This window comes from Haliotis rubra, unplaced genomic scaffold (genome assembly GCF_003918875.1).
Source record: "Haliotis rubra isolate DU_JTF1 unplaced genomic scaffold, ASM391887v1 Scf332, whole genome shotgun sequence".
NCBI classification, from domain to species: domain Eukaryota; kingdom Metazoa; phylum Mollusca; class Gastropoda; order Lepetellida; family Haliotidae; genus Haliotis; species Haliotis rubra.
Window position 1 is genome coordinate 795,463 of NW_025767005.1, and position 69,541 is coordinate 865,003.

General features: G+C 40.3%; 3 protein-coding genes and 2 long non-coding RNA genes across 5 annotated transcripts; 3 read left to right on the forward strand and 2 right to left on the reverse strand.

The window, feature by feature from the left end:
* The first annotated feature begins 4,729 nt into the window (after positions 1-4,729).
* Positions 4,730-6,921, forward strand: LOC124284273. The gene is made up of 3 exons (XM_046720349.1): positions 4,730-5,266; positions 5,598-5,724; positions 5,935-6,921. Exons 1-3 carry the CDS (start codon positions 5,259-5,261, stop codon positions 6,337-6,339), a joined length of 540 nt encoding a protein of 179 aa, XP_046576305.1. The 5' UTR covers positions 4,730-5,258; the 3' UTR covers positions 6,340-6,921.
* A 1,007-nt stretch (positions 6,922-7,928) lies between these two features.
* On the reverse strand, positions 7,929-10,465 carry LOC124284272. The gene is made up of 2 exons (XM_046720348.1): positions 9,446-10,465; positions 7,929-9,154 (listed from the first exon to the last, which is right to left on the reverse strand). Exons 1-2 carry the CDS (start codon positions 9,657-9,659, stop codon positions 8,163-8,165), a joined length of 1,206 nt encoding a protein of 401 aa, XP_046576304.1. The 5' UTR covers positions 9,660-10,465; the 3' UTR covers positions 7,929-8,162.
* Positions 10,466-12,632: 2,167 nt separating this feature from the next.
* On the forward strand, positions 12,633-52,811 carry LOC124284258 (SID1 transmembrane family member 1-like). Its single transcript, XM_046720326.1, has 24 exons — positions 12,633-12,638; positions 12,762-12,883; positions 22,096-22,260; positions 22,924-23,068; positions 23,794-23,877; positions 26,018-26,168; positions 27,622-27,715; positions 29,064-29,107; positions 29,932-29,997; positions 34,043-34,119; positions 35,041-35,163; positions 36,494-36,567; positions 37,149-37,215; positions 38,914-39,062; positions 41,008-41,056; positions 41,625-41,742; positions 42,451-42,587; positions 42,884-42,986; positions 44,524-44,597; positions 45,415-45,461; positions 48,167-48,272; positions 49,657-49,767; positions 51,046-51,159; positions 51,746-52,811. Exons 1-24 carry the CDS (start codon positions 12,633-12,635, stop codon positions 51,806-51,808), a joined length of 2,289 nt encoding a protein of 762 aa, XP_046576282.1. The 3' UTR covers positions 51,809-52,811.
* Positions 13,442-13,612, reverse strand: LOC124284281. The gene is made up of 2 exons (XR_006900518.1): positions 13,578-13,612; positions 13,442-13,518 (listed from the first exon to the last, which is right to left on the reverse strand). It is a non-coding gene; the product is annotated as an uncharacterized LOC124284281 (long non-coding RNA).
* A 6,321-nt stretch (positions 52,812-59,132) lies between the features above and the next one.
* LOC124284278 lies at positions 59,133-60,106 on the forward strand. Its single transcript, XR_006900515.1, has 2 exons — positions 59,133-59,274; positions 59,632-60,106. It is a non-coding gene; the product is annotated as an uncharacterized LOC124284278 (long non-coding RNA).
* Positions 60,107-69,541: the final 9,435 nt, after the last annotated feature.

A 69,541-nucleotide genomic window follows, 5' to 3' on the forward strand; every position in this document is an offset into this window, starting at 1 on the left:
TGCCATACCCTACCCGAAGGATCGTAAAGGGAGAAGCGAGGGCTGCTCCCGGTAAAGTGCATTCTAGCCTCCCTTTACGATCCTTAGGGTTAGGCACCCTTTACGATCCTTAGGGTCTGGCACCCTTTACGATCCTTAGGGTTAGGGTTAGGGAAACCCAGCAGCGCTAATTAATCTGAAAAAGTGCGCCCGGTAAAGTGCAGTACCCCCCAGATATTGCGACATGACAAAAGAATAATAGCAAATAAGGAACACGTACCTGGTGACAACAACTGTCTTGTAAATTATAAAAATCCGCGAGACATTTCACAATTCTTCTTGAAATGAAAATGACAACGTACGGTCGGTCTGGCAGTAATAACCGCTGTCTATTAAACTATTTAAAACACGCTCTAGTTTGCACTAATGCTTGCAGAAATGTAGCAGGTGCGGTCGTCTGTTCTTCGTTATGACTGCACGATTCCCTCGCCTACTTTTCACCGTCTCCGACTCAGATGTGATGCCCAAGTTAGATAACTCTTCGTGAACCGGTGTTGATGATATCCGATAGTCATCACCACTCGCCCCTTTCCGTAACAAGTCCCGACAAAACGCGAGGTGGTCACGAATGTATCCGCTTATACAGTCTTGTTATTTTTTAGTTGAATCGGATAACCGAGGGCATTGTCGTAAAAACACGAAAAATTCCGAGTGCGCAGTAATTGGAAACAAATTACGTATTTTGTATGTGAAAACAAAGGACTACGACCTAGCAACAGTCAAAACAGCACAGACTTTAAAAAGGAAGAATATTACGCCACAGTATTTACACAAATATATTTCAGATTTAACATGGAAACTGCCTAACAGCATTAAATGAAATGAATACTCCCTCACGTAGTAAATAATGGCAACCGGACAAAACTGCAAACTCCAAACTAGTTAAAGGTCTAAGGTTCGAAACGAGAGAAAGGAAGCAAAAAAACAAAACAAAACAAAACAAACAAGAAAGTCATTCGCAAAACGCATAACAATAAACCATATCCTGACCGAAATGACAATAATTCCCTAAAACGATTCAATAGCCCTGTGTGTCTATTTAACTCGGGCAAACTGTGGCCTACCATATAATATGTCTGTTTTGAACAGTGATTGGTACACATCATGGCAACCGAATTAGGGCTGTGTATTGGGAAATAAATTGTATTGCAATATTATGCAATTATAGACTCTTGCAAGCTCGGTCGATATTGTTTTACTCAGGTCAATAAAAAACCGATATCGACCTCTACAAGAGTCTATAATTGTTTTATTATATAGACAAAGAGAAACAGGTTTTAACATAAACTTTTAATGCACACATTGTGCCATCTATCCGAGTGATCTGATTGGCTGAAAAGCGGGGGAAAGCCCCTTCGTACGGGATTCCTTGTCTATTTTTTAGTAACCCAAGTCAATATCGTAATTTATCAGAAAACTCAAGTCAATATCGTGTTTTGTAGTCAATCATGTGACGGTCTTTTGACCAATCGTGGTACAGGAAAAATACTACCTATATAATAAATAGAGAATCTCACCCGAGTGTCTTTTGATATCAAATATATCACCACGAGCTGATAAAGTAACAAATATCCGAGGCTTGCCGAGGATATTTTTACTTATATCAACGAGTGTTGATATATTTGATATCAGAAGACACGAGGGTGAGATTCTATTTATCATCAAAAATCACTCTTCATTAGTTTTCAATGAAAAATGTACATCTCTGAACACAGTACTGCCATTAAATTTGCAGTGCAGTGATGTCATAACATTGTGACGTCAACAAGTTCATGACGTCATAGCATTGTCAGGGCATTGTACAAAATCTACTGTCTACTTTTGCTTGTCAGTAAGTGACACTTATTGTACATGTCAATCCTACTTTCTACATTTTAAGTCTCTAAATTGCATGTTTTGGTTATGATAACAGAAATCTCAAAATTAGGTTGCATAGTCATGGATTCTATTTTCTTTTCTATACAGTTTATTGTATTACAGGATGTCGTTTTGTAATTGAATAACGAAGTAAAACATTTGTTGTGAATGAAAGTGTGTACATTTTAATTCAAACCATAAAGGTAATCACAAAAACTTCATAAGACCGCCTCCGTGGTGTAGTGGTTAGAGCGTCCGCCCGGAGTGCGAAAGGTCGCGCGTTCGATCCCCGACCGCGTCATACCAAAAGACGTTAAAATATGGTACTTGTTGGTCCCTGCCTGACGCTCGGCATTAATGGGTACAACAAGGACTGGTCGGCTCGGAGTCAGTATAATGTGTCTGAGTGGAGTATTCATGCTTCACTGCGGCATGGTATCTCAGTGGGCTAGCACTATAAAACCAGCATAAGTCTGGGCTAGTACAAGCAGTCGCACATACACATACACACGCATGCACGTCGTCATATGAGCGAAATATTTTCAAGCACGACGTTAAACCCAATTCCACCACCACCACCACAAAAACTTCATATATGTTCTTTACCCAATATACCGGTTCTCAGAAAATATTGCAATACGTTTGTTTGCAAAGCGTATTGCGATTATCCGGTATATCGGTAATACCGTGCAGTTCTAATGACAACTGTTTAATAGTGTTTAATAACTGTGTGATAACTAATCGTACCTTACACCCAGTCATCAACACACTTCAAATGTAAAACTTCTGATTTGTTGTCAAACGATGGGTATACTTGTCATGAGAAAAGGGAAACCCACGGATGTTTCGACCCTGACCCTTTTGTATGGGGATATATGTATATACATGTATACTCATGCCAATAATGGTTGTCACCCCTCCCACCCCAACCCCACACCTCACACCCCCACCCCACACCCCTTTCCAATTAAAAATTGAAGGAGGTGACAACCATTATTGGCACGAGTATATGTATAGAATAAGCAAGAGAAAGACAGGAAGTTGGGTTTCTTGGAAATGCCCTAAAAACGATTGTAATCCGACTGTTTCTACGATCAATGGAATTCTTTTGAAACAGCCATCAACGCACAATCATTCCTTGTGATATGTTATTGACAGCAGATTAATGTAAATAAATAAAACTAAAGACTAAATATAATGTACATAATTCTTTTCACAGCAGCTTATTGTAGCAATTAGGACTTCTTGCCTGAAGGGCAGGAGACCTATTGTAATCGTTCGGATTATTATATATTATTCAGCAGTAAGTTGTACTAAATATACCTCCTAAACCAGTTCTCAAAATCGCGTCCAAAAGTTCACCAAGGTGCCTTCAGTTGTTTGCGCAAAAATCTCAAGACTCCAGGCTCAATAGCAAAGGGCAGAGAATTCAAAATTTATTCTAAAAAAATCAATTTCCAGATCAATAATCTCCAAAACTACTGGTCTAAAAAACTCAGAATTTCTGCTACAGATCCAAAATCAGAATCCCTACAATTTCAAGTGCAGGGCCCATGTAGCTTCAAGGCACCATTTGTCCCGTGAAGATCTGGGTTAGAATTGATCTTCAGTAACCATAAAGCTTGTCGTAAGAGGCGACTAACGGGATCGGGTGGTCTGGCACGCTGACTTTGTTGACACATGTCACCGTATCCCAATGACGTAGATCGATGCTCATCCTGTTGATCCCTGGATTGTCTGGTCCAGACTCGATTATTTACAGACCACGGCCATATAGCTGGGATATTGCTGAGTGTGGCGTAAAACTAAACTCACTCACTCACTCTGCACATTGAGCACAAAACGTGCCGACGTGTGCCTGCCTTCGATGGCCGCCATATCGAGTGCTACAAAGCCACAAAAGCCATTGCCAAAATCATACTACACACTCCTCTGATTCAGAGGCGGTGGGGTAGCCTAGTGGTTAAAGCGTTGGCTCGTCACGCCGAAGACCCGGGTTCGAGTCCCAACATAGGTACGATGAGTGAAGCCCATTTCTGGTGTTCCCGCCGTGATGTTGCTGGAATATTGCTAAAAGCGGCGTAAAACCAAACTCAGTCAGTCAGTCTAACCCTGTTTCAGCAAATAAATAAGTTTTTTTTACAGCAAATAAGTAAGTTTTATACTCTGGTTCATAACAACTCAAAGTTAACCAATGAAATATTTCCATTACTGGCAGTGAAATGATCCATATTAACGGTAGCCATTACTACTTTCAACAACTGCGTGACAAATACAATTGACTAGATTGTATTAGAGCCAAAGAGCCCTCATCGTTGCTTGTGACTATATTTTATTTATTTGTTGATGTTTTAAATTACTTGGTAAAAGACTTTGAATTCATTTATTTTGTAGGTCTGAGTCACTTTGCTTTGAGACAATTTGTAATAAATGTAGATGCAGAAAGATCAAGTATGAACAATGGAAAAGGGTTAGAGTATTTTTAATTCATGGTGATCTTCTCAAACGTTTGTTGGCATTGGTGTCATTAAGGCCTGTGTTCTCAAAACTGTATAAGGTTTCGCTTGCATGTTGAATATCATACTCCGTTACTTTTGTTACTAATGCAGCTACTCATATATCCATTCGCTAGATATACCTGCGGTGAAAATGCAATATGAAGCCGTTTTAACCATCTTCTAAAATTACCAATTTGTACATGGGCTGATTTAGATAGAGCTTATGAAAATGTGAGCCCTTTACGCATGCGCTACCACCTATTACTTCCTACTTCCGTCAATAACAAGAAATGTCGAAATCGTGGGAATTTCCCAACTGCGTGATTGTCAATGCCAGTTGTTTACGGAAGTGATATCAAGAGGCTAGGTTGCGCGCGCAACCGGTAGGCAGAAGGCAACAATGGCCACCGACAACAATGCGAATCGCTGTAGCATGGAAGTTAAACAATGGTCAGATTATGTGCTGAAGTTATCTGTTGAAGACCGCGAGAGGTATATTTCAAAGCTGACATCTGGTGAGGGTACTCGTAGTTTGCCAGACCCTATTGTTTGGCGAGCGGCTGGGTTGACGACCCGTCTTTGTGGCCGGCCATAACATTTACGGACATATATTTCTATCTTGTGGATACACCAGGACAATTCACTCACGACAGTTTGAGGGCGTACAAATCCTTAAAAGCGTACGACTACGTGGAAAGTGGACATGTTTACCCTATCTTTTATAATGCAATTGACGACCAGTCACCTTACTGCATTTTGAAGACGAAGGTGATTCCATCCCAGCGCCTTCGTGACAAACCACATCAGCCATGGGTTTGTGTCAAGAAATCTGAGGGGACAGTGTTTTGTGCCCACTGCACGTGTATGGCTGGGTAAGTTGGTTTTTTTTTATTGTATATAGTTGCCTATAATTTTCAACAGTTTTACCCAAATAACAGTGTATTTTTAGGATTGAAATATCTCAGATCTAAATTAAAGGATCCATATGTAATGGTTGGATTTTTGTAACAGATTCTATTTTTCATTGTTCCTTTTGAATTCTCATATCAATATCATTGCTTCAATACTTTTTAATATTATATAAAATTATACAATTTCATCTGTATGGTTCAAAAGGTGTTTTTCACGTTTTTTAAGTGTACAGCTACTTCTCAGATTATATAATTTTTAATATAATAAAAAGATATTGTTTGGATATTTCAGACTTGGAGAGGTATGCAGTCATGTGGCAGCCCTACTGTTCAAGGTTGATGCAGCTGTGAGGGCAGGATTAACCTCAAAAGCTTGCACCAGTGAAGCGTGCAAGTGGAATGCTGCTTACAGAAAAGAAGTAATGCTCTCACTTTTTCATATAAAATAATATACTTATTTAGCTTACTGTTCAGTATCATGTACTTTACATATGAAAACCATAGAAAATGAGGGGACTTACATTCATTATCAATTAGTGTTATATTTATATTGGCAATGAGGTGGCATAATGGTTGAAGTGTCTGCCTAAAACCACACACAGTTGCTCACTCTTACCTTATTATTTCAGCTCCAGCCCACCCCACTGTGTGAGGTTCAGCATCTGTTTGGACGTCGTCGGAAGGCAAACACTCCATCTGTGTCAGGAACAGGAAAAGCTCCACTTCCTGATATTGAAACACTTAAGTCGTTGAAAAGTGTATGCCCTAATGCTGTCTTTTTTAAGTGTATTCCTCCACTAGATGAAGAGGAAACCGACAGTGCTGAAGAAGATGGCGAGACACATTTGTTCCCCCCCCAACAATTACAAGTCTTGTGTGTGAGGACAGAATCACTGATGAAAATCTCGAGTCTGTTTGTGAGGAGCAGTGGAACTCTTATCAGTGCGAACCGGCACAGATTAGCAACTTGGAGGAAGTTACCAAGAACCAAGCTATTAGCCCTCTTTGGTTTGAACACCGAAAAGGAAGAATAACCGGAACCAAAGCCCATGATATCTTGGTGATGAAGAAGACCACAGATCCAAAGAACACCATCATGAAGGTAATGGGCTATAACACAAAGGACATCTCCAAGAAAGCTGCAGTTGCCTGGGGCAGTGACAATGAGGCCAGAGCACGTAAACAGTATGCGAAACATCAGACAACACAGCATGCTCAGTTTGCGTGTAGAACAGTGGGGTTACTGATAAGTTTGCAAAAACCTTACATGGCAGCATCAAGTGATGGCACTGTTATGTGCAAGTGTTGTGGTAATGGATGCTTAGAGATAAAGTGTCCATACAAGCACAGGGACCATGACATATCCACAGCAGTAAATGATAAGACCTTTTGCCTGGACAAGGACTTACACCTCAAGAAAGGACATAAATATTACTCACAAGTGCAGCTTCAAATGTATGTGCATGATGTAACCTACTGTGACTTTGTCATTTTTTACAAATAAGGACATGACAATAGTCCGTGTGCCCAGGGATGATGAGTTTTGTTCAATTCTCATAGCAAAGTGTGACACATTTTTCTTTAAACACATTTTGCCGGAAATTGTTTCAAGGAAACTTGAAAATGCAAAGCCTTGTTTGAGCGATGTTGTTACAGACACTGGTAATTCAGATATATGGTGCCTATGCCAGCAGGAGGAGTATGGTCGCATGATCATGTGTGAGGGAGCCAATTGTTCGTACACTTGGTTCCATTATAAATGTGTCAACATTAGAAGGAAACCAAAGGGTTCTTGGTACTGTCCAAGTTGTATCATGGGATAAAGTTTCATACATGTTCAGAAGGAATCCCTTCGTCAGAACATAAGAAATTTGTTCGAAGTATGTGTAAGTGCAGCTATGTAACCTCTTAGCAAAATTTTCACCATTAACATGGCCAAACTAAAATTTCATTTAAAGGTTAACTGTCAAATGGCTGACATGTGTTGGATTAGCAGACATGTCTTTACAATGGTACTATGTTACAAATATGTCAAGTGTATATGCATGTACACTATAAATGTCCCCTCCTACTGACCATGCGAGTCATTAATTGATTGTGGAGACATGCCATCTCGACACACAAATTCTGTCATGTAAAAACCAGGCCAGAGGGAAAAACTGATTTATGTATCTTCATATCATTTTGTTATTATATTTGTAATGTTTAATTCAATTGTGTTATCAATCACAAAACACTCAGATGATGTCAAAGAAAATTGTATTGACAATCATATTCTTTTTGTATATTTCAAACATGTCAACACAAAATGTATTGTTTTCAGTAGACTTCTACATGTCAATCTTCTGTAGGAAGAAACATCACAGTATCAATCACAAAACATTCAGATGTTGTCAAGCAAATTGTATTGACAATCATAGTCTTTTTGTATATTTCGAACATTTCAACACAAAATGTATTGTTTTCAGTAGACTTCTACATGTCAATCTTCAGTAGGAAGATGTATGACAGTACTATTAAATAACGTGTTCATTTCACAAGATGCATTCGACAAATGCAATTTTTTTATGTGTCAAACATGCTTGATCTCTGTACATAAAATGAAGACTGTTTCAAATGGGGAAGAATACACACTATATTTGCCATTTAATCCTGTGTTTGTTGTTAATTTAAACATTTGAAAAACAATTACTGAAATCAATATGTTACCAAATATCTCATTTAAAATCTTAAACTAAATCAGAATAGATATCAGGAACATTGGGCCTTATTTGTTTACTGACTGGCTTACAAATTACATTCCCATTGCTCATAGTCATGTAAACCAACACAATAAGTATTTATGAACAAGATTACACTACAGCAAATTTTGATGAAGATTTGACAGAGCACTGCATACAGTCATAATATTGTCAAAATGAGGCACAAGGTTGATCTTCAGGGTGGTGCTCAGAATCTTGAAGTTTTTTACTCTTTCTATAGCCCTCTCAACATGTATTCTGGCCCGTGACAGCCTCCTTCCAATTTCGATTTCTTTAGGGCTGAGCTGAGATTTCCCCCGTGTAAATGCTGGTATGGCAAGCTGCGCACCACATGCAGCAAGGTCATCCGAAATAAGGAATCCGCGATCAGCAAGGATCAGATCCCCATGTTCCAGAAGCTGAAGGAATCCTGAGCGCTGTGTGATGACTTTGTCCGAAACCCTTCCACCAAAGGCTCTCGACACAAAGGTGACAGCTCCATGGGGTGCAATTCCTAACAGAAACTTTATAGTGTTATGGCTTTTATAGTTGGACCATGTCATAGCTCGTGCAGTGAAATTGCCAGGCCTCTCAATAAATATTTCGCAACAGTCTATAATGACCCTGCACTTTCTGTAAGATTGTTTGATCACTTTGGGCATATTTCTTAATATATCGTCACTTTCAGGCCAATGTATCAGGAATGATAATTTGTGGGCAAGTGGTGGAATGGTCTTACTGATTAAATCATTCACAGTTTGTCTTGACACTCCAAATCTGTAGGCCAAGTCCTGGTCTACTAGATTCAAACGTAGCTTCATCAGCACCAACATGAGCACACTGGCAGGAGTTAGAGTCATCGAGACAGGAAGTATATGTGCACAGAACTGAACTAACCACAAGAAGCTGGCATGACTAGAGATACCTGTGAAAAACAATGTCTTTCCATCCTTCTTGTCTCCTTCCAAAAATCGGTCACTGAACCTACAAGCTCTGAGCTGATGTCTTGTATCCTGTAATTCAGCTTGTAGGTTTTCTACCTCTGTGAGCAGCTGTCTCTTTTCGGCTTTCAGTTTCATGATCACTTCAATGCAGGGGTCATGTAAGTCTGGAAAACAAATTGAATTATTAAATGACTATTTACCGCCCAAAGTGAGAAAATACAAACTATGTGAAAGGAGGATGTATGATAAGGGTCCCTTTTGTTCACTTCTTTTCATGTTTGATAACATATTGGAAAAATACCTATGAAATAATTAGTGAACATTCAAGTTGATAATAAACAACATAATATTTTTGATCATCATTCCAGGTTTCCTTATGGAAAATACTACATTAAGAACTAAAATATGGCTTCCTATATAAATATTTCCATTCATGAAATAGAACTTTCAGATACCTCGTGCAGGCTGATTTTCTTCTTCTTCAACACCTTGTTCACTCTGCTCATTGAGGGAAGAATTGAGTGACAACTCAAGTAGAATTGAGGCAGCATTACTTCTTTCTTGGCTATCCTTGGCTTGTTTGTTCTTGGTATCTTCTCTAATCTGTGCCCTGTAAAAACGATCTTTCCTCGCTTCAGGTGTCATCATGGATGCAGTCTTATATCCCATGTTGACATGTGGAACATAGTCTGGATCACTTGGGTCACTTCTAGCAGATCCTGGAAATAAATTCAAAATCTTAACTGCAAATCACACATTTATATAAAAGAGAAAATAATGTGAGGATCTTACCTAGATTTCCAAAAATATAGCTCATTTGGCATACGCTTATCAAAATAAAAAAAGATATTCTGATCGAAAACTGGACAGTTCTATCAAACCAACATTATTACATTTGATATGTTAGAAAAAAATAAAAACATGTTTTTAAAATAAATATTAAAAGGTGACTATCGTATATCATTGTTGGGTTCCCCCATTATCTTGTTGATGGTTCACAGTACATACTGATATATGAAGCCATAACCCATTTGCCACAACGTACTATCTACAGAATCACAAGATTATCACGATGACAATGAAACAATGAAAATTATGGGTTGTTGGCCAAAGAAATGTAAATATTCAAACCTGATGCAAAGTGAACTCCACAAACTCGATCACCATCATGATCAGGCGTCCAATTCTTGCGGTTGATCGCTTGAAGCCACTTGCGTCTTCTTTCATCGGCAGTCGGAATTCGATGAAATTTCAAGCCTGAACCTTTTTGAAATCTATTCGTGCAACCAACTACCACGCACGACACAACCATGTTACTTAGATTCCAATGTAAGCGATAAATTATGCAGGAGAAATGGATCTTATTCGTATAATGCTAGAACGTCTTCTCGCTAATGCGTTGTCTGCTGTTGTGTTGACACTTTTCTGCCTACCGGAAGTTAGGGTAGGCCACGTGATCAAAACAATGAGGTCACGCTGGCATTTCTTTATATTATACTGAGAAAATATTTCCTGAACATTTGCCTGAAAAGTTGTTGTCGATATACTCCCAGATTATTTCCCTTTGTATACACATACCTGCAAGGGTCAATTGTCAGGTCGGTGCTCAACTTATCCTTGTTTGCCAGTAGTATTAGATACTTTCAACAGAACATGATCCCATGTTGATAAATGATGAACGATTCTGTTCAGTTTTGCATTACCTTTATTAATAAATCTAAGTCATATGATTACTGCTATGTAACTGAATTATGAGTATACAAGTGTTTCTGCTTGCACCAACAAGTCAGGTAGAGAGAAACATATTACTTCCTGCCTCTTTCTTCCTAATCATATCACACGATGACAGATGTTGGAGGTTCTGTTGTTACCTGCACTGGGTGCAACCTGTTACTAGAGGTAACCTGCACCGGGTGCAACCTGTTTCTAGAGGTAACCTGCACCGGGTGCAACCTGTTACTAGAGGTAACCTGCACCGGGTGCAACCTGGTACTAGAGGTAACCTGCACTGAGTGCAACCTGTTACTAGAGGTAACCTGCACCGGGTGCAACCTGTTACTAGAGGTAACCTGCACTGGGTGCAACCTGTTATTAGAGGTAACCTGCACTGGGTGCAACCTGTTACTAGAGGTAACCTGCACCGGGTGCAACCTGTTACTAGAGGTAACCTGCACTGGGTGCAACCTGTTACTAGAGGTAACCTGCACTGGGTGCAACCTGTTATTAGAGGTAACCTGCACTGGGTGCAACCTGTTACTAGAGGTAACCTGCACTGGGTGCAACCTGTTATTAGAGGTAACCTGCACTGGGTGCAACCTGTTACTAGAGGTAACCTGCACTGGGTGCAACCTGTTACTAGAGGTAACCTGCACTGGGTGCAACCTGTTACTAGAGGTAACCTTCACTGAGTGCAACCTGTTACTAGAGGTAACCTGCACTGGGTGCAACCTGTTACTAGAGGTAACCTGCACCGGGTGCAACCTGTTACTAGAGGTAACCTGCACTGGGTGCAACCTGTTACTAGAGGTAACCTGCACTGAGTGCAACCTGTTACTAGAGGTAACCTGTACTGAGTGCAACCTGTTACTAGAGGTAACCTGTTACTAGAGGTAACCTGCACTGGGTGCAACCTGTTACTAGAGGTAACCTGCACCGGGTGCAACCTGTTACTAGAGGTAACCTGCACTGGGTGCAACCTGTTATTAGAGGTAACCTTCACTGAGTGCAACCTGTTTCTAGAGGTAACCTGCACTGAGTGCAACCTGTTACTAGAGGTAACCTGCACCGGGTGCAACCTGTTATTAGAGGTAACCTGCACTGGGTGCAACCTGTTATTAGAGGTAACCTGCACTGGGTGCAACCTGTTATTAGAGGTAACCTGCACTGAGTGCAACCTGTTACTAGAGGTAACCTGCACCGGGTGCAACCTGTTACTAGAGGTAACCTGCACTGGGTGCATTCTGTTACTAGAGGTAAACTGCACTGGGTGCAACCTGTTACTAGAGGTAACCTGCACTGGGTGCAACCTGTTACTAGAGGTAACCTGCACTGGGTGCAACCTGTTACTAGAGGTAACCTTCACTGAGTGCAACCTGTTACTATAGGTAACCCTACTGTGTGCAACCTGTTACTAGAGGTAACCTGCACTGAGTGCAACCTGTTACTAGAGGTAACCTTCACTGGGTGCAACCTGTTATTAGAGGTAACCTGCACTGGGTGCAACCTGTTATTAGAGGTAACCTGCACTGAGTGCAACCTGTTACTATAGGTAACCTTCACTGGGTGCAACCTGTTACTAGAGGTAACCTGCACTGAGTGCAACCTGTTACTAGAGGTAACCTTCACTGATGCAACCTGTTACTAGAGGTAACCTGCACTGGGTGCAACCTGTTACTAGAGGTAACCTGCACTGAGTGCAACCTGTTACTAGAGGTAACCTGCACTGAGTGCACCCTGTTACTAGAGGTAACCTGCACTGGGTGCAACCTGTTACTAGAGGTAACCTGCACTGAGTGCAACCTGTTACTAGAGGTAACCTGCACCGGGTGCAACCTGTTACTAGAGGTAACCTGCACTGGGTGCAACCTGTTACTAGAGGTAACCTGCACCAGAGCATATTGTAAATAGTGAAATCGCACCATCATGGCAGTAGGATTTTAATAATACCATACGAATTTTAATGCTTTCAAACACAGGCAATATTTCAGTTGATATGTAAACTTTTATCTCTCTGCAACCACTGGTGTGATTCTGCTTCTCTATATGTTTCAGATGACCGCTGTCCGTGTGTCGGTCAGCAGCATCAATAGCACGAGGACCTCCCCTGTCATGGTGGTTGTAAGACAGAGCGAAGGAATCATGTCCTGGGCAGTGCCGCTCTTCATTGACTACATGTAATACTTCCTCATTTCAACCCTTTTAGGGACGGTGGGGTAGCCTAGTGGTTAAAGCGTTCGCTCATCACGCCAAAGATCCAGGTTCGATTCCCCACATGGGTGCATTGTGTTGTAGCTCATTTCTGGTGTCCCCTCTGTGATATTGCTGGAATTTTCTAAAAGTGGCGTAAAACCATCCTCACTCACTCACTCTTTAATGAAACCCACGACCAAGGGTATGGTGCTGAACTGGGATTCGAACCCATGATTAGTGGTTTCTGGCGTGCCAAAGGGACATAACTCTGTAAGCTAACTGAAGCGCCTCAGACAACTGAGGAACCAGTATCCCCTGTACGATTCAGAGAATAACCTTTGTGAAATTTAGCAATATACTGGCAATATTGCGGTGGGGAACACCAGAAATGGGCTTCACACATTATACCAATGTGGGGAAATCGAACACGGGTCTTCAGTGTGACGAGGGAACAGTTTAACCATTAGGCTACCCCACCGCCCTGTTTCGTTAAAGAGGTAAAAATATACTCCTCATAAAAATTAAGCCATAAGTATTTTCAATGTGATATCTTTATCAATTTCGATAGCGATTTTTGTCGATATGTTACTGAAAGGTAAATATTCAAAGAATGCATAACCTTTAGTGACTGTCATATTGATTTGTCTGATAACATTGACAACGTCACCCGAACACAACCACCCTCAGAAACAGCATGCAAAATGTGTGGCATGAATGTCCTCCACTCTTCACACATGCACCCTGATCGGTGTAAACCTACCTGTAATCATTCCTGTGGTACAACAAGTCCTAGCTTCATTTTTATGGATGATAATGCCCGTCCACAGACTGATGAAAAAAGAGTTGTTAATGATGTTGTTTAGATCAACAACATCACACATATGGACTGTCCTGCAAGATCACTTGATCTTAATCCCATTGAACATGCTTGGAACATTATTGGAAGTCGTGTTTACAGTCTCCATGTTCACCCCCAGACTCTGGATGACCTTGAGCAGGCGTTACAGAGAGAATGGCAGAATATTGCACAACAGCAACTTTAAAGGCTCATTGGTCAACGCAGAGACGTGTAGAAACTTGCATTTGTGCTCATGGTGGTCATGAACACTGCTTCACTGTCAGAAACAGACTTGAACCTCAATGTTAACATACTGCTCCATCAATGCAGCACATTTCGCACGACTGTTTCGCCGGGTACATGCTTTTGATTATTTGTAAGTCTAGTCTACAAACTTATCAAAAACATCTAAAGTCACATCTATTTGAGATGAAATAGACTGGGACTGCACAAGCACCTTTGAGCAGCCTAGCTTGAACTCGGCGCTATAGAAGTAGATTATTATTATTATTTCATTATTTCATTTCATTTTGTTAATCGTGTGTACATATGTTTCACCTTTCTGTTGCATCATTCCATGATTTGCAATTTCAATAAATGAAATTGTAATGAGACTACAAAATGTATTGCTTAACTTTTTATGAGGAGTATATAAATCCTTCCAGCTTTCCTTCCACATTAATCTGACAAGCCATGATATAACGAAGTGAATGAATATTTCATTTTCAGCCCATGGTGGTTGGATGACAGGCATTTTAATTTGAGTTCAACATTTTTTCTTAATGTTTTTTTTTTCAAATAATTACAAATTAAACTGAATTCTATGGATTGTTTTATGCTTGAAAATGGTTAATTTATTTGTTTGAAAATTCACTCGCATCGCTCCATGAAGTAAATAATGGCTCCATATTGAAACCATTTTAAAAGTTAACATTATACAATTATAGACTCTTTTAGAGGTCGATATCGGTTTTATTGACCTGAGTAAAACAATATCGACCAAACTTGCGAGGTTGATATTGTTTTACTCAGGTCAATAAAAACCGATATTGACCTGTACAAGAGTCTATAATTGTTTTATTATATAGACAAGGAGAAACAGGTTTTAACATAAACTTTTAATGCTCACACTGTGTCATCTCCGGGATACAGCTCATCATTACGTAACACATCTTCACAATCAAAATAATTCATTAAATGTACCAGAAACATCAAAGACAACTTTTAAATAACAAATTTTTAAAAAGAACGATATCAGTCTGAATATATAGATGATTGTTCATCTAGCTACTTTATTACTGCTTAGAGTTGAAGTTATAATTGATGGTCACATTACAGTTATTAATAACTGGTCCTGGCATCTGAATCATCCGTCTATTTGTCATGCTGTGATTAAGTACATGCATATTGTTATCAGACACAGAAACAGATGACTCAGGTACAGGGAGAGTTTTGAGAACCAAGCCGGTTCTGTCCAAGGGGAACCGCATGATATAATTTTCCATTTCTGAATTTGGTTGCTGCAAAAGTTTTGGACAATATTTATTCAAGCGACGAATTTAAGACGAATGTACTTGATGAAAGTCCTCACTGGACATCTGGGATCGTCTGTAAGATATAAACCAATAATAATAATAATAATAATAATAATAATAAATGATAAATGATAAAAGTGATCATACATATATTTCATTCGAACTCAGGATGTAATTTTAGCTAAAATTATGCTGCAAACAATTTGATAGCAAGAGTTGCCTCCCTTTCCGTTACAAAGCAAAATGGGTGACAGGTCATGGTTTCCAGTTACGTAATTTTCCAGAGTGTCGATATAATGTACAGTAAGCCTAATATTTGGAATTGAATGTCACTATTTGATAACATAACAACATACCTTTCTTCTCATACATTCGCCCTTGAGCTTATTCTGAAAACTGAGAGATTTTCTCTTCCCCGTCTTCCGAAATGAAGCATGATGTCAACGAATACCTGTAATATAAAAACATGCCTATCTTATTTGGGAAATCTGTAAATTGATATTCAATATTTTATTTGTATCGCTGTTTATACATGAATCTATTGTCTAGATCTATTTGCCTTGATGATTTTACGAAACTCCATGTGTGTGTTAAAAACTAGTTTTATATATTCACCTTATACTGTAGAAGTAGTGGGGAATCTGAGCTGCACATATAGTCGTGAAAGCCTCGCCATATCAGCTTCTGCAACAGGTGGGTAGTGTTTGATCTCAAGCTAACCCGATTTTTTTAGTTCCTTTCCCATAGCCTTGAACGCTGTCGTTGATTCTTTGAAATTGGCTCTGATGATATCTATTCCTCTTCTTGTTTTTCCAAGTGTCTTTGGATGCCATGTTGATAAGACATTAAAGTTACTTTCTTGTAGTGTTCTCCTTTCTCTGACCTGGCTTCCAGGTAAAATTTAGCCAGTGATGAATCAAGTTCATCTTCGCTAAAGTTCTCAAAATCAGCTGATTTACTCCTTTGTTGTAGATATTCTCTGAAAACCTTCACAGCAGTGTTAGTTGACCTTTTAGTATTCTTTAAATCGATATTTTCCAAGATCTCCTTCTGTTTGTCATCTGTAATTTCAGCGAAACGCTGATTTCTATTGACGAACGCTGAAGCCATCGCTGAACGGCTAAAAATAGCGCGTGTGGGAATGACGTCAAATCGAGTGATCTGATTGGCTGAAAAGCTGGGGAAGCCCCTTCGTACGGGATTCCTCGTCTATTTTTTAGTAACTCAAGTCAATATCTTAATTTATCAGAAAACTCAAGTCAATATTGCGTTTTGTAGACAATCACGTGACAGTATTTTGACCAATCATGATACAGGAAAAATACTACCTATATAATAAACTGTGTCATATGTCACGGAAGTGTGTCGAATGTCACAGAACTGTGGCGAATGTCACAGTTTCCTGTCACTTTGATATCAAACAGTGATGCATGTATCTCTAACCTGTGAACCAACATCCTTACTTTCTGATTCCTCATGCCAGTTATGTTTTAATAAAGGTGACCTAATGTACTTGGTGTTGAGTGAGTGAGTGAGTTTAGTTTTACCCCGCACTTAGCAATATTCCAGCTATATGGCAACGGTCTGTAAATAATTGAGTCTGGACCAGACAATCCAGTGATCAACAGCATGAGCATCGATCTGCGTAACTGGGAACTGATGACATGTATGCGTCAACCATGTCAGCAAGCGTGACAACCCGGTCCCTTTAGTCGCCTCTTATGACAAGCATCAATGCTTGCATTTAAACATGGTGTAACCAGGATATTTAGAATTGAAAACTTAAAATACATTTGGTAAATATTTATGGAAAATTTGAATTCAAAGTTAAGAAGTGTCATTGTACTTGGAAAGTGCATTGACCAGTGTAATCAAAATACATATCGATTCATTTCTCTTGCGTATAACAAATATAATAAGGTATGTTATGTTTGAGATTACACTTTCTTAGTAAAGTACAGATTCTAGTACTTTTTGGGGGTTGAGTCCCATCCGGGATTCGAACCAACACCCTCATAGTTAGGCACCTAATCGCCAGCACACAAAGTCAGACGCCTAGACCACTCAGCCACCGCGGCTTCCACGCGGAAGGTGCCTAACTCTGAGGGTGTTGGTTCAAATCCCAGATGGGACTCAACCCAAAAAAGGTACTAGAATCTATACTATACTAAGAAAGTGTTATCCCAAATATATCATACGCTACATTTGACCACTTTCTAATATGGCATTATGTATTTCAAATATAATAAGGGATAAGGGAGGATAGCTTGGACCGGGTGACTCATGTAGCATTTAGGAAATTATGATATTAGAAATCAGAAACGGGACACACATGATGATTCAGCTGAGTATCTTCTGGCGCCGGCCAGTCTGAAGTACATGTGTACTAGTAGGTTATGCACATTTGAATGCTTCACAAATGACTTACGCTCATTAGCAATTAAACTCATAATGGAAGAATTTGATGGTACCGATTAAGTCTTTGAAGAGAGGAAATGAAAGTAATTAGTGGTTCAGCTGGGATATGAGTCATTTTTTATGTGATGTAGCACATTATTTCAGGGGCAGGAGCCAAATTGTCTTTCGTTCTATTTTGTTAATTGTCCGGTGAGTGCTGCTCAACTTTGGGCCCCACCGTTGAGTTAAGAGGTTTTCTCTGTGCATTGAGAGAATGGCTCAGATGAACTTATAGCATTAAGAGTTGTACAAGGAATCAACAAGTTCTTCCATGAAGTTTGTGAATCAGTGTTGTGTGTAGACCAGGAAAACTAGGCAATATCTGAGGACCTTTGTGTGAGAATTCATTCCAAAATACATGGACTTGAACACCATACTGGACTTATCTTTGAGTATCCATCTTAGCTACGTCATCCCCAGAACAAGAGTGGATAGACAGATTGCCGAGGGAGAAGGGTATAACACCCAGACACCCTCAGGTAACAATGGCTCTAAGCAATAAAACGGCTCCATGGGCCGCCGATACAGTGAATCGATACAAAGTTTTACATTGTCGTATACGATACTTCGAATGGGCAACGATACATCGATGTTTCAGTTTGAATGTTGCCGAATCGCGATATCTGTCAAGAAAAAAGACTCACTTTTGTTTGATGATTAAAATATTTGCTTACTTATTTTCTGTTCAGAAGTAAACGTTTTCTCGCAAATTCTTGCTTCAAGAACTGTGTCAGACAGCGCTCACATGTTATTATCATTCACAAAGTCTGTGTATAAACTTAATTATCTCGTTTCCGAATGAACATTGAAAAACACTGGCGGAATTTGATGAAATACTTTAAAATGGTTTTGTTTTGATATTCAGGTGTTTTATAGTTGGTGTTAGAATTAAATATTTTACTATCGGGATGCGTATCGTATCGTCACCCTTATATCGGGATTGGTATCGTATCGCAGCTTCAGTGCACGATACTTTGGCAATATATCGTCGTGACTAAAATTTTAGCATCGTGATGTATCGTATCGCAGGTTGTATGCCAATACCAGCACTAGTGTTCATAATCCTCATTGTTCCTCACGTATCATAGTATCCTGAGTAACACGTGGCAGTGTATTCCTGAGTAATTGATCACACATGTTGCTGATCTCTATGCAAGTTTTTACCAACAAAAGTGTCGGGAAAAAACTGATTGTCGGATAAACGGAAGTCAGATTAACAAGACTTGACTGTATATCACAGATATCAATAATGATAACTAAATATTGATTTATTACTGGCTAAATTTTTTAAGAAATAAACTTGAGAAAAAAATGTACAAAAATATTTTCAAAAGAAATCAACACTTTCAACATGTAAACATAATTGGGATTGGTGAACAAGCTTTACAGTTTATGTTAACACCGCTCCCATGCAACATATAATACAAAATTAAATGGAGGATGTGACGTCATCGATATTGACTGTTGCATAAATATAATATTTATAATATTTATAGATATATATATATATGTATATATCTACACACACACACACATTACATCAAATACAACTATTCTCTAAGTGGTCATAATTAGAGAGTTACAGTTCTGTGTGTCTACCCAGCCATTGTAGAAATGTAAATCAATCCTAAGAAGGTTGTTGAGTTAATTTAATTATTTTCCTGAGTAAATTTGAAGGGTTGTGTCATGAGGATATAATTGTGGACAGATTCAACTATTTTCTGGTTTACACAAGGAGTAAATTCTTTCTTTCCCTTCAAGATGGTATCCAGGTTATAACCGTGTAGTGTAAAATACATATTAAGTCTTAACTGAGTATAGATACCGCAAGTGAGGAAATAGTGTAGGGCGTTTTCACTCTGATGTCCACAAGAACAACATGGGCTGTCTATTAAATGTCTGTTATACTTATCGGCGTTTAGGCCGCTACATCCGAGCCTGAGGCGGCAGTGAACGATTTGACAAAAACGAGTGCCATAGTTAAGATCAAAATAAATCTTATTTTTGTTTTTCATAATTAGGTTTTTAAATTCTGTGAGACTACATGATTCTTTGGAATTTGGTAGGTCATTCCAAAAATTTATTGTCTCGTGTAGAAATGATTTGGCATAAGAGGCAGTTCGACTGTAAATTCCTTGTATTTCAGTTATTTCTTAAATTATAACTTGTAGTTCTGGGGACAGAGTTTGGGATTGTCAGGCCCAGCTTGATTATTTATCAGCTGCAGCTGTGTAGCTGGAGTATTGCTGAGTGTGGCATTAACAAAGTAACATTAGTAAACAAACAAATGTCAGTTGAAATATAAATACAGTCGAGCACCGTTGGGTCGATATTCATGGGACCAAGAAAAAATATTGAGTTATCCGAACTTTGAGACATCCGACCAGGGCATATCATCACATATCCCTATGAACGAAAACAAAACGCTTCTCAGTATGTTTGATTTGAAAGTATAATCCGTTATCAGTCGTGTTTAGTCGTAACAGTGAGTACTTCCTAATTAATTCCTTCTTAATTAATTCTAATTATATAACAAACAAGTGACACCTTCAACTCAATTAGCCCTAATTAGTTTACACTACCGCATCCCTTTGATTCATGCCGCACCGTGTGTAAACGTGTGGAAACAACCTCAGTTCAGAGGGATACTTGCCCATGAAAGGTAGGTGAATATCGAGTTTCTTTGCAAAAATCGAGTTAAAAGGGTAATTTTGCTTGTTGGGACCATGAAATTATATCGAGATATCTGAAATATCGAGACAACCGTATCGAGTTAAAAGAGCTTGAATAGTGATAAATTATGAAGAATTTTGCCGGGACCGAGATGTTATATCGAGACAACAGAGATATCGAGTAACAGATTTCGACACAACAGTGCTTGACTGTACTGTGAATTTGTAAGCAGACATTTTGAGATTCCACAATTTTTCTACACCAAATATTCTTCTACACCATAACCTCAAGTTAAAGGCTGGGGCACAAACCTAAAAAAAACAAAACAAACCCACCCCTACCCACCCCGTGGGTTCCCAACTAGTCCCCCCATTGGCTACTCCTCAGCAGTGTAGATGTTATCTGCCCATGATATAATATGCAATAACTGCAGATCTGGAGAACTACAAAAGCCCTCTTAATTCACTGATGTCCATTTTATGTCTTATTAACATTTGGCCCCACCACCCCCCAACTTGCCATTTTAAAAATTATGGACCTTTTAACCTCAGAAATAGGCCTTAAATTCCAACTTGCTATTTATAGAGCAGTCGTGTGGACATTTAAAACACAGAAAGACCCCTTAAATTCCAACTTGACATTTCAAGAGCAGTCTTATGGAGATTTTACGCTCAGAAATCCTCCTTAAATTCTAACTTGATATTTCAAGAGCAGTCTTATGGAGATTTTACTCTCAGAAATCCCCCTTAAATTCCAACTTGCTATTTCAAGATCAGTCTTATGGACATTTTAAAGGCCAGTGTTCAAACCTATACACAGATGGGCTGTGGCCTCCTTGCCTTGTCAAAGCTGTCCTTAGATGCAAAGCAATGTAGTATTCAAATACATTCCATGGAATATCACAAAACTGACTCACCGGTTCAGACTGATATTAAGTCATAGTATAAAGAAGTCTGTTGTGAGGACTCACAGCAAAAAGTATGGATGCAGAGTGTCTACAAAACATACATTTTGAAAATATATTTCTCATTTTTAGATCCAGATTTGAATTTCCCACTGTGTCAGTCAGGTGGCCAGAGGAGGTGCGTTTCCATAGAAACAAGCCTTGGAGTGGGGAAATGTTTCATTCAGGGTTTCATATTTCAGGCAGGTTGGGAAAATGCCCCCCTCCCCCCATTCCCCTGACACCATGCTGTGCAGGGCTACGGTTGTCCACTTATCTGATGCTGACATCTCTTTGCTGAAGATTTTATATTCAGAATATAAGTAAAATTTGATGTTTCATATATATGCTAATCAAATTAATCTCTTTAGTCATCAAAAGATGAAGTGAAAGGGTTGTTGGACATTTACTATAAGGCACAGGTTTATTCAAGTAGTATATTCCAAGGTTAACCTTTGACATCCCCAGGCTCTTGCCAGGCACCCATAGCCGTTACAGCCTTTTCACTCACGGGCTGATAACATCTTCACTGATGAAGGGTAGCGAATGGGTGACTATTTGGCAAACCTACGAGGGTTTTGGAGTTTTGCGCCCTGGCCTTTAAGTTCAGAAATCCTTAAATTTAAATTCCAACTTGCCCTTCCAAAAGGGGAGTTTAATGGACATTTTAGGCACAAAAACCCCCTTAAATTCCAACTTGCTGTTCAAGATCAGTCTTATGGACATTTTAAGCACATGTTCATGTTTCAGCTATGCCTACTACTCCGTCAGCCGCACACTGTGCCCCATCTTTCATCGGCACAATTCGGACACAGAAGAAGTACAACATGAGATCTATGTTGACGTGTCCTCCATGGCTGTCAATGCCACGCCCTTCACATTTTCTGCCGAACTTCTACCCGACTTTGAGCTGAGGTAAGCGACTACTTGTTTACAGATCTCAAGCCAATTTTGCGGAGAGTTAACAGACTTGTTATCGTTTGTCAGACCCCGCCCAACTTTGAGCTCAGGGTGTCGTTCCACTAACCAATCTTATCTAAGATCAATCTTACCAGCGCCTTGAGCATGAAAAAATGAAAGCCGACATTTTAGCTTCTCTACAACTAGTACAAGTGATTTGGAGATCCTGTGTTGGTCATGAGCAACTTAGACTTTTGATCTTAACTTTACGATTTACTTGGGTAAGATTGATTATTGGAATGGTATGATGATTGTTACGTCATGCTAAGATTATGATTTTAGGGGTTTACGATTGGTGTAGAGCTAAGATCGGTTAGTTGAACGGCACCCAGGTAGTTGACTAGACATTGTTATCTTACTTTGGCCTGACTTGCAGCTGAGGTATAACTGTGATGTGCTGAATGGTCAACTTTACCATGTCATCCTACCGGGTACCCATTGACTGCCAGGTGAACAGAAGCACTTTTGAACGAGTCACATGTGTAAGGAAACACAAGTGATACATGTGTTTCAATCTTAATTCTCTCGATGAATTTGAGCTTCGGCACGTTCGAATTATTGAATTGATGATTGATTGGCTGTATGTATATGTGCTTCATGTGGACCTCTATGTTGTAGACATAATGAGATGAAGAATACAACCATTTCCCCATCGGAGCCCCAGTACTTCATGTACAAGTTTCCAGAAAACGTAACATCCGTTCTCATCAAGGTCAATTCCGCCTCGAAAACCTGCATGGTGGTCTCAATCCAGGAAATCAGGGTAACATGCTTGTCTGCTGGGTAACACTGTTCTATCAGTGTAACATACTTGTCTACTGGGTAACACTGTTCTATCAGGGTAACATACTTGTTTACTTGGTAACACTGTTCTGTCACGGTAAGATACTTGTCTACTTGGTAACACTGTCACATCAGGGTAACATACTTGTGTACTGGGTAACACTGTCACATCAGGGTAACATACTTGTTTACTTGGTAACACTGTTCTGTCATGGTAACATACTTGTCTACTTGGTAACACTGTCACATCAGGGTAACATACTTGTCTACTGGGTAACACTGTCACATCAGGGTAACATACTTGTCTACTGGGTAACAGTGTTCCATGAGGGTAACATACTTGTCTGGGTAACACTTTTCCTTCATGGTAACTTTTGTCAAAACATACCATGTTTGTCTACCAGGGTAACGCTGTTCCATCAGGGTAACAGTGTGTGTGGAACAAGGCGTCAGTAATTATTTGTGCTGGGAATTCAGGAATGCAATTGTGTTATGAATGTAAAAACATCAAAACCTGTCATTCATATGAGCATCTTTTTCATGACCAAGTCGTGTGTTTGATTTCCCTTCTAATGGAAAAAGTGCTATATTTTTCATACGTCTCATTATAAATGTCTGTCAATATCTGCTATTGGGCACAATATTTTAAATCAAATTCAAATAAGGCTCTTAATGAACCTGTTTTCATGATATTACCGTTTCCAGTGCCCTGTGTACGACCTTGACCGTAATGTGGAGTTTGCTGGCAAGTACCAGACAATGAGCACTCAAGCCGCCATGTTGCTTCAGGTATGTATAACACAGAGGAATTAAATAGAGGATATTATATGAGTGCGCATGTCATACTATGTTTACGACACGAGTGCCTAAATGTTGCTATTTCCCGAGCGAGAGCGAGGGATATGCCGATATTTAGGCACGAGTGTTGTAAACATAGTATGATATGGGCACAAATATAATATTCTGTTTATTACCGAAGTCGTCAAATTGAGGAAAATAAACCCAAATCAATTTTCAAACACGGCTGGCTACCTGACGTCGCTGTATGTAGAATGCAACGTCACAGAAGAAACGTGACGTCATAGCCTTGTACATGACGTCACGTCATGATGACAAAGTGATATTTTGCCCTAGGGCATCATATGAAAAATATGAACCCCGATATGTTTGCCCTCGTAGGCAATAAAGGAAAATACGTCCCTAGTAACGTCTCCATTTTGTAAGTCAGTTGATTGAGTAGTGAAACTCATCACTTGGTTGATTGTGTGTAGCAAAAACATGATGACGTGGATTGCCCACCTAATTTCAGTCACTGGATTGTCTGGGCCAGACTTGTTGTGGTCATATTGCTGAGTTGAAACACAACACCCTCCCCGCACACCATTATACTCGTGCTCTTGGGTTTACCAAAGTTCTGAGAAATGCATCCCTTGAGGCTTTCCTCCTAAAATAGGCTGACACGCCATAATATAGTTTCAGTTCCAGTTTGTTTTTATATACAGTGGAACTGGAAGCTGTACCAGCATTCGTGGGGACTGAAGAGATAATCCGGTTTAGACAGCGTGCCGGATTGTAGAGCTGACACAGTTACCTATGACTTAATAACATCAACATGATGAATCAAGACATTTGAACAAAATCAGGCATTTTGGTTTGTTTCTTCTCAATTGACGATTTTCCCGGCGACACTTTCTAAGCCAATTGGTTAAAGTATTCGCTTGTCACACTGAAATTGGGTACAATGTGTGATGCCCATTTCTGGTGTCCCCATTGCTGGAATATTGCTAAAAGCGTCGTAAAAACGCACACTCACTCATCGGAGGAAGAATACACTATGTCTTCTTCCTTGAGTGTTGCCGTCAACAGTTGGTCCTCCCACTCTGCGTGTCGGGGTCTTCTGTTGTGATGGTCATGTCACTGGTGACAAAATTAGGAATTGACAGCCTCAGTATTGCAGAGCTTACAAAAGACGATAAATGTATTAGCCACGGACGGCATAGGAGGACCCAGATGGGGGTGCACACCTCACCTTTTGTCCTGGAAGTTTATTAAATGACCTTTGAAACTCTCGTCAAAACGGGTGAAAATGAACTGTGCAAACCCCCTTTCTCAAAAAGCTGTATCCGCCCCTAGACGGACCGAGATTTGTTGCCGGTGAAGACAACTTGCTGGGTTAGACAGCTGACAGTTTTGACAGCTTCCACTGTAGGCCATGAGCCAAATTACTAATCATGATATAGAAGAAATGGAATGACATTGTATGAGATGTATATTGTAGAGAGATATAAACACAAGTTGATCCCCACATAGTTCCTCCACTCCACCCCTAATCCCAGCCCTTTGGGAAAACATACATCAGGAAATACTCTTCAAAGCCGTTTTAATGCCAGCTTACTGATTTGTGTCCTGTGAAGATCCGGGTTAGAATTGATCTTCAGCAACTCATGCTTGTCATAAGACACGACTAATGGGATTTGGTGGTCAGGCTCGCTGACTTGGTTGACACACGTCATCGGTTCCTAACTGCGAGACCCGTGAAGGTCCATGGTTAGAATGTGCCTTCAGTAACTCAGGCTTGTCGTAAGAGGCTATTAACGGGATCGGGTGGTCAGGCTCGCTGACTTGATTGACACATGTCATCAGTTCCCAATTGCGCAGATCAATGCTCATGCTGTTGATCACTGGATTGTCTGGTCCAGACTCGATTATTTACAGACCGCTGCCATATAGCTGGAATATTGCCGAGTGCGGCATAAAACTAAACTCACTCACTCACCCAATTGCGTAGACCGATGCCCATGCTGTTGATCACTGGATTATCTGGTCCAGACTTGATTATTTACAGGCCGCCGCCATATAGCTTGAATATTGCTGAGTGCGACGTAAACCTAAACTCACTCACTCACTCACTTATTGATTTGTGTTGCAGGCATCAGACTATGACGGGAGAGCACTCTATGTGGTACTGATTGTGAAGCCCTTCGACCTTGACTGTGTTGGAATTGAAGAGATACAAACTTCAGGAGCCCCCGCGTCTCGAGTCAAGAACGTTTCAATCTTTGTCGAGGAAACAATACCGAGTATGTATCTTTGTTTATCCATTGTTGAACACCACCAACAATATTGTCTTGACAACAGTTTGTGAGTTGACATGGAAAAGACTATCCAGTGATTGACGTCATGAGCATCCAACCAACAAGTGGAAATTGAGGTGAGGTGAGGTGAAATTGGGTTTAACGTCGTGCTTGAGAATATTTCGCTCATATGACGACGTGCATGCGTGTGTATGTGTATGTGCGGCTGCTTGTTCTAGCCCAGACTGAAGTTGGTTTTATAGTGCTAGCCCACTGAGATAACATGCGACAGTGAAGCATGAATACCCCACTCAGACACATTATACTGACTCTGAGCCGACCAGTCTTTGTTGTACCCATTAATGCCGAGCGCCAGGCAGGGACCAACAAGTACCATATTTTAACGTCTTTTGGTATGACGCGGTCGGGGATCGAACCCGCGACCTTCCGCTCTCTTGGGCGGACGCTCTAACCACTACACCACAGAGTTGGTAGTGGAAATTGACAAGCAGTTGGTAGGGAAACAGTTCTTATCTCTAATCTCCACTGTGTACAAATGTATGAATGGTCACTATGGAAACCTTACCCATATTAATAAAATTATCTACCAAATACAGTTCATTTGATTTTTGCTTATTTTATGCGCATTCACAGCTTATTTCAAGCTCTGAATGTACATATTGCTTTTCTTATGACATATGTTATATTTGGAATTACACTTTCTTTATAAACTGACCGGTGACAATCCGTGTTGGAATTGGTCTTCAGCAACCCATGCTTGTCGTAAGAGGCGATTAACCGGATCGGGTGATCAGGCTCGCTGACTTGGTTGACACATGTATACCAACTGCATAGATCGATGTTGATGTTGATGTTGATCACAACCTGAAGATTTTCAAATCCAAACTGAAGACATACCATTTTAAGAAAACATACAGTGTCTAACTTTTCTTTCTTGAGCTGTTCAGAGAGAGCTACTGAGCAGTACTTTTGGACTGGAATTAGCGCTATATAAATGTTTTCATGATGATGATGATGATCACTGGATTGTCTGGTCCAGACTTGATTATTTACAGACCGACCCATATAGCTGGAATATTGCTGAGTGTGACATTAAGCAACAAACAATCAATCAAGTCTCAATATAGAGATTTAGTGCATTTTTGTTGAGCCCTATCCTAGATTCATACCCACATTCTCACAGTAATGTGCCAAATCACCAGCACTCAAAATGGGCAATCTAACCCACTCAGCCACCACAAAAACAATGGAAGTCTGACAACTGGTAGTCTTGACCACATTCCTTGAACTCCTCTGACAGATGTAAATTGGCACGGTTTCCATGTCTGCTATTCCTGCTATTGTATGGAACGGATGTGAAGACAACAATTAATGCAAGAGAAGTATTAGATATATAATATTTTGGATATTAATAAAATGTTTATTCCTATTATTTCAGAGTATCAGTACTTTAAAGGAATCTTCGCTGCAGTTGGATTCTTCTTGGCATTCTATGTGATTGCTCTTGTCGTGCTGTGCGGTTTTCACAGATGGTAAGGATTTTTTGTGTGCAGGTTCACTTGCCTGCCAACCATTTAATAGTGTTGGTCCATTGTAGATTTATGTAAACATGGAGAGTGTGTGACAGTATGTATTGTCTTAGGGTTGCATGTCATATGTAGTAGTTACTTCATTTTAATACGAGAGTTTGGTCCAAATACACCACGGGCCTGGGCACTGGCGATTGATCGATGAATTGTCGATGGTGTAGCCAGAGACACACATTCATCGACCAATCACCAGCAACCAGGCCGCGATGTATCTGGACCAAGCTCGAGTGATTGGATGAAGTTACTGCTTTGTACCATGCCCACATTCTGCATTCAAATTTCGAAATCTGCGCGGGATGTTTTAATTTAAAATCTTTCAGTTTGAGACTGCCGCCATGTCTAGTTGCGAGTGGGATAAAATTATAGACGACATTACACTGTCACAAATAGTTGATGAAACTGAAGGTGCTAAACTCTGGGATGATACAATCAATGACATCATTCTCCCAGAAGCTGCCGATATAATGGAAACTAAATCTACCATGTTAGAGGGATTGACCCAGTTGTCTGTGCCGAAGTCAGGTGAATGTGCAACATTTACCAGAACTGTATTTTCAATAATTATTGCATACCAAAAATTGTGAAAGTACTTTAAAAAAGATAAGTAGTTCTTGACTGATTCAAACGTTTAATGATGTAGTTGTCACCGTGTTTTTGACAAAGCTGTCATTATTTTCATTAATAGAGAAAAACAAATGTTAGTTGTCCTTTTAGAAGGTTTACGTCCATTTAAGACAGGCAGTTCTATACTGAACAACATTAGAAACCCACCACCCATATAATGCGAAATATCCCTGTCAGACTGAAATGTACCCATGATATCTGAGCATCATCAGTGCATTTTAGTGTGGTGCATTTCTAATGTTGTTCAGTATATTTGTTAAAGGTAGACGTGGCTAAGATTGCAAAGAGCTCATCAGAGGGTTGCAGTGGAAGGCAGTTGAAAACCGTGGTGTAACTAACTATACAATACACCACGGCTGAAATCAAAGCATGGTACAAGACATGAAATATCAGCTTTAAAATATTGGTCCAGATACACCGTGGCCTGGTTGCTGGTGATTGGTCGATGAATGTGTGTCTCTGGCTATGCCATAGTTGTCAGTTTAACCAAAATACCTAAACTAAACTAAACTAAACTAAACTAAACTAAACTAAACTAAACTAAACTAAACTAAACTAAACTAACTCTATTACTTTTCTTCCATGGACTACAATCTTTGTACAACAAAGAAAACTGTAAACAACTCAATGGCCACAGTATCGAATTCATTTTATCATTGTGTTTCAGTAACACCAGCCAGAGCCTCATGGATATCTCAGAGTCGGAGCGAGGTGAGTTTCCATCATTTGTCTTCAGGATCTCATAACCGAGACAAATGAGACTCCGTGATAATTTTACCATTAACAATTTTATGTAAGATTTTCAACTTGAGGTGAAAGTTCATGCATGTAAATTGACCAATCAGCAACTTACAACATATCAGGCAAACAGTCTGGGGGTGCATTTGCAGGTCAGTAGGGCTGCATATGTAATCAGCTTATTTACTGATGATGGGGAGTCATCATGGAAGCCAGAGAAATTAAATTGCACCTTGCCATAGAGAAATAAGTGGCTCAGAAAAAAAGGTTCCGAATTTTTTGGGGACATATCCATGCCCTCAGATGTCACAACTTTGTTTAACAAATTCCACGCCCCCTAAACCCTTACCACCTTGCTCATGAGAGTGGTCTCCCTTACATACCCTCTGCCAGCCGCTGAAGGTTACATCGTCACATCTTGTTGAATGTTACATTTGTATTGTAATGGTTCCTAAACTCTTGTGCAGCTCTATTACCATTTTTTATATAGCAATCTTCGTGTCACAAGAGATAATAAATATCACAAAATTCTTGCGGATGGACTTTGAACAACTTAACAATTGACATCATCATGTTCATGTGCATTGAATAAAGAACAAATTATCTGAGATTTTCATCCAGCCAGTCGGGATAGCTTTAACAATATACTACTGGCCCGATTCACAATCAGCTAGCATTTGGCTAGCAGGCCAGTAGCTATTTTGAACGCTGGCTCAGCTCGCCTTCTTTTGAGGATTTTGGTGATTGGTGGCTATACTTAAACAAAATCAAACGTCTTGTTGTTTTCCTTCCTCTAGACAAGCTTATTGGGTTCATTCAACCTGGATACCACTCAACCAATCAGAATGCAGGGACACCTAGCGGTAACCATAACAATGCATGCTGTTTGTTTAGAGTAGATTCTGTTGTAGTTGTATAAAATCTGTGTGTATTGTGGAGTGGGTTTTTCCCTGTTAACTTTTCCTCAAGGAAAGGTGCCAAGTCCTTAAAGATTTACATGGTTTATACTGGCTTGAAAATACCTTGGATTTTAGGGTTGTTCTTGAAAAGCTTTGATTTTGAAATGCCTTGAAAATCACCAAATGGCATGAAAATCACTAAAATAGAATGAAATGTCTTGAATTTGTACAAAATTATTTATTCATAAACATTTTTATAAAAGTTTAAGTGTGACTTATCACAGTGATGTTTGTCAAAGACTATGAAGTCATGCCATATTTTACTTTCTTTGTTGGGTGTGAAAATAATTTTGGGGAACATTTGTAATTTTCATGGTGCTTTTTAGGTATATAATACTATTAGAAATATTGCATTTCTAATGAGCTAAAATGCATTCACTAGGTGAATATGCGTTGTGCTAACAATCTCGTTATTAGAACGCCAGATAACCCAAGCTGCTTGTGAGGCAGCAGAAGGTTAATAGTCACATGACTTTTCCCACCGGGTACCCATTTTCTGCTGGGTGAACAGAGGCAATTTTGAAGAAACTCAGTTGCCTAAGGTGAGGTGACATGTATCACATGTGCTTAGTATATATTACTGTTACTATTGTATCAACATATAGACTGAAAACAGATATTTGCTGGCTAACACAAATAAGCTTCCCTAATCCTCATTTCCTATCTGCATTAAGCTTTGTGACTTCCTCCTCTAATGTGATCAATCTGAGAATAAATGACTCAGCGAAGGTTTATTTCATCACAACTTAACATTTTAAATATGAACATTTTTTAGGGTGTGGTCATTTATTTTTTGGAGGAGGTGACATTATAAGTTGTTCACTGGTCTCGAGGGGGACTGATGTACCCTCGATGTTTGTTTATGTTCCCTGAGCCCGAAGGGCAAGGGTTGAGTTGAGTTGAGTTGGGCTTTACGTCACATCGGCATTATTCCAGAAATATAGTGACGAGAACAAGTCTGCATTAATAAACATTGTATGAAGGGCGAGGGGAACATAAAGAAACATCGAGAGTACATCAACCCATAGGGTTTGAGGGACCAGTGAACAACGTATATTTATCTTACCGAACATCTCAATGGTAATTTTGAACTGTTTGAAGCATGGGTATCGGATCGTAGTATGGAGTACCAGATGACAAGACAACAAGTAAAACAAATTTAGAGTTATCTCCCTTCCATCGATTTGCATTTGCAAAACGTCGGTAATTTCTGTACATCATACGTGATTCATTGTTATTCAAAATAAAGAATTACTACTACGAAGTACGAATGAGTTCGTCATTCCCAGCGGGTGTGCATAGAAAATGTTACTCGCTTGTAAGCAGGGTACATTGAAAATAATAGAAGAGTGCTCACCATGTGTGGGGCAAGATAAGAAGAAATGTTACATGAAATGGGAGGAATCTGCAAAATCATTTCTTTAATAATAATAAATTGCAATGAATAGTTGTGTCAAAATTAAATCTTCTTTTAATAATAATAATAATAAGGGCATTTGTAATGCGCTGAATTCCGCACCACGGAACTGGTCAGGGTTAGAAACTTGACATCTATAATAGGATGGTGTTAGGGTGTGGGGGGAATGGTTGATCATATCTTATACTGCAGTTATCTGATATTCATTCACATTACACATGGGACATTTTCTATCGGTCGGGGGGCAGTGGGGTAGCCTAGTGGTTAAAGCGTTAGCTTGTCAAGCCGAAGACCCAGGTTCGAAGCATGGGTACAATGTGTGAAGCCCCTTTCTGGTGTCCCCCGCCGTGATGTTGCTGGAATATTGCTAAAAGTGGCGTAAAACCAAACTCAGTCAGTCAGTCTATCAGTCATCTTTGCTTGCATCTGCCGTTCTTTCAGTTCCATAGCATCATTGAGCAAGTATTTTAGATTGGTTTTGATCCAAGTCCATGTGTGGGTGCCGATGTCATTTTCAAATTCTGTTTACCGTGTCAGTGTATTACAACTTGTCTGATTCTAGACCTCAATGATATTTCATATTTTGATATTTGTTGTGCTATTCTTCTCTGAATACACAATGACATTTAGAAAGTGGGCAAAAGTAACACATGTTATATTCAAATTACCCTTTCTTTGTAAAGTACAGATTCTAGTACTTTCGTTGGGTTAACTCCCATCCAGGATTCTAACCCACACCCTCAGAGTCAGGCACCTAATTGCCAGCACACAAAGTCAGCCACTTAACCCGCTCAGCCTCCTCAGCTCCCCAAAAATGGAAGTCGGACAACTGGTAGTCTAGACCACGGACTATGTGTACCCCTCTGATAAGTGTAAATTGCCACGGCTCCCACGACTGAAATCTATGAATACACAATACCATTTAGAAAGTGGTCAAATGTAAGATATGTTATATTTGGGATTATACTTTCTCAGTAAAGTACAGTACTGTAGGGTTGCACTAGTTATAATTGCCCATTTCCTTCTCCCTCACATTGTCAAATATTATCTGTCACCATTTTGTTTGGATAGTAGAGGCTGCTAGTATTTTAATGATAATAATGTGTCTATTTATGTAGCGCCAAACTCCACACTAGGTATGCTCATAGCGCTAACAATCAAGGCACAGCACATTATTACCCCAGATAACCCAATCTGCCTGTTACACACTAGAAGGTTATAGTCACATGACTTATCCCACCGGGTACCCATTGTCTGCTTGGTGAACAGAGGCAATTTTGAATAAACCCACTTGCCTAATGTGAGACCACATGTATCACATGTGCTTCGTTGTAGGGCAGGACTGTAGTCCTAGAAACTCTCGAGTCAAGCTGCCAAACACGGTCAACCATCCAAGAACTCACCGTGCCCAACGTTGCTTAACTTCACTTGATTTGTGGGAAGGTGGGGTAGCCTAGTAGTTAAGGCGTTCGCTCGTCATGCCGAACACCCGGGTTCGATTCCCCACATGGTACAATGTGTTAAGCCCATTTCTGGTGTTCTCCGCCGTGATATTGCTGGAATATTGCTTAAAGCGGCGTAAAACCAAATTCACTCACTCACTTGATATGTGACCTGAGTTCTATGCTAATATTTCCTTGGCAACACCGCAAATGGCGGGATATTTTGAACATTTAAATCTATGCACATGCCAGGTCTGTCACCACAACTGATGGCATCTTTTAACCGATATTGCTTGATGTTGCTGGGAATAATATGCTTCATGTATCCTCTCCTGTTCTTGGTGTTAGCATCTCTGGATATTCTGCCATCTTTTGGAAATGTTTGTGCATTAAGGTTTGGGATATGTTGATTGTTTGTTTAGGTCAAGTGTGTTAGTGTTTTGACTTTTCTTGCACTTATTTTCTTTTCGATGTTATTGATGTTTTATTTACTACCAACAAAATTGTATTTCTCTATTCCAGTCTCTTAACAATATTTTAAAGACATTACCCCCAAACTAATGTCATCGGAATGTTATTTCAAATTTTCTTCCAGCCAAGTTGTGCTTCCTTATTTCATTTTCTCAACTATACTTTTTGAAGGTTACCCCAATATGTGTCAATGGAAGTTCATTTATTTGTTTATTTACAAACCAAATTATGTTTCTTTATTTCAGTAATGCTTGTTACAGTTCAGCAAATCTCATATATTTGAAATATTTATCCATGTCGACAAATTTGTATTGTTTACTTCAACCGTACAACAATAAAAATTCTTAAGTACAATTTGAAATCAGTTCCAATGAATTATTGCAAGCAGTGGACACTCTCCTTTTTCAGGATGACAAAATGGAATGATACATGTCTTTGTGTTTCTTTAAAAGACAAGAGTTATCTCCCTTCTCATTTGTCAGGATCATCAGCAACAGAAAGTACATGCATGTTAATTTATTATCTGACTGAGTAGCCTGATTCACAAAGTAAATAATGTTTGAAACTGAATCATAGCTGTTTGTCGTAGTATTGATTGGTTTGAACGGATTGTTTACAGATATCGACAGCTCTCACTCCTTTGCTCAGAGCGGTGCCAGTTATGGGTCCATGAGTTCTAATATTGGTAAGAGTTGTGTGCCTTGGCTTCCCAGGATCCACTGCATCCCATATTTGGCCCAGTTATAGTTCTTGTTATGTTAAAACAGTACATGTGTTCATGGCTTTCTCCAAAGTGTTGTACATGAGTGTGGGCTCTATTCCTCACCGCGTCATTAGATTGACTCACAGCGATGTAAGTGGTGTCAAACATGTGCCACACGTCTGCTGACGTCTGCTGTCATCATGCTGTCAAAATGCCATCAACATGCCATCAACATATGAACATGCTTTCAAAATATCAACACATTATCATCACCGCTATCAACATGTTATCAACATGCTATCAAATGCCATGACTCCATGCCATAAACAAACAAATGAGACACTATCAATTACGTACAGGGTGTTTTGGTGGAGGGGAACACATTCGCCTGACACCCTCAAAGCACCTAACACCCTGACACCTTCACAGACACCCTGACACCTTCACACACACATAGACACCTTCACACACACCTAGGCACCCTGACACCTTCACACACACCTAGGCACCCTGACACCTTCACACACATATAGACACCTTCACACACACCTAGGCACCCTGACACCTTCACACACATAGACACCTTCACACACACCTAGGCACCCTGACACCTTCACACACACATAGACACCTTCACACACACCTAGGCACCTGACACCTTCACAAACACATAGACACACTTCACACACACCTAGGCACCCTGACACACACACCTAGGCACCCTGACACCTTCACACACACACACCTACACACACACACCTAGGCACCCTGACATTCACACACACACACAACAGCACACACACACACACACCTCTGACATTGTAGTGTATATTACACACACACCTAGGCACCCTGGACACTTCACACACAGTAGGCACCCTGACACCTTCACACACACCTAGGCACCCTGCCAGGCACCACCTCACCCAGGACATCAGGCAACACCCCCAGGACATCAGCGGGGCAATTCACTGGACGAGTCCGACCTTGACTTTCTCCACGATGCCAATGAAGAGAAGGACATCTTCAGGACAAAAGTAAGATGGCCTGTTTTGACTGAGCCAGGGGCTGCGTGCCTGTGTTCTGTCCTCAGATGGGTGTTGCATGATTGGGATAGTACTGATATCTAGGAGGGGGGCGCGGTGGGCAAACTGGCTAAAGCGCCAGGCTAGTGATCCAGCGAGCTTGAGGATGACAGGATCGAGCCCACCTGTGACCAGGTGTAAAAACCTTGGAGTCAACATTGTGTGCAGACTCTTTCAGTGTTGTCACAGCCCCTAGTGTACAGTACACAACCCTGTGCACTTAAAAGAACCCACGAATCCGTTGGTATTTGACCAGATGGTGGTCACATGTATACGTGCAAACACCTAGTTGCGGGCTACAGCAACGTGCAGTAAAACTTTGACAAAGGACTGTGACTATGTGTCCCAGTCCACCCTGCTGTGAATGTATACCTCCTAGGGATTAGGGAAGGGAATGCCTCAATAACTCAGTGCGCCTAGTGGCTGCAAGAGTTGTATGATCCCCAGGGAGTTGAGATTGACAATATGATGTGCCGATGCGATTGACATCCAGTGAACGAGTGAAAAACAAAGTGCCTTTGAGCAGCTGAGCTTAGCTGGATATCGGCCCTATACAAATGTTAGAATGTAATGTAATGTAATCTATGTCGGGACAAAGATCTCTATCTTACCTTCATGTAAAATACTTTAAATTCCTTGGTCAATGACACTTTGACAAGTTTCCTTGTCACTCCTCCCAGGAGGGTGACAACTGGAAAAGATATTACCTGCTGCCACCGTAACCGCCGAACTCTCCGCCGAGAAGCTGTATCACTAACAATCGTATAACGTCATGATGATATGACACATGCAGTGCACAGAGTTCGAAAACTGTTCGATTAGCTGTTTTTGACTTCTCTATGTACACATTTATTTTACCGACTTTCACTTCTTTATTTAAACTATTTTATACATTGAATCGTTTGCACACTCAACTTACACATAATTAACCATATTTATAGCAGTTTTAGGCTTGTCAGAATATTTTCACTGATTTTAAAAATCCAGTCGAAAGGCAGACGCCATTTTGTTTACATGTCATATAGTTGGTAGCGAGCTAATCGATCTTCAAAATAAAATAAAATGATGTGTTGTACATTTTACCGGCTCGGGTGACACTGCTACAAAGAGGCGTACATCAGGCCGTATTACCCTTGCTAGAAGTATACAACCTATAGTGTTTGTACTCAGATCCTTGGTTTTACATGGTAGGACACACTTCAGATGGTGGATGATTACTTGTGTGACTTAGTGTTCTACTGGACTGTTGCCTGTGTCAAACAACTCGCTGATTGTTTTCCAGACAGCCTTGTTTGTGTCAGACCTCGCAAGGAAGAGTCGCAAGAAGTTGTCCAAACTGTACAAGATTTATCACTGGTGAGTCCCTCTTGTAACATGGATGACAGGTAGCCATCTTGGATTTTGAAAACAGTTATGAGGGCTCGATTTAGTGCTTTGTTACTTGCACTGGTGCAACGCAATATTACAAAGTGCAACCTAGTTATGAGTCTTAACTTGCACAAGGTGCAAGTAAACTTTTGAGAAATAAATCAACAATAAATCTAACATTATAAGCATTAATATGTCTGCTCATTTTTCTTCTAAACTTTGAATAGCTATGGCAGTGAAATATTGCTATTCATATACACGTTTCAGCTATGACAGCTCTTGTAAACAGAGATCAGCTGTGTCTCTGTGTGGCTATGGTTTCATAGGTACTACATCACAGAAATATGTTTATGTCCACCGAAACCTCTGACGTTTTAGCACACTACGTTGCAACTGGAATTTGGCTGGCGCAACTAGGTTTTTATCTTAGGTTGCACCTGGTGCAAGTAGATTAACCTCTCTTAAAATTGAGCCCTGGTTATGAAATGTCTTCTCAGAGCTTTGTGTCAATCTCTCACTCCCCTACACTGCCATTGGTGCTTGCCTAAGTTTTTCTCTGCTGTTTCCAGGAATCTGTTCACAATTGCCATCTTCTATGGACTGCCAGTAGCTCAACTTGTCATCACCTACCAGAAGGTAAGAGTGGGCTACATGACCCCAAGGTTATCAGTCACGGCCATTTATTTATTAAAACCAGTAAATTTTCACATTCATAAACTCATGTTAGTCATGATGAAATTTACGTGTTCAAAACTTGAAACTGAAAATTCATTGGATTTATCATTAGGGCTGGGACGATACACTATGTCACGATACGATACGATACACATATCACAATGCATACACCTTGAAAGAATGACACAGTATTAAGATTTAAAATGATTTATTTTAAGGTATTTGTGTATAACAATAGCACTATTGTAATAAACAAACAAGTTACTCTATCATATTTGCGTTTTTTCTAAATAAGTACTTTAACATGTTTAAGACAATACTGTTTTGAAAAAAAGTTGTGTATCGTTTTGTATCGATACACCATTTGACAATATAATAGCTGTTTCAAACTAAATGTATCGTGATGTATCAATGCATCGGTCAATCCTCCCAGCCCATTTCATTTTGCCAGCACCATACTGGCAAATGAATCTGCCAACCTCGGCCTGGTGATTGGGGGAGTTCAATTATGGGGTGTTCAAGACTCAACAGCGTAGTATGCTACATGCAAACGAAGTCATATTTAGTCAGCAGTCATGAAAAATGGATTTTTGTGGATGTAAAATTGTCCTTGACACATTGTGAACTACATTCATGACAAACATGCTTATAACGGACATAGAGAATACTACACGAGGTCTCATTACATACGAATTATACGCAACTTGTGACCTTCCTATGCTATCTGACCGAGCTTTCGCTCACTGTATGTAGTGCAATATTTGCATGACGTGTCACTGTAATGACGTCACTGCCTAGCAATTGGTAACCGACGTCACTGTGCATGTCAGTTGTCATTGCCTTGTACAGCCTCCTACAGTAAACTACTCCGTAGCACCTCGTTTCTTGGTTTCCAGTTGCTTCATTCGGCTAACATCACTGGTGGAAACATTGCGTTTATGTTTTTTGATGGTTATAATGTCTCAGTTCGACTCACAATTAAACAGCGACACGGCAACGTTCGCAATGTTTACATTCCCCACAATGCATTTAAGTTGTAGAATGAATGAATTCATGTGTTTGTTATGAATGAAAAAATAGTTCCGTCAGAATGTGACCTAACTGAGAGGTCATCGGTTATCCAATCCAATCGTTAGAATCTCAGGTCAAGTCGTTACGACACAGGTCAACGCTATACGACACTCGTGTGTCGTACGAGATTAGTATGCAACTACCAATACGTTGACCACGTGGGTAATAATGATGAATATGATAGACAGCCTTGATAGACAGTCCTGACCATTTGCTATATATTTGAGTCAAAATGCATATAACGAACCACAGTCACAGCAATCTATTATAAGTAACCACTTAATGTTTATTGTAACTGTATTATAGTGAATTTATATATTATATAGTGTTTATATCTATTTTGTGATAAAAATTAAAATTACAATCTCTGAGGAAAGTAACATCTGTTGAGCAGTTATACTGACTGGATTCTTGCACTATATGAGTTATGAGTTGATGATGATGATGATGATGATGATGATAAAATCTTGAGGGACTTATGCTGGACATAAGAGGTCAGGCTGTGCCACTTGGTTTATTGCATGAAATTGAAAGTGTGATTGTTTGCTCATGATATCAGTCACTGGTTTACTCTGGATTTGTTGTCAGGTTCTAGTTGCAACTGGGAATGAAGATTTGTGCTACTACAACTTTGACTGCGCCCATCCCCTAGGTGTCCTCAGCTGCTTCAACAGCGTGTTCAGCAACATCGGCTACGTCCTCCTTGGGATACTCTTTATCCTGCTTGTCTGGCATCGGTAACATCAGTTGTTTTGTTCCCATAAGACCATTCACTCACTCTCGCAGTTTAGTTTTCAATGTGTGCACAGTATCTGCTTTAATAATAATTAAAATACCGGGTAATAATTGGGACAAGCTCTAAGCAAGATGGACATATTCCACCGGGTACCCATTCACTGCTGGGTGAATAGAGGCAATTTTGAACAAACTCACTTGTCTATGCTCAGACCACATGTGTGCTTTTCGTTGTGGGACAGGACTGAAGTCCAAGAAACTCTGTCAAGCTGCCAAACATGATCACCCATCCAAGGACTCTCCTAGGCCAATGTTGCCTTACTTCACCTGATTTGTGACCTGAGTTATTTGTACAAGACCACACACCACCACTAGGCAGTATTTGCCTGTGCGAGAAACTCACATTTCAGTTACTCCTTCACATCCATGCTGCAGTGGACAGGGCGTCTAGAACAGGTGTCAGACAAAAATACTGTAAACATACTGTACACACATTGCTGCTTTCACAAATAATAGCTCATTATTTATTTTTGTGACATGATTTGGGAAATCCATTACAGCGACAGTTAAGTACGATTCTTTATGCTACTATCAGTCGTCATTTTAAGATTCCCGTAGATTTCTGTCTTCAAACTTGATGTGTTATGGTAACAACTCAGAGGCGAGCCTGGGTAGAGTGAATGAATGAAAGGTTTATTCGCTGTGTATAAATTTTCGCTGTAAAATATTTTGTGCGAAAAGCTGGAAAATAAAACCTGCGCGATATATAATACATGTACAGTACTGTATGCATCACTGAAAAGGGTAAATGGTTTGATTAGCAACCAAGCAGATTCCATTAGGCACAAGATACCTGAGAAAGTTGAAACCTGTGAGGAGATCCCCAGGTGTTCACAAACAGGGATAGCTAGTCCTGCCCTGTCACCAGCATCTGCTAGCCACAAAATTCCCACTAAAATATATGGTTGTTGCTTACCACACAAGAATGGTACTTGTTGTTGCTCTGCCTGGTGCTCAGCATGATGAAATATAGCCGAGACTGGCCAGTTTTGATTGGACTGTATTTGAATGGGTATTCAAGTGAAACTGCAGGATGGTATCTCTGGGAGCCAGGACTATTGAACTGTCAGTCTAAGTAAACTTAGGCTCAGTATTATTCGTTACACTACTATACTGAGTCTAACAAACCCTTGTAGAAGATCGCGTCAGCTAACCTTTTGAATTGACCAATCAGAACACAGCTTACCAAATCGCCAAAGTTAAGATTTGCACATACCGTTTGAACCTTTACCTCGAAAACTTAAACGATTCTGAATGCTATTTTCCACACGATCGCTTCCGAGTGCTACACATGGAGGACGCAATTATTCTCAACAGTAAGTAAACAGTTGCTGAAAATAGTATTTTTTTCAATATTCCAGGATGTCATCTTGCAAAAATGTAAGGTAATAGTAACCATGTCATCAGAAAGCCCAAAGCGTATATAATACTGCAGGTCAAATATCTGTGCTTTATGCAGATTTTCGTTTTTTGAGAGATCAGTGTCAGCGACCGGCGAAGAGAAAACCCCCAAACCATTTTGTAATTCCCGCCAAAACCTAAATAGTAGCCGTTGTCTGATTGAATATCTCCGTTCGGCGTTTGATTGGATGGTTATAGGTCGCTCAAAGGTTAGCTGACGCAACCTTCTACTAGGGTTTGTTAGAATCAGTATAGCAGTGCAACGAATAATGCGGAGCCTAAGTTTACTTAGACTGACATTTCTTTGGGTCTTTCACACCTTTATAAATTTCACCAGCAGGTTTTTAGACTGATTAAGCTGTCACAAAACCAGACCAGCACATGTGGCCTAATACACGTATGCTATCATGGAAGTGATATAATTTAAATTCAAGGTTATGTTCCATCCTCTTCAGAGAGTAAGTCATCCATCTTGTTTTTTTTCAGAGATTCTTTACACAAAAAGCTGGTCAGAGAGCACGGAGATGTGGAGCAGGTATGAAGTACTGACAGACTGATACTTTGTTGTAGTGAGAAGTGGAATAATGATCAAGTTCTTTTTTGTCATTTTATGTTTATTTTATATTTGTGTAGGGGCTTTTCGTTTGAACATTCCTTGGGATATAAGATTTGGCTGATGGTGTAACAATTGTCCTTGTACAAATTTCACTCACTCACTTACTCATTGGCTGATGGTGTCACAATTGTCCTTGTACAAATTTCTCTCACTCACTTACTCATTGGCTGATGGTGGCACAATTGTCCTTGTACAAATTTCATGGCACCCACTCACTCACTTACTCACTCAATGGCTGATGGTGTCACAATTGTCCTTGCAAAAATTTCATGGCACCCACTCACTCACTCACTTATAACCTGATGGTGTCACAATTGTCCTTGTACAAATTTCATGGCACCCATTCACTCACTCACTCATTGGCTGATGGTGTCACAATTGTCCTTGTACAAATTTCATGGCACTCACTCACTCACCCACTCAGTCACTCACTCACTCACTCACTACTACTTTCACTCACTGAGTGTTTTGTTTGTTGCTGTTACAGAGGTTTGGCATCCCCCAACACTTTGGCCTGTTCTACGCAATGGGCGTTGCCCTGGTGATGGAGGGCGTGATGAGTGCCTGCTACCACGTGTGCCCCAACTACTCCAACTTCCAGTTTGGTGAGGATAGACCGGAGGGATAGTGACGGATGTGTGATCATGTCTGCCACAGCCATCTTGTGCCACTTTTAATGTGCCCTTTGAAATTTAAGCAGTCCAACAAGAAAAATAAAGTATTCTGTTAATTTGAAATCTGTTGCAGACATCGCTGTTTTGAGTTTAAGCAACATGAATTTGGGGTGTCAGTTGAACAGACACTGATTAGAATTCACACAAACCTGCAGAAATGTTTTGAAAAATGTCTCCTCACTGATGTGAAACTGTATTGAAAAAATCAAACTGAACTGACAAGAAAACTTAATACCACTCAATACCCTTGTGAATAGTACCATGTAAATGGCATGAAAACATGTTGATGGCATGAAAACATGTGAATGTTAGAAAACATGAATGGCATGAAAATATGTGAATGGCAAGAAAACATGTCAGTGGTTACGAAACCTGAGGTTTCACCTTTTACATGCCTTTTAACCATCTAAATTTTCGGTCAGTGAAGCACTCTGACCAGTGAAATATGCATAACTTCTTGGTTTCAGACAAGTCCCTCATGTACCTGTGAATGGCAAGAAATTATGTGAATGGTTAGAAAACCCTGCACTCTATGTCACCATTAACATGTTTTTTAATCCAGCATTTCAGTCAGCAAAGAAATCATGTGAATGGTTAGCGAAGCTCTCTGACCTGTGAAATATGACTTGATGGTTCCAGACACTTCCTTCATGTACATCATAGCGTGTTTGTGTATGCTGAAGATCTACCAGTCTCGGCATCCCGACATCAATGCCAAGGCATACCAGGCCTACCTCTGTATGGCGCTGGTCATCTTCATGGCCGTCATCGGAGTGGTAAGATTCCTTATTATTTACCATTGTTCTTCCATCCCTATCCGTGATGATCCGTGTTAGAATTGATACTTTAGCAATCCATGCTTGTTGTCGGTATGAGTTACACTTAAGGTTCACTCCACTCATGTAATGAAACACTTGTAAAAGTATAGCATTTTTTGTAAAAATCGATGAAAGTCAAAAAATAAATTAAGATGTTCCATATCAGGTATAAGGTAATCAAAGACGATGCCATTTTGCCAGGTTATATTCAAGTGGAATGTTCAGGTATATGCAGTTGGTGGTTTTACTCTCAGGTTTATGCCACTGGCCTGTTTTGGATCATCTACGCCATCGTCCATATGTTTGTCAGTCTACTTCTCAGTGCACAGATCTACTACATGGGCAGGTGGCAGATCGGTGAGTAGGCCAGGCTGGGGGTTTCCTTTGTTAAACAGGATCTGAACTTGTCACGTGTGATCTGACCTCATCATATTATCTGACCTCATCACGCATGATCTGACCTCGTCCCACATGATTTGACCTTGTCACATGATCTGACCTCTCACATGATCTGACCTCATCACATGATCTGACCTCATCACACAGGATCTGACCATGTCACATGATCTGACCTCATCCCATGATCTGACCTCATCACACAGGATCTGACCTTGTCCCATGATCTGACCTCATCACATGATCTGACCTCGTCACACATGATCTGACCTCGTCACACATGATCTTACCTTGTCACATGATCTGACCTCATCACACAGGATCTGACCTCATCACATATTATCTGACCTCATCATATGATCTGACCTCGTCACACATGATCTGACCATGTCACAGGATCTGACCTCATCACATATTATCTGACCTCATATGATATGACCTCGTCACACATGATCTGACCTTGTCACATGATCTGACCTCATAACACATGATCTGACCATGTCACATGATCTGACCTCATTGCATGATCTAACCTCATCACACATGATCTGACATTGCACATGATCTGACCTCATCACATGATCTGACCTCATCACACAGGATTTGACCTCATCACACAGGATCTGACATTGCACATGATCTGACCTCATCACATGATCTGACCTCATCACATGATCTGAACTCATCACATGATCTGACCTCATTGCACATGATCTGACCTCATCACATGATCTGACCTCGTCACACAATTATTTTCAGTTTTTCTCACTGAGCATTATAACAGTTATTCCACTGTTTAGTAGTCTTATGACCCGTGAAGATCCGGGGTAGAATAGGTCTTCAGCAACCCCTGCTTGCCACAAAAGGCAACTATGCTTGTCGTAAGAGGCGACTAACTGGATCGGGTGCTCAGGCTCGCTGACTTGGTTGACACGTCATCAGTTCCCAATTGAGCAGATCGATGCAAATGCTATTGATCACTGGACTGTCTGGTCCAGACTCGATTCTTTACAGACTGCCGCCATATAGCTGGAATATTGCTGAGTGCGGCATAAAACTAAACTCACTCACTCACTCAGTAGTCTTGTGGTTAAAGAGTTCACTCGCCAGGACGAAGATCCGGGTTTGAATTTCATATGGGTGCAATCTGTGAAGCCCATTTCTGGTGTCTACCTCCGTGATATTGCTGGAATATTGCTGAAAGGGGCCTAAAACCCAACTCACTCACTCCACTGTTTACATTGTTGCAAATATTTGAAAGTGACGTCCTCCATGGTTCATGACATCACAGGTTTATGTGACAACTTTCCTGAGTTGATTTCTCTATCTCAAATACAGAAGCTAATATTTGTTATACCCACAACGGAGATTAACAAAATTGTCTGTCCCTTCCAAATTAATCCGCTTGAGACAAATGTTCTGTAACTCCGCAAAGAGTTATTATCAGTTTTCTGAAGACGTTGTTATAGGTAATCATGTAAAATTTAACTGATTTCAGATCGGTACATATTCAAGCGGCTGTGGTACGTGTTCGTGACTGACTGCTTGAAATGTGCCCGGCCGACGTACAGGGTGAGTATCCACTGACAATCTAGTTCACCAGTACACCCTGCCGTGATGTTGCTGGAATATTACTAACGGCGGTGTAAAAAACCAAACTCAGTCAGTCAGTTACCTACAGTTACATCGGAACGTGGACAGTTAACACTGCTAATCTGAATGTGAAACACGTAGTTAAATATACAGGCAAGATGGATCTACACATTAAAGTTTCAGGAAGTATGGGAGCCAAGAGATTCATGGTGACACATCACATTCTTTTAAAACTGTAATTTTCAATATATTTAGCTCTATGTTTCTAAGCAAACAACTTTATATTGAAGCTTTGACCAAAAATATAAGCCACTGGTAATAAAATTCATTGGGTGCACCCCTTCAAGAATATAAGGAGGTCAGTTCCAAAGAATTGCCATTACTTAAAAGGAAACATTTGTATTCACCTTTGTAAGCAGCTGCAATAGAAGATAATGGCTGTATTTCTATCTGTGATGTAAACTGCTGTCTCTCTTACAGACTGACCCGTGATGATCCGGGTTAGAATTGATCTTCAGTAATCCATGCTTGTTGTAAAAGGCAACTAACAGGATCGGGTGGTCAGGTTCACTGACGTAGTTGGCACGTGTCATCGTATCCCAATTGCGTACATCTATGCTCATGCTGTTTATCACTGGATTGTCTGGTCCAGACTCGATTATTTACAGACCGCAGCCATATGGCTGGAATATTGCTGAGGGCGGCGTAAAACTAGACTCACTCAATCACTCTTACAGACTTCTAAATGACTTTTACCGAAAAGCTTCGTGACGTGGAATTTGTTTCTTCCTTCCAGGACCGTTTCTTCCTCCTGCTGGTTGGCAACGCAATCAACTGGGCATTGTAAGTTTTGGTGATTATTTAAATGTTGTGGGGAAAGAGGCAGTTCTTATTCCCCATTAATTAAATGAATGAAAAGTCAAAATGATGATTTGGGACACAGGGCTCCAGATAAGGGCCGTATCGGCGTATGTACGGATAAAAAATATGCACGATACGGTAGGAAATAATTTAGAAAACGTAGCAGATACGCACCACTACAATGGTGTACGGTCTTAGAATCATTTACAGATGTATTTATCTGAAAAAGTACTGTTTTATTGTTTATTGACCTGTTTACACAAGATTAGCAATGTTGTGGTGCGTATATGAAACGAAACACAAGGTTACTGATCCGCCATTAAATTCCATTCCGTACTCTGAATGTACTCTTATGTTTTTCCAGTACTCCTGCTTTGAAAAAATAAGGAGTATGTACTCCTGATGTTGAAAAATTATCTGGAGCCCTGGGGACATTTAACACGGCAAATCTGAAACCATAATAGGCTAATACCCAAGGGAAAATCCCACACTAACTAAATGTTAACAGAGTTACTTTCTTCCCTATGGAAATAATATCTCCTGACTAGAGTTCCATGGAAGACAGCAGTGGGGTAGCCTAGTGATCAAAGTGTTTGCTCGTCACGCTGAACATCCGGGTTCGATTCCCCACATGGGCGGGGATGGTGGGGTAGCCTAGTGGTCAAAGTGTTTGCTCGTCACGCTGAAGATCTGGGTTCGATTCCCCACATAGGCGGGGGTGGTGGGGTAGCCTAGTGGTCAAAGTGTTTGCTCGTCACGCTGAAGATCCGGGTTCGATTCCCCACATGGGCGGGGTGGTGGGTAGCCTAGTGGTCAAAGTGTTTGCTCGCCACGCTGAACATCCGGTTCGATTCCCCACATGGGCGGGTGGTGGGGTAGCCTAGTGGTCAAAGTGTTTGCTCGCCACGCTGAAGATCTGGGTTCGATTCCCCACATGGGCGGGGCGGTCGGGTAGCCTATTGGTTATAGCGCTCGGTCGTCACACCGAAGACCCGGGTTTGATTCCTCACATGGGCGGGGGTGGTGGGGTAGCCTAGTGGTCAAAGTGTTTGCTCGTCATGCTGAAGATCTGGGTTCGATTCCCCACATGGGCGGGGCCGTGGGGTAGCCTATTGGTTATAGCGTTCGGTCGTCACGCCAAAGACCCGGGTTCGATTCCCCACATGGGTACAATGTGTGAAGCCCATTTCTGGTGTCCCTCGCCGTGATATAGCTGGAATATAGTTAAAAGTGGCGTAAAACTTAACTCACTCACTCCCCGCATGGACACAATGTGTGAAGCTCAATTCTGATGTTCCCTGCCTTGATATTGCTGGAACATTGTTAAAAGAGGCATAAAACCATACTCACTCACTCCATGGACGACTTTGTCCCTCGGTAATAACATGTGTTACGACAAATGTTGAGCTATTCAATGCATTTTTTCAGCCACTGACCATTAAAAGCATGAGATTTACTAATCCACGTTCTGGTGTATTTGGGTGAGCTGACCCAATAAAAACACAAGTACAGCTGTTTCCTTCTGTTCATGAAGACAAGGGGCGGTGGGGTAGCCTAGTGGTTCAAGCGTTGGCTTGTCACACCGAAAACCCAGGTTCGAATCCCCACATGGGTACAATGGGGGAAGCCCATTTCTGGTGTTCCCCACCGTGATGTTGCTGGAATATTGCTAAAAGCGGCGTAAAACCAAACTCAGTCAGTCAGTCAGTGTAGACAAATGTCCATTCTAGTCAATTTAGACAGTTTTGTCATCTTTGAACTAAAGGTCAAGAGTTGGATCATTTCAAGGATTAAGATACGGTGGAAGCCGTCTAAACTTTTCCCTTTTCAACCTGAGAATGATCTTCCGAGTGCCGTAAAATACGACGGAACAACGTGTTGATAGTCATCATATTCTTGATTCATCAATAAAGATAACATCCGGTACAGCACGGAAAAACAAACCAGTCTCATCGCAGTTAAAAACATCTTCTCTGGGCGCATATCCATCAATCAAAGTCGCGAGGCGGGAGCTTAATGCCGATGGTAATCCACAGTGTTGTTAATACACGTTCAGCCAATCAGCCACAGAGCCGGGATACCGGATGCCGGTTTAGAGAGCATTAATTACTGTACAAACAGTCATTTGGCGGTCTTTGTTGTGCCGTGTACAGAATAGACTGACTCCGGATAAGAAGGCGTAAATGATCATAAATTAACTAGCTTCTGCCGGGACGAAATCCTAGTGCCGATATTGAGAGCATGCCAGATTGGAGGGCTGCCGGTTTAGAGGGCTTTTACTGTATCAGAGATATTGCATTTTTATGTGTGACCTCACAGTTAAACATACAAGGACACATTGATGCACAATGGTTGAACACGCAGACATTTAGATCAACACGTGGTTATACACAAAAATGGGTACACAAATAGTTGAACTTGCGATAACAAGTCACTCTTCAACCTTTATAACCTGTGTCATTCACACTTCAATATTTGGAACTGTGGAAGACTTAAAGGGTGGTGTGGTAGCCTAGTGGTTAACGCGTTTGCTTGTCACGCTGAAGATTCAGGTTCGATTCCCCACATGGGTACAATGAGTGAAGCCCATTTCTGGTGTCCCCCGCCGTGATATTGCTGTAATAATTTTAAAGCGATGTAATACAATACTCACTCACTGACACTGGAAGACTTGATCTTTGTTTCAGTGCAATCTACGGAGCTATCCAGCAGCCGGCCGACTTCGCCAGCTACCTTCTCGCCATCTTCATAGGCAACCTCCTCCTGTACTGCCTCTTCTACATCCTCATGAAGGTAGGATCACTTCTGTCGTCTAGGGACTCATGGGGTAGTCTAGTGGTTAAAGCGTTCGCTCGTCACGACAAAGACCCAGGGTCAATTTCCCACCAGGGTACAATGTGTGAAACCCATTCTGGTGTCCCCCGCCGTGATATTGCTGGAATATTGCTAAAAGCGGCGTAAAACTAAACTAACTCACTGACCTTGTTGCCTAGATGAATGTAAAAAGAATTTCCCTGTTGTTATGCTTCCTCGTGCTTTGCATTATGGGATAAAACTCAGTCAGAATATTGTGTCGGATCAATGCATCTATGTTGAACTGAACCATGGTATCTCAGGGAGCGAACAGAATCGGAAACTATCACCTCAGTACTCCTGTGGATAAATTGTCTGCCTGAGTCAGGAAGGTCTGTCACTTGATCTTCAGAGGTGAGTAGAAATTGGGTTTAACGTCGTGCTTGAGAATATTTCACTCATATGACGACGTGCATGCATGTGTATGTATATGCGGCTGCTTGTACTAGCCCAGACTGAAGCTGGTTTTATAATGCTAGCCCACTGAGATACCATGCCGCAGTGAAACATGAATACCCCATTCAGACACATTATACTGACTCCGAGCTGACCAGTCCTTGTTGTACCCATTAATGCCGAGCGCCAGGCAGGGACCAACAAGTACCATATTTTAACGTCTTTTGGTATGACGCGGTCGGGGATTGAACCCGCGACCTTCCGCTCTCCGGGTGGACGCTCTAACCACTACACCACGGAGGCGGTCCCTTGATCTTCAGAAGATCTGTAACATGGTATCTCACTGAGCTAAAACCAAAAACTTGTAGAATCAAACTCATTGAGATCTGCATGCTCACCACTATATATTGCTATTATCCTGAACACGACCTTGAAGCCCATTAGCCATGTTTCATGTATCACATAGTTTGTTCAAGCATTGTAAGACTGTGATAAATACAGTAAACATTTTTTGTAATATCTGAGAGAGTGAGTATAGTTTTAGCAATATTCATAGGCCGATCCAGAGGGGGATGCAGGGGTGCGCATCCCCCTTTTATCCTGAAAGTTTATTAAATGTCCATTGAAACTCTGTGAAAATGAAGTGTGCACCACCCCTACCCCCACCCCCACCCCAGCCTTTCTCAAAACGCTGTATCTGCCCCTGATATCACTGCAAGGGACACCAGAAATGGGCTTCACATATTGTACCCACGTTTGAAACTTGTAATATTTGTTGTTTTCGATATGTAAACATACTAGTATTCAAAGTTATCTGTTTATCATTTCATTGATTCTCAAACGAATCAAAGTAATACACAAAAGTAATTGTACCATCTTCAGAGGAAGACAGTGTCTAAGTGAATGGCTTGATTCTGTGTTTGTTCAGCTTCTGAGTGGAGAGAAGATCAAGTGGGTGGCCATCTTCATAATCCTGCTGTCCATGGTGACGTGGGGGTCAGCGTTCTTCTTCTTCTTCTCCCACCTCACATCCTGGCATGTAAGTATGTTCTAACTTAGCCTGCAGGGATGTGGCTTACAATGTGTCCCCATCACCAGATTCTGCGTTGTCTTAAGCTCACTATTGCTTGTCATTCAGGCCCCGATTTCTCTAAACAAACTAAAGTCTGAGTTTTGACTTAAGTTAGACTTTTTAACTCAAATTTGAGAAAACACAGCAAAGTGCATTTCCCAGAATGGACTGAATCGATATTAAACTCAAACATAGTAAACAGTTTGAGTTTGGTGGATAGATTACATAAGTTGTTTTCCCTTTTTTAATTTAAAAATGCAGTTGAATCACAAATTCAGCTGTTTCAACTTGTCAAACTCAGTTTGTTACGAGAAATCAGGGCCTGTTGGGTTCTAATGTTAGTATAGGCCTCAAGTCGCTCTGTGAGGACTTGGCTCAGAATAGATTTTGTGGGGTTCTGCAGTTTGTGTAGGTCCACAGCTCTCTATTGCTTGTCACCCTGTTGGTTCCTGAAGTTAGTATAGGCCTCAAGTACTCTGTTGCAAGTCGCTCTGTGAGGACTTGGCTCAGAATAGATTTTGTTGGGTTCTGCAGTTTGTGTCGGTCCACAGCTCTCTATTGCTGGGCACCCTTTGAGGTTAGAGTAGGTTCCCAGCAATACATTGCTGGTTACTGTGTGGGGTCCAATATCTGGTGATGCCAGGTTATAATTGGTCAACTGCATCCTGTGCTGATAAGAAGAATCAACTCAATGAATCAGGCGGACATGCTGAAACAGTTGAATAGGTGTCATTTAGGAAACAAACATCATGTGTTGGCCAATTTGCAGATGTTATTGAGTATTTGAAGCATGGGAATTCATTTGGAACCGATGACATTAGCCTAAGGTTTCAAATGAAATATTCCTGTGTTTCAAATTCTCAATAACACCCGGAAATTGGCCAACACATGATGTTTATCGACATTGTCAACACAAAAAGTAAACCAAAAGGTGAGCACACGTTTTTGTGTCTGCACTCACCGATATGGAGTGCAGGTACAGCAGAGAAATGTCATCAGCCGGCCGTTTCGGCTGGTTAACATGGTAGCATCTGGAACTGCTCACCTGTAACGTCATCATAATTCCAATATTGTTACATAGACTTTGAAGATCACTTTGAGGAACTCTGTGTGGGTCCAGACTTGGTAGAGACAGATATGTAGCTTGAATATTGCTGAGTGCCGCTTTAGACAACAAACAAGTAATCTTATATCAGTAGTTATCTTTCTGCATTATATTATAGATCATGTTTCTATGATTTTCAGAAAACACCGGCAGGTTCGAGAGAGGGTAACCGTCCCTGCATCCTGCTGGAGTTCTACGACGCCCATGATGTCTGGCACTTCATGTCCGCTGTCAGCCTCTTTCTTTCATTCCTGGTGAGTGATGCAGATAATATCCACCGTATTTACAAGGATCTACAAGATTTTACCATTGCAGATATACCCTTGCATAGAGAAGGTCATTTTTGATATCCAACCTGTGGGGAGTTTAGTCTTTTTTGATATCCCACCTGTGGGGAGTTTAGTCATATTTGATTTCCCACCTGTGGGGATTTGTTTTTTTTATTTTATTTCTCAATTGGGGGAATTTTGATTTTATTTGACTTCCACCTGTGGGGATAGGGGCCTATTTTACTTCCCGTCTGTGGGGAGTTTGGTCTTGCGTAAATTCCCACCTCACTCACTTCATAAAAAATGTATGGCACTAGCCAGTCATCAAATAGAAGTGTTCCATCATCATCATCATCATCATCATCATCATCATCATCATCATCATCGTCGTCGTCATTATCATCATCATCATCATCATCGTCGTCATCATCATCATCATCATCATCATCATCATCATCATCATCATCATCGTCGTCGTCGTCATCATCATCGTCATTGTCATCATCATTATTGTTGTCATTGTCGTCTAGCCTAGAGGGCTCTTCAGTAAAGCACTGTCCTTGTTTTTCAGATCCTGATGCTGCTGGACGATGACCTGTCCTTGAAGAGAAGAGACAGAATCCCAGTTTTTTAACAAGAAGTAATCACAGAGTTATCTACCCATGGATCTTTCATCAAGTATAGTGTTGTCAACCTGATGTCAACTAGTTTTCTTCTTTGTCAAATGCCCTTAAAACATCGCAGTGCCATTCATGTGTTCATATTTTGGATAATTTCTGACATTTTCACAAGCAGTGTTTCAATCTACACAAGCATTCAGATCAAGCCTTATGTCCTGTGTCTTCTGTCTCAAAATTTGGCTGCTGCCTTCCATAGTTCATCTTGCTGGGTCGTCTATATCTCCAGAACTAGCATTTCAGTAAGCCTACACTAGCCCATGGATCCATTCATGTGGTTCTTCAAGTTTCAAATTACCTGCCCTTGATTTTTATTGTCACTTAAGATTTTACCAACCAATCAAACGTTGGCATAAGGGTAAGGGAGGTAACTCTTATTACCTTGAAGTCAGAGCCAGGTTTTCATGGCATGAACACATCCTTTGCGTCAAAAAGATTTTTCAGAAGTTTTTGGCATGTCATCTAGTCTTTTGTCTGTTTTCGTAAACATAATCCTTATCAGTACGATTGGTCACCATGTTGATGTCGTCAACCCAACATTGATGCTGGTTTGTAACTTACTTCTGTTTGGTACTTTAAAGCCAGTAGGCAGTAGTGTAGCCAATCAAATTGGCAAATGGAAATCAAGGGCGGGGTAATATGAGACTGCGAGAACCACGTGAATGAATCCAGGGCTTAGTACAGGTGTACCGAAATGCGAGTCCAAGAGATATAGAGATATGCTAGGGTGAGATTTAGTAACATCTCGTTGGAGATACCACTACACTGATATCACTTGACAATGCTTTCTTGACCATTGTGATCATTGTTGCCATGGCTACCATGCAGTCACATGACATCACCAACCTCAGGTTCCTGTTTATTCTGACCGCCTCCGTGGTGTAGTGGTTAGAGCGTCCGCCCGGAGAGCGGAAGGTCGCGGGTTCGATCCCCGACCGCGTCATACCAAAAGACTCTTAAAATATGGTACTTGTTGGTCCCTGCCTGGCGCTCGGCATTAATGGGTACAACAAGGACTGGTCGGCTCAGAGTCAGCATAATGTGTCTGAATGGGGTATTCATGTTTCACTGCGGCATGGTATCTCAGTGGGCTAGCACTATAAAACCAACTTCAGTCTGGGCTAGTACAAGCAGCCGCACATACACATACACACGCATGCACGTCGTCATATGAACGAAATATTCTCAAGTACAACGTTAAACCCAATTTCACCTCACCTCACCTCCTGTTTATTCTGTGGTCGAATGGCCTGATTGTAAATTGTGCAAATAGCTCTGCAACCATTCCTACTCATAATTCTGCATACATTATGTCTAGCTTTCATGAACTTCATAGATTTGCACCCATTGTATTTTTGGAAGGCAATTTCCCAATTAACATATATCCATCATGGTTCAAAATACCCCATATATTAGCGTGCCATGGCACGGTAAATATTGAAATGGCACCGCTAAAAAATGATCTCGGTGCCCTTTCGACACGCCTAATTTTTCATTTAATCCCCAAAACAATTATTTTCTTCCAAATTGAATAAAACCATACATATTTGAATGCTCATTAACCCATTTCTTTATTTAACAATAAATTTCAAATGATCATCATCATTGTCATTTATTCTAAAAACATGTGGGCATACTCAATTTCTGAAAGGCACACCTAAAATATTTGTCTGGTGCCCTAAGGCACACTTAGAAAAAAAGTATTTCTATCCTGTCCATTGCGAATGTATGGTTATTGAAGTGAATTTGAATACTTGTCTGCACACACAGACATGAACTGTCAGTGAGCAATTACACAAAAGTCAACCTCTCAAAATGTTTGAAAAATGGTTTGTAAATTTTTCATTTTTTTTCATTTTTTCCATTTGGTGATTTAGTGAAAATTGTTGTTAACAGAATTTTGCATATTCATTGTAAGTTCATGGAAAGATTGTGAGTGAAAACAGGTAATAGACTTCTACAAGTTTACAAATGTTCAAATCATTCAAAAGGACAATTACTTAAACCAAATTTCATTTTCAAATTTTCTGTCTTATTTCAGGTACTTGTCATTTATTTATTTTTTTGTGACACACTCAATTCCCCTTCCTACTTTGAACAAGGATTCCCGATAAAACTGGAGATTCACATTGCTTTTCCATGTATTTTCATATGATCAGCTAGGCTATACTATATAATATATACAATATTATCATATTTCTTCATGATCATGATCTGACCAAAATGTGTTTAAGTGTCCAAAAATTAAATTGAGCTACAGAGGCATGTGAATTGCTGTTTTTATGGACTTTTTAATGAGCTGTTGGATTTGTCAGTTTATGACAAAATACATCCTGAGAGGCAGGTATTACTTCTATTATTGGGAGTCTTGTTTAGCTTAAAATTATTAAAAAAACATTAGATGAGTGTAATACACTCGCGTAACCTTGATTCGTGGATATAAGGGAAGTGCAGCGAAATTCATATTTTAAATGCATGATTTCATTTTGTATACGCACTGATTATTTTATTCATTGATTCAGCAAATTGAAAATGCCAAATATTCCACCCATGAATGAAACGTTTGTTTACGGAAGCCATTTGCAATCATCACCCATTTTTGTGCCCACAAAATGTGACGTCACCTTGTTTCTTGGATTACGTAGTCGGTTTCTTTATACCACTGTGTACGACATCCCACTGCAGTAAGTATTGACACCAAGGAAAGCAGACAACAAGAAGTGAGAAGGTTGGAGCTAGCGGTATCTTTTTTACTTGACATTTTGTAAAAATAAAATTTGGTAATGGTGGTATTAGTGATATGGGGCTATTTATCTCAATGCTGGACAATTATATTTAGTGTACTTGCGTGTAAAGCAGAAATTCGGAACCTTTTTGTCAGCGAGGCGTGGCATTCTACGTACATCAAAAGTTCTGCTTCGTGACATCAGTCGATACTTAATTTACCAGGTAGCATGATAATTTCTGCGATCCACGAATCAAGGTTATCCACGAATTTAGGTTACGGTTCTGTATATGTTGTAAATGATTAATCAAAAGTGCTATATGTGCTTACTGTATACTTTGCTGTATACTGTAATTGTGCTAAATCTCATATTTGACTAGTTATGATGACACAACAGATATCTGTATTTTGCAAACCACAAATTGCAGCAATAAATTGAAAGCATAGCATCTCAATATTTCCTTTGGAAACTGATGATCCACATTTGCATAGATGTATTTAAAATGTTCAATTCACCTTGACTGTTTGTTCTCTGTCTGGTCGGTAATGCTATTATTATTATTGTTATATGGTATTTATATAGCACACATATCCACGCAACTAGTACATGCTTAAGGCGCTGTTTTTTCCCCCTCGATCATTGGATGGTAATGTCAAAAGCACATCATATTATCAATCTCAACTCCCTGGGGGCATACAACTCTTGCAGCCACTAGGTGCAACAAGTTATTGCGGCTTTCCCATCCTTACGAGGTACATGTACATAACAAGCCCAATAAGTGATGATTATGGCTGGCTAAAATGATCGATAATCCTACTGTCTGTAGGAAAATATATTAATGATTATCAATATGAAATCAATATGATCAAATCAATAATTATCAGTATGAAAATTGTGTCATTGATAATATCATACATTAACTTTTGTTATTTTTATTTTCTCACACAATATACAAATTTAGGACTTTATACATGTATTCATTTCTTTTAGACATTTTTGGCATTTTGCTCAAAGCTACAGCTGATACTTACCGATAATCGATATCAATCTTAATCATCTATGTCGATAGCCAGTGCTACTGTTAATTGACTTAATGCCCCAAATTTGACTGAGTTTGTACTCCTAGCATCAAGACTCTCATTATGACGATCTTGAGAGGATGGCTTTTTGTCAGGATTCTCTCCTTTTTCCCGGTGTCCTAATGTTACCAGTTCTGAAGTTCACCTCGTGAATTCATGTGCTGTGAATCTACAGTTAGTTTGCTACACTAGTATTGAATTTTCTGTAGTCACAATCAGAAACATACATCTAATCCGATCAAATTTGTGAATTTGTGCTTTAACAATATGTCTACCATTGACAAAACCAACAGTCACAAATGCTGTGATAAGTGTGAATAGAAAATGATGAGAATAGTGACTATTCATTTTTGAGAAAGGTGACCATGAAACATATTTTTCAAACAGCCTAATACATGAACAAAGCATCCACTGTCTGTGAGGGTTTGAGGAAATAGAAGACGAGGATGTAATATGTCTTGTCTATGGATGGGAAGGCTTCTCAGGTTATTTTGACACGCTATGTTAACAGTGCCTTGTGAAGCTGGGTGTTGACATCGTATGTTCTGTGTGTTCCGTTGTCTCCTCTGTTACCGCGATTATTATTTTCGTGTCAATATTATAGTGTTGTTCGCAAAGGTTTTCATCAAATTGATATGAATCTTTTTGGGGACATTGTGGTGATTGTTTTGGTTGGCGCTTGTTAAGGTGTATACAGCTTAATAAAGATTTCGAGAAGATTTAGTTTGTAGAGAGCCTTTACACATTCAGAAGTTTTTGTATTACACATTTCAGGGTACACACAAAACAACACACACATACTTTACACGCACACTGACACACTCTCACTCGTACACCCTCTCACATTAACACACACACAAAGTTACACATGTACACACAGGCTCACTCACACTAACAAACTCTCACAGTGACACACATTCACTTTAACACTCAAACTCTCAAAGTTATATACACACATACATCACACACACACTGACACACATTAACACAGATAAGCTCTGAAAGTTACATATACACACATACATCACACACACTCTCACACACTGACACATTAACACATAAACTCTGAAAGTTACATATACCTACATATATTACACACACTAACACACACACTGACACATAACTCTGAAAGTTACATATACACACATACATCACACACACTAACACACACACCTACACTGACACATTAACACACATAAACTCTGAAAGTTACAAAAACACACATACATCACACACACTAGCACACCTACACTGACACATTAACACACATAACTCTGAAAGTTACATATACACACATACTTCACACACACACACAGTGACCCATTAACACACATAAACTCTGAAAGTTACATATACATTATCACAAACACATACTGATACATCTCCTTACATACATACTGAAACTTACATACACATACACACACATTAACACACCTACACTGACACATTAACACACATAAACTCTGAAAGTTACATGTACACACATGCATCACACACACTAACACACACACACACACCTACAGTGACACACCTACAGTGACACATTAACACACATAAACTCTGAAAGTTACATATACACACATGCATCACACACCAACACACACACACCTACAGTGACACATTAACACACATAAACTCTGAAACTTACATGTACACATATGCATCACACACTAACGTGCATGCACGTGCACACACACACACAATGACACAAACACAAATGTCTAAAGTTACATATACACACATATATTACTCACACATTCACATCCATCTATACCTCCTTCCATCCACCAACTCTCTCTCTCTCTCACACACTCACACACACATACTCAGTTCAATTATGTTTCTCTCTTATTTGGTAATATTGCAATTTGAATGATTTTCTTAATGTATGTTTTTTGTATATTTGGCGGGTATCGCTCTATATGTTTTGTTTCTGATTATGGTAGGCATTGCTTGTGTTTTGTTTGTGATCTGATAATTGTGAAGTTGCACAGTTGCTTACCATATAACTGATAATTGCTTCACACATCAGTGACAATTGCTTCCCATATCAATGATGAATGTCTTAAGACATTGCAGTACTTACGGCCTGTGCTGTCTCCTGTCTCCTGTCAACATCAGATCAAGACATGATCAACAGATTTAATAAAACATCCTAAAAAAATTTCTGTGAATATTTTTAAAAATCATTGGAAGAGATCTTTTATAGAACTGACTGACTACTTGATGTTCCTGGGGGATGGGGGAGGTTGAGGGGTGTGTGAATGGGGAATGTTAACAAATAAATGAATTCCATCTTTTCTTACATTGAGGAGGTCATTGTCTGAACCACTCGCATTTCAAAATAACGCAACCCGTGAGGTCCGGGTTAGAATATTGACCTTCAGTAACCCATGCTTGTCGTAAGGGGCGACTTACGGGATCGGGTGGTCAGGCTCGCTGACTTGGTTGACACATGTCATTGGTTCCCAATCGCGCAGATCGATGCTCATGATCACTGGATTGTCTGGTCCAGACTTGATTATATACAGACCGCCGCCATATAGCTGGAATATTGCTGAGTGCGGCGTAAACTCAACTCACTCACTCACTCAAAATAGCGCATATGGGTATGGGAGTCTATTTTCAACATCTGAGAGATGCCATTAATCATAGGATCAGGAATCTTGGCACCATGCACATTTGATCAAACATTTCTATTTTCCCCTTTGTACATATAACGTTTATTGATATTGTAAAACAACATTTAAGTCACTAAATTTCAAGGTCATACTCTTTTCTGTGTCCACCAACTGGTGGTGAAAAAAACGCCAGTAGAAAACCAACTGAATTCATGGTCTGTGTGACTATATGGAATTTGTTTTACATTTGTTTTCATCTTTTTGTAACCATGATTCATTTTGAAAAATGCCTGATGTTTCTGTGTATGTTTTTTTTGTATATAATGTAATGACTTGAAATAATGCTCATGCTGTCAGTCACTTAAGTGTCTTGTCCATGCTGCTGTCATATGGCTGGGATATTGCTAGGTAGATTAAGACAATAACGGAAATGACAAAGTGTATTGGGTGGTCAGGCTCATGATGTCAGTCACAGGATTGTTACACAGCATCACCTGACATCAAACTATGGACCCTGAGTGGAATCCCACCATTGGATAGACCTGGGTTGATTCCCTCCATGGTGTAGTACTAGAACATCTGTAGACAGGTGGAGGTAGTGTAGAGGATACAATGGTCACTTCTCTCACCACAGACCTGGGTTGATTCCCTCCATGGTGCAGTACTAGAACATCTGTAGACAGGTGGTGGTAGTGTAGAGGATGCAGTGGTCACTTCTCTCACTACATATCTGGGTTGATTCCCTCCATGGTGCAGTACTAGAACATCTGTAGACAGGTGGAGGTAGTGTAGAGGATGCAGTGGTCACTTCTCTCACCACAGACCTGGGTTGATTCCTCCATGGTGCAGTCTGGGTTGATTCCCTCCATGGTGCAGTAATAGAACATCTGTAGACAGGTGGAGGTAGTGTAGAGGATGCAGTGGTCACTTCTCTCACTACATATCTGGGTTGATTCCCTCCATGGTGCAGTACTAGAACATCTGTAGACAGGTGGAGGTAGTGTAGAGGATACAGTGGTCACTTCTCTCACCACAGACCTGGGTTGATTGCCTCCATGGTGCAGTAAAAGAACATCTGTAGAGGATACAGTGGTCACTTCTCTCACCACAGACCTGGGTTGATTCCCTCCATGGTGTAGTACTAGAACATCTGTAGACAGGTGGAGGTAGTGTAGAGGATACAATGGTCACTTCTCTCACCACAGACCTTGGTTGATTCCCTCCATGGTGTAGTACTAGAACATCTGTTGACAGGTGGAGGTAGTGTAGAGGATGCAGTTGTCACTTCTCTCACTACATATCTGGGTTGATTCCCTCCATGGTGCAGTAATAGGACATCTGTAGACAGGTGGAGGTAGTGTAGAGGATACAGTGGTCACTTCTCTCACCACAGACCTGGGTTGATTCCCTCCATGGTGTAGTACTAGAACATCTGTAGACAGGTGGAGGTAGTGTAGAGGATACAATGGTCACTTCTCTCACCACAGACCTTGGTTGATTCCCTCCATGGTGTAGTACTAGAACATCTGTTGACAGGTGGAGGTAGTGTAGAGGATGCAGTTGTCACTTCTCTCACTACATATCTGGGTTGATTCCCTCCATGGTGCAGTAATAGAACATCTGTAGACAGGTAGAGGTACATCATCTGCTATCATTGTTTTCTGTGTTTCTGTTGAAGATATAAGTTGAATAATTTCAGTTACCATTTTTAATCTTGTAAGATATATATTCAGTTGTGAAATCTTGCATATTTTCTATAATGTTTCGTATTTATCCTGTTATGTTTTTTGATTTTTTGTTACTTCAGGAATAAAATGTTAATTACCCTTTGTATTTGTTTTGTCTTCAGTTTCATGAACATACGCACAGGGAATAATGTACGCACTCGCTCACTCTCTCACGCACACTCACTCACTCTGTTTTGGGACGATGCGGTAACAAACTGGTTTAGCGCTGTTCATCAAGCCGAAAACAAAGGTTTGATTCCTCCACATTGGTAGCAGCAATATCACGGCGGGGGACGCCAGAAATGGGCATCACATACGGTACACATATGGGGTATCGAACCCGGGTCTTCGGCGTGACGAGCGAACACTTTAACCACAACACAGTTCGACAACGTTTACGTCATCACGGGATCAGACCACGCCGTCCCGCCATACGGCCTATCCTGACAAAACGTCATCGACAAGCTCGCCGAATGTGGTGCCGAAATCATGTCCGCAGACCCTTGTTTTGATGGAGAAATGTTGTTTTTACAGATGAGTCCAACATTTCCCATAGTGATGGACGTCACCGTGCCTATAGACGCTTGGGAGAACGTTATGCACAGGCCTGTGTGTTGGAGAGGAATCGCTTTGGTGGTGGTTCCGTGATGATTTGGGTTGGAATAACAGCACGCCAAAGAACTCCTTTGGTGATTGTTCAGGGCAACTTAACTGGTGTGGGCTACAGGGATCAGATTCGTCGACCTGTGGCAATTCCTTTTCTGCAACGTCATGGCCCTGGGTTAACCTTCCAACAGGACAATGCCCGCCCTTATACGGCAAGGGTTGCTATGGATTTCTTGCAAAACCACAAGCTTGACTTACTGCCTTGGCCTGCAAATTCACCGGATCGTTCCCCGATAGAACATGTTTGGGACGAGATGGATCGACATCTACGCCGTCTTTCTCATCCGCCAGATAACGTCTTTGACCTTGCAACCGAACTTGAGAGAATCTGGCGTGACATCCCACACACTGTGGACCTGAGAGGCCTCAACTTATCGTGCTGGGCAGCCACAGTTCGCACGAAACACTTGGGCTTCTGAAGAAGGCAAAGGTAAATGATGTAACCATCCTAGTTTTTCCTCCCCACACATCCCAGTGGCTTTGCCCTGTGGACAAATCAGTATTTGGTCCACTAAGTAGGGAGTGGAACAGGGTATGCACTTGAGAAGAAATCCCTTTAACTAATTTGAGAACGTGAATCCCTTCAGTTGCTACGTACCCAGAAACACTTTTGCAGCTGACCAGATTGGGAGTCACACATACCCTGCAAAAGTAATTGACCAAGACGACCGCCCGTAGTGGTCGGCTCTAAAGGCCAAAGTTCAAAATGGCGATGCCAGCAACAGGCACTGATGACTGTCCACCTGAAAAGACTGAACTTGTTAAGTCAGTGGCGTCGGTAGGAAAACCGAATCGTAAGAACATGTTTGCAGTTGTGCAAAGCGAGGAAAGTTCTAAATCAGACACCCAGTGCAGTCGTCAGGTAAGAGACAGAACTTCAACTTTGACCAAGGAAGCCAGTGAAACGGAGAGTGTCAGGCCGTCTACATCGGCTGGGAAAAGTGAAGCGATGTCTGACAAACACATGGAGAAGTTACTAGGCGCTATAGTGGAGACACAGCGGGTGCAATCTGTCACCATGCAACAGTTTGGTGCTGCTATGGTTGCTTTTAATGAAATGTTCAGAGAATCGTCCGGAAAGTCACAGAAAGAGCCGAACATTTGTCAACAAACACCAAGCCGCCATGTTACTGGAAACGAGGACGTGAAATCTCGTCAGATTCGGATCACGATTCTGACTTTGAAATGGACTTGTTAGAAAGTGACATGTCAAGTTATACAAACCCCGAATGCGATAACAAAGCTGAGGAGGATGAATGTGTGAGTGTCAGTGAACTAGTGGCAGATTTGAGAAATTTCTTCAGTGAAGATGAATCTACCTTGGAAAATATACAGAGGATCTGGCCACCTCTATCGAGAACGGACTTTTAAAAGCCCCAGTTCACGAGAAGATGAAAGAAATTAAGTACAAGCGGCCAAGCAACGCCCTACTTTACTTGTACCGAAAGCAAACGAGGAAATATGGACAGAGACAAACAAGAACACAAGATGTGAGAGCTCAGTACACACAGGGTTTTGTGGTTAGAGCAACTGTCCCGATCGTGTGTGAGAAAATGATCCTGTTTGGACACTGGCGAATATCAGTGTATCAGTGATACAACTCCTGGTTATCTGTGTGATTCCAGTGATCAAATGCTACTAAAGCTTCCCCAACATCAGGCTCAAGACATTTGGCGGAAGATCATTCGCATATAATGCTGCTGTTGAATGGAACGCTCTCACATTTGATCTGAAATCAACTCCAACTCTACCTTGTTTCAAGAAACATCTTAAGACCTACCTGTTCAACAGAAATGAACTGTAAACACACATGTGATATCTACGAACTCTGTTAGCGCTTTGAGCACACTTTGGTGTGGAGTTTAGCGCAATATAAGAATCCATATTATTATTATTATTATTATATTATTATGGCACACACACACACACACATATATATAAAATGTGTGACAGACTTATATTTCTTTAGGGAAACATACTCCTTATGTATACCCTTTTTAAAATCATAATCTTCAATGCAAATTAGGTAATTGATTCATAACATTAATAACTTCCACAATCTCTTGATGCAATATACCAATTGCGCGTTCCGCTTTCTCTGTTTTGTTTCTCGACGTCGAGATACCCACACTTCGAGAGGTGACATTCGGCACCATCGCGAGACATTTCAACACTTAAGCATAAAAACGCAGTTATATTTATACACCTGCGAATGCATTCTTCCTGGGGTACGTGGTGATATGATTTATGGTTGTGACCAATTATTCCCAAGCCGTCATATATTGTCATCGTCTTTCCGTACACATGGCACTCTGTAACACAAAATAAAACAACTAGTAAAAGTCACTTTACGATACAGACCATCAGGGCTTGTGACATGAACATAAAAATATCGAATCTGATGTCATCACATTCAAATCCCTAAAGACACTTAAATTTGAACAAAGAGTTTTTAGTTTGTAAGACGCATCAGCTATTTGCGGCCACAAACAACACTTATGTTCCATAGGAAACGAGTGTAAAATAAAACCTAAGATGGTTTACATCAAATTAACTCCTTTGAGAGGCATTTAGAAGTCGGAAGGACTAAGATCACAACATATGGTTAAACAATTTCTTTTGACAATGGAAACGTTTCAGTTTAGGCTCTAAAACCCTTATGGAGCAAGTGCTAATCAGAGTATCTATGAGAGGCATATAGAAATCTCGACTCAACACGACGGGATCACAGGATCACTTCCACCTAAGAGCATCTTGCATCCGAGCTCAATCACCTGAAACAAGTCTTCACACAGTAAACCCACTATCCTCGTGCAACAGACAATGCACAGCATCACCAACGAACTCCAGAAATCTCCCCAACAAACAGTACCCTTTGTTACCTGTCAGCCATAACATCCAGATACTCTTTAAGTGAGTGAGTGAAGATTTTTAGTTACATCGGCAGTATGTAAGCCATACAGTATGTCAGTGACTAATCAATGTTGACACATAAATCGAAAATGTAAAAACCTGCTCAAGAAATACATTAAAAACAACCAGAACATAACAGATACAAGTATAAAACCAGCATGTAGCTATAGATCCAAAACCACAGACAAGACAACATATAAAACAAGCTACAAATCGTCAACAACTGAAAGTGCATCATCATACTAAGGACCATTGGGTCTTACGGTACGTTTGTTTCCTACATGGACCCTAACTGGATTTACACCGTCACTTCAGCCGTTGCCGATTGTGCTATTAATATATTTACAAAACATATTTATCAAATTCAATTTCTTCAAAAACAAAGAAACAATTATTAAATGACAATTGGCTGGTTACAAAGATCCTTAACTGATTTTACATTTAAAAACAGGAAAATATAGATGTAGTGAAACAGTGAACTACCATCCAGCCAAGTACAACCACTTCGAACAGTATATCATGTTCCATGCAATTTTGGACAGGCTTATGATGTGAAACATCCAGACCGATCGCAAGACGAATCAGAGCTCATTGTCAAAACTTGAGTCCAAATCAGCCTCATCAGACCATATCCGATACAACCAGATCATCCAATGTGACAGGTCAAACAGGTCAACTTCAAAGACGTTGAAATTAGAAACTCAAAGATACTATCTACATCAAGACTTCAACCATCAATCAACCGTGGACAAAACTATTACATGCATCCAGCTGCATTAAACTCTGAGGGATCAGAACAGGATGAGACAATAATGATGGGCAAGGTGTAAATAGGCCTAGTTGCCGGAACAGCTATCTAACCTTTAATAATCAATCATCAATTCAGCTTAACATCAACTCAGCAAAGATTCCCATAAACCATAATCCGTTTGTTGATACTAAATGCTTCATGTATTTGGGTTTCCGTACATTCATTTTGATATTGACTCACCTCTGACACATGCTTGCTTCGCCTTGTCGAAGCTGAGACCAGGGGTACACTTGCACTGTCCCTTGAAGCATACGGAACCATTGATGTAACATGCATTGTCATCCGCGCACCATTCATACATGCCACGAGGTTCTGCAAGAAATAATGTATTTATTTGATATAAATCCATACTGTTAATGATGACATTATTCAAGCGGGAGATTGCACACTAAATCAATTTTTCGCAAATTATATTCCTAACACTAGGGATGGAATTACTTTTTAACGCCACAAAAACAATAGTTGAGCCATGTCATGCTGAGAAAAATAGACCATAAAAACCTCTCGTCAATGGACAGTAAACTTTGAGAAGTATCACAGAAAAACTAGCATGTTATCATAAAAAAACAACAACATATCACTATAGAGAGCAATACAACATATAACCTGGCTATAGGTCACCATAAGGAGGCGATTGGAAGGATTGCAACGTAATTTAGTAATATATTGAAGAAACAAGTTAATGTGGTGGTGTGTTAAAGGAGGCATGTTACCCTCCACATAGAGGATATTAACAGTTCGAGAGGCACCAAGGCATAGTCTGGGACATTGCTGGTAGATTGTTTCTGGTATTTTAAAATTATTCTCAGGTTCAAGCAATGGGTCCATAGTCCATTGAGTATGTAATGTTGATCTGAATACATGGAAAAGGGTTGTCTGATTCCCTCACCAATTTGAATATGAAATGAATTTCTGCACATCTAAGGCCTTCGAGCATTTGGTCTAGAGATATTAAATATGTGTCAATAACCAAATGATGTTCCAAAACCAATCCGCAAAACTTGGCTTCCTTCACAACCATAACTGGAGTACAATCGAAAGTAGTTCCAAGTCTTCATGGGAGTTATATTTTCGACAGAGATGTTTTCAGTTGGGCATTATCTGAGAAACATTAAAGCCGTTCTCAAGTGACCATTGACCAAAAACCAAAGGCATGCACAACTTTAACATTACAGTACCATGTTACTGTTTGCTATCATAATACAAAGATGTTAGGTACCTTACTTTCTTTTGACGTTACAGTAAAAATCTACATATATCTATATAAGTAAGCCTTATTAGATATGTTAGTAATACAAGGCTTGAAATATGTTTGAGTTATCATTATGTTATCCAGTATCATATTCGCTTACATCTTCCACAATGCTGCCAAACATACGCTTTTTCACATACTGCTTAAATAAATCTGCAAAACAATTTGGCGAAACTTGTTGTTTATCAATTGTGACAAAATCTGGACGACGCTATTGAGTGCACGCGCGCGCACGCGTGTGTTTGTGCGTTTCTTTGTTTATATTCTTTAAACTACTTCTATATTGCACTAACATTTACCAGTTCTGATTTCAAAATAATAATCTACATGTGCATCAGTTAAATAGTAAGAGGTGGATATAAACCATCAGTTCAAAAGAATACTCGGGTTTGAGAAAAGAAACTTATTCCGTTTGGTGTAAAGGACAAAATACAAATAGCTTTGTTCCACAGCCTTTCCCACACTAATCAGTAATCACTTCTCAATATGATGTATCATTAATCACTAAATACAAATAGCTGAGTGCATGTCTCTTACATAAAGAATACTTGTTAATGGAATGGGCTTTTTGTATTTAAATAACTTAGGTAAAACAAAGCACCCTGTCCGACTTTAACGTTTTTTAGTAAGAATAAATTAAAATGTTCCCATTTTCGTCCATATTGTATAGACTTTTCCCACTAACAGGAAACGTAAATATTTCATAGAGTATTGCAGACAGTTAAGTTGACGCTTTTAGTGGCTCCAAATCAATACTTTATTATTATTGTTAATTAAGAGAGGGCTTAAGGTTCAGGAGGGCAATTCATTGGAAGGGGTCTCCGTATCAGATGGTTGTTGAACAATATAAGGTCATCGATGCACCTCAGGTTTAAATCACACCTCTTGTCAAGGTTCATTTACTTGCGCTCATCTAGTTCAAGCAGCAATTTCGATTCTAATCCATGAGGTAGCAGATCCGCAAAAAAGGGAGAATCAACAAGAATTAAACAGTATTACACAACGATTGACATTTCTGTTCTCCTATTGATTTCATTGTCGCATAACTAAACATCCGTAGAGTTTTCACGATTTCTTGTAAATCGTCCGTGCCTCGTAAAGACAAGTGAAAGAATCATCCAATGAAATCCTGTTTGGTCATTTGATTGGTCGGCCACGAGTCTGCTAATCATACTGAAGTAAAGAAGCTCTAACGCTTACCAATTTCAAGAATGAAAACTCTTATTCATATGCCAAATGTTTAATATTGAAACTACAATCCAACTAAATATTTCGATGACTTGAACAGACGGGTGTCCTCTCCCAAAAAAGAAACGCATAGGTGATATTGATATATGAAAATTCAAATAGGTTTCAAAATTGTTATTTTTAGTGCTGGTTTGTGTACATAACGAAAGCACAGCGCAAAAACGCACTTTTGGAAACTTTAATGCACGTTCTGAGGAATCGTGAGCAGGGGCATTGTCTATATAAGGCCGTTTTGCTTTGAGACGTTCATTGGCATGTTTTAGCTGACTGAAGGAATGTCGCCGCGTTTTTAAATCGAAACATTGCCATTAGATGTCTGGAGGCTGGGGAGTCTCAATTTGCCTTTGCGCATCGCCTCAATTTTCACCAGATTACCATCAGCCATTTATGGAACCGATTTCAACAAACCAATTCAACGCAAGATTGGCATCGAAGAGGTAGACCTCGGATCACAACTGCAGCGCAGGATACGTGCATGCGGGTACTTCATTTACATATTTGAATTCGCAGCAACTGCAACTACAAATGCAGTGCCTGGTTTAAGGAGAGTGTCGTAATCATTCGTAATCAATTACGAGAAGCTGGACTTCGAACCAGAAGTGCTGCGACGACTACCTCGACGTCGCTGGTCAAGTGGTGCGTTCGATACTAGAATATACAAAACTGGTGACGTGACAAATCACGCTTTCTGCTTTTTGGCCCTGACCAGAGAGTGGGTGTCTATGGACGTCGAAATGAACGTTTTGCCCAGAATTGTGTCGTCCAGGCTGACCGATGTGGTGATGAGAGAACCATAATGTGGGGAGCAATATCCTACACGCAGAAATGTCACAGTGTGCCCCTTCTGGGTAAATTAATTGCTAATCACTACAGAGACCAAATGTTAAGGATTGACATGGTTCCGATCATTGACCGCAAGAGGGATTTGATCCAGCAACGTAATGCCAGGCTTCACACAGCACATGCCACTATTCAGTATCTTCAAAATGAGAACATTACAGAGCTCCCATATTGCCCGACCTCAACCCCATTGAACACATGTGGGATGACCTCGGTCGATGGTGCACGTGAATGTCAATCGGCGCCCCAGACGTAAGATCAACTGTCTCAGGTATTGCAAGAGAAACAAAGACTAGTTTTAATCAGTATGAGGTCGAATTCAAGGGCGAATTCAAAGACTTATTCAGTCAATGCCGAAACGATCAGAGCTGTTTTGGGGATCATGGTGGCCACAGCAGACACTTAAGACAACGCCCAACTGGGAACGGAGGCCGTCAAAAGCTATACATGTTAACAAACATTTGATCCTTTATACCGTGAAATCTGGTTTAGAACTCACTTTCAATTTAGCAGATTATATTCAGGAAAATACACCTATACATTTCTGTTTTGAGAGATTCTATTTCACTTGGAAAATAATAAATTATTGTATTTATATTAGTCTTTTAAAAGATAATCTGATGTTTTGAAACAACAATCACAACTATCATTGCGTTTGAGTTAATGGTGGTAAAGAACAAAATATACGTGGTATAAACTGAATTGCAGAAACATGTAGGCACTTATGTTTCAGATTTCAACATGTAGAAAAACAACAATTGCTTATTCATGTTCATTTCAGATAACACGCATGCCTTTGCAATAAGCAAATGAATTTCGTTCCAACTTTTATGAACGTCACCTTTGACACAGGCTGCTTTTCCAGATCGAGTTTCCAAACATCCCATCGTCTGCGTGCAAGACTTGGAGGCGCAGGGGCCTTTGGGGACCTGAAGGCATGAGTGCACTGCTTGATTACAGAGCTAACAAAAATATATGACTATAGACAACAGTACAATATACAACCGGCTAGAGATCAACAGCAACTGAAGGCGGATCAACATACATGGGACCATGGGGACGTCCAGCACTTTTGCTTCCTGCATCGACCCTATAGTCCGTTTGATTTCATTTTAGACCGATGAATTGCTCACTAACACAAAATCTAATAATTGCAACAAAACCAAATTTTGCACAGTCGCATGAAAGCGACAGATCAACTCTGATGATTTGTATCATAATTTTCTTACGAGGGGAACAACTTGCTTGTAGGACAGCCAGGTAATCAACAAGCGTGTGTAGTGAAATTTCAATTTCACGCGTGCAACTCGCACGACTGGCTGTTCTACCACCAAGTGGTCCCCCTTTGTAAGAAATAGCGAAAAGTGACAACAAAATAATGATCGTTTGTTAAACAACTTTTTTATTCGGGTATCCAAAGTTATGATACAAATCACCAGAGTTGGTCTGTCGATTTCATGGGACTGTGCAAAATTTTGTTGCATTTATTAGATTTTGTGTTAGTGAGCAATTCAACGGTCTAAAATGAAATCAAACGGACTAGCCATACCTTAAAATACTACATTTAATTTGAATGTTGCACGGTTGCTGATTTAAACTACCGATTATAAAATATCACATATATATTTACACACCATATTAATCAAAATGTTTCAATCAATTGTATTTCTTTTACAAAACCTATGATAAAATGATCATTAACATTAGTAAAACGGGTTTTAAGTGTTTTTGCACTGAAATATTTATCCCCTGTGATGGAAAAATCAATACAGTCGAGCAGGACATGGTTGACCATGATTCTTTCATC

What these genes read in the sequence shown, in the direction of transcription:
- LOC124284272 (XM_046720348.1), bottom strand. Translation starts at nt 9,659, where the DNA reads ATGGGATATAAGACTGCATCCATGATGACACCTGAAGCGAGGAAAGAT. An exon ending in AGAAAATCAGCCTGCACGAG is followed by an intron (nt 9,155 to 9,445) that starts GTATCTGAAAGT and finishes TTTGTTTTCCAG; the next exon opens with ACTTACATGACCCCTGCATT.
- LOC124284258 (XM_046720326.1), top strand. An exon ending in CTAATATTGGTAAGAGTTGT is followed by an intron (nt 34,120 to 35,040) that starts GTGCCTTGGCTT and finishes GCACCCTGCCAG; the next exon opens with GCACCACCTCACCCAGGACA. An exon ending in GTGCCCGGCCGACGTACAGG is followed by an intron (nt 44,598 to 45,414) that starts GTGAGTATCCAC and finishes TCTTCCTTCCAG; the next exon opens with GACCGTTTCTTCCTCCTGCT.
- LOC124284273 (XM_046720349.1), top strand. An exon ending in ATGCTGCTTACAGAAAAGAA is followed by an intron (nt 5,725 to 5,934) that starts GTAATGCTCTCA and finishes TTATTATTTCAG; the next exon opens with CTCCAGCCCACCCCACTGTG.